General features: G+C 33.8%; 4 protein-coding genes and 1 long non-coding RNA gene across 9 annotated transcripts; 2 read left to right on the plus strand and 3 right to left on the minus strand.

Annotated features, from left to right (window-relative positions):
* The first annotated feature begins 558 nt into the window (after positions 1 to 558).
* On the plus strand, positions 559 to 5486 carry LOC136063570 (uncharacterized). Of its 3 annotated transcripts, none has more exons than XR_010625202.1 (3): positions 559 to 1253; positions 2591 to 3539; positions 5188 to 5486. It is a non-coding gene; the product is annotated as an uncharacterized LOC136063570 (long non-coding RNA). The 3 variants fall into 3 exon arrangements; XR_010625203.1 differs by having other exon boundaries at positions 2591 to 3535; XR_010625201.1 differs by lacking the exon at positions 5188 to 5486 and having other exon boundaries at positions 2591 to 3930.
* Positions 5487 to 10215: 4729 nt separating this feature from the next.
* Positions 10216 to 13445, plus strand: LOC112006772 (F-box protein At5g07610). Of its 2 annotated transcripts, none has more exons than XM_065764177.1 (2): positions 10216 to 11868; positions 12408 to 13445. In XM_065764177.1, the coding sequence occupies exon 1, from the start codon at positions 10351 to 10353 to the stop codon at positions 11848 to 11850; it is 1500 nt and encodes a 499-aa protein (XP_065620249.1). In that variant the 5' UTR covers positions 10216 to 10350; the 3' UTR covers positions 11851 to 11868; positions 12408 to 13445. The 2 variants fall into 2 exon arrangements, with proteins under 2 accessions (XP_065620249.1, XP_065620248.1); XM_065764176.1 differs by having other exon boundaries at positions 10216 to 11863; positions 12408 to 13444.
* Positions 13446 to 29810: 16365 nt separating this feature from the next.
* LOC112017904 (actin-related protein 2/3 complex subunit 1A) lies at positions 29811 to 43409 on the minus strand. Its single transcript, XM_065764159.1, has 15 exons — positions 43122 to 43409; positions 41829 to 41914; positions 40080 to 40156; positions 39812 to 39906; positions 38011 to 38080; positions 37351 to 37420; positions 35601 to 35674; positions 35452 to 35494; positions 34070 to 34151; positions 33514 to 33602; positions 33313 to 33398; positions 32916 to 32979; positions 30607 to 30713; positions 30297 to 30355; positions 29811 to 30183 (listed from the first exon to the last, which is right to left on the minus strand). The coding sequence occupies exons 1-15, from the start codon at positions 43189 to 43191 to the stop codon at positions 30119 to 30121; spliced, it is 1137 nt and encodes a 378-aa protein (XP_065620231.1). The 5' UTR covers positions 43192 to 43409; the 3' UTR covers positions 29811 to 30118.
* Positions 43410 to 45473: 2064 nt separating this feature from the next.
* On the minus strand, positions 45474 to 58448 carry LOC112017888 (probable LRR receptor-like serine/threonine-protein kinase At1g07650). The gene is given in 12 exon segments (XM_065764174.1): positions 45474 to 45629; positions 45718 to 45789; positions 45875 to 45923; positions 45926 to 45945; positions 46022 to 46093; positions 46466 to 46537; positions 46642 to 46713; positions 47149 to 47220; positions 47320 to 47388; positions 47578 to 47649; positions 57592 to 57769; positions 58190 to 58448. Coding segments are annotated over 12 exon segments (942 nt in total). The 5' UTR covers positions 58308 to 58448; the 3' UTR covers positions 45474 to 45553.
* Positions 51660 to 57195, minus strand: LOC136061397 (probable LRR receptor-like serine/threonine-protein kinase At1g07650). 2 transcript variants are annotated; one of them, XM_065764172.1, is made up of 8 exons: positions 56997 to 57195; positions 56706 to 56901; positions 56040 to 56186; positions 54513 to 54631; positions 53686 to 53896; positions 53144 to 53384; positions 52731 to 52881; positions 51660 to 52183 (listed from the first exon to the last, which is right to left on the minus strand). In XM_065764172.1, the coding sequence occupies exons 1-8, from the start codon at positions 57099 to 57101 to the stop codon at positions 51773 to 51775; spliced, it is 1581 nt and encodes a 526-aa protein (XP_065620244.1). In that variant the 5' UTR covers positions 57102 to 57195; the 3' UTR covers positions 51660 to 51772. The 2 variants fall into 2 exon arrangements, with proteins under 2 accessions (XP_065620244.1, XP_065620245.1); XM_065764173.1 differs by lacking the exons at positions 56706 to 56901; positions 56997 to 57195 and adding an exon at positions 56418 to 56650.
* Positions 58449 to 66211: the final 7763 nt, after the last annotated feature.

Raw genomic sequence — 66211 nt, forward strand, 5'->3', positions numbered from 1 at the left:
TTTTAAAATTTCATAACTTATTGTGGCAGTTCAAAGTAGTTGCAATAAGTGAAAAATTCGCCACAATAGGTTTAAAACTTATTACAGCGGTTTCTTTCGCTGCAATAAGTTCCATTTTTGTCACAATAAGTCACTCGTATGACTTAAAAATTTTCGGACTTCCTACTTATTTTTTTGAGCTTCCCCCCGCTTTGGCCTAGGGGTGTGCAAAAAACCGACGAATCGAATAAACCGGTCAAAACCGACCATACCGTTGTCAAATTTTCAGTTCGGTTTCGGTTTCATTTTTTAAAAACCGAAATTTTCGGTTTTGGTTTCGGTGTTGGATTTTTTCATCTGAAACCGAACCGAACCAGCCGAATATATATATATATATATATATTTATATATCATTAAAATATAACTTCTCAGTGGCTTAATGGTATGCTCCTTATGGTTTAGCTACCTGATCTCAGGTTCAAGCCTTCGCGTTGGACGTGAGGATTTTTTTCTACTTAATTTTTTAAAACCCTAGTAGTAGCATAAATACCAAAATACCCCTGTTTATTCTTCACTTTTCTTTCTTCAGCCGCCCCTTCCCCCATTTTTTTCTCTCAATTTTTTCTGTCTCTCTCTATCATTCTCATCTGATGCAAACTCTGCAATCACATCATCAACAATACTATCACAACCCGAAAACCCTTTCGCCTTCTCATCCTTGCCCTTTTTGAACACTGACGATGTGAACATCGACGAGAGCCTTTGTTTCCCCATCATAGCTGCGGCGGCCGATAAAGAAGCAGAAGAAGCGGAGGGTTTCTTCGGCTGTGGCTCCCAATTTTCTGCCTTCTTCCATTTCGGCCTTTTCGGTTCGCCGTCCGACTTACCAGACGATAACAGGAGGCTGGACTTTGACCAGTCCTCTTCCTCGCCCTCGTCGCCATAGCCGAGGCCATCGTCGTTGACAATAAAAAGCCCTAGCCTCCTCTCACCGCTTGGCCACGAGTGCATCGTACTCGTCCTCTTCGACGGTGTCGTAAATCCGTTTCTCCAGCTTGATCTGGAACCCTACGTCGGCATTGGACTCTAATCAGCTGGATCCGCCCTAATGAAGGGCTTTCAGACGCTCTAGAGCCTCGTGGTGCGCCGTCGCCTCTGGGCCTCGAGGTCGCTGCGAATTGAGATCGGAGATAGAGGGTGAGGGCTTGAGAGATGGAGGCTTGGACCATGGCCATGCCTTTCTCTTCTCTCTAAGTCACATGTCCTTAACAACGGTAAAGTTCTGTCTGGACCTTTTGCTAATTCAAAATATTTTCAATTTTTTGTTGGAATCTGTATGAAATATTGTAAATTGTTGAACAAATATTGTAGGAAATTTTTCTTTCTCTGCTCTCTCTCTGTTGCTCTATCACTTTGTTTTTTATATGTGATTAAATTTAGGGTTTTGAAAATCTCAATAACCCTCTCTTTGGAAAATCGAAAACTGACCGAAACCGACTGAAACCGATATACACCGAAACCGATGGTACTAAGATTCTTTTTTCTCTTTTTTAATGTTGTTTCTCAGATCTGCTTAAATATGTTTCCTTTTTAATTTTTTGATCTTGTAGATCTCGTGTGTTGATAGGTGCACAGTTTCGATTATTGGGTTTTTTCTCTTTTGGTTTCTTTTTGGGTAATTTATCTGGGTTGGTTTTGGTTTTTTAATTATATATGCCATGCCACTCAGTCAGACATGTTAAAGTAACTAATATGTGGTGCTTTAATAGCTTTCTTTTGTGAATCTGTCTTCCATGGTGTCCAATTGGCTTCAGATCTATGCTGAATTGGTTCAGATGAATTTGTATTTAAGTGCCTGATATGAGCATTGGACTGGTGTACAGGTAGAATAATTATGAATTGTGTTTTTTTACTCAAAACCCACCATTTCTTTTCCAAAATTTCAAACACAAAAATACTAAACTTTTTTGGTTGAAGAAGGAAGAATTTAAAGGCAAATACAGTTGTTAGGTTGTGAGCTACATGAAACGTATTTCCTGAACTTTCATTTGGTTGGGCAAGAAGAATTTAGGGGCGTGTACACTTGTTAGCTTGTCAAATACCTTGGAATTGGGACAGCCATCAGAGGGAGTTTAAATTATTAACTAATTAGTATTTTTAATGATGCATGCAAATATCTCTGTTTTAACTAATTAGTATTTTTAATGATGCATGCAAATAGTCATCCTTTCTCTTGCACACACTTTAAAATTGGTTCTATCTACATGTTCTTTCTTTCACCATCTTGAGTCTTGAACTTAATTCATTACTTCAGATTCTTAAACTCTGCATCTCTAATCTCTATCTCCTATAGTTCGAAATTTGACGTTAATCTATCATTACTCTATTCATATTAATCTATCTATAGCATTTAACATTATAAAATTATTGTTACCCATGAACCTTTTTTCTTTCTACTTTATGAATTGTTAAAGGTATATGTGTGACACAAATTTACTAATTAATATCTATTCATATTTTATTCAAATGCTATAGTTTGAAATGTGAAATTTCTTGCAATTTTGTTTGCTGAACTTGTCATTTTTTTTATTTTATTTTATTTTCATAGCAGGTTTCAGCCTTATCGAGATTTGAAAGAAAAGTTGAAGTCGTGCAGCATTGAGGATGGTCAAGATATTATTGGGGAGATGTTGGTTAATGCTGAGGCAAGAATTCTGAATTTGGACTTGTGCAATCCATGCAAGTTTTGGAGGCCTATGATTGCAAAGGGGAGCAGTGTGAGTTGCGTAAGTATTTTGATATTGAAGCTGGTTTGGCAGAACTTGAGTTGATTGTTAATTTGAAGACTAGGGAATTTTTTGTTAGTAATTTTAGACGAGGCGGGTAAAAAAAGGCAGCAAGGGCTGCTGCTTGGTATGAGGAAGCAGTGAGGGCGTCAACCGTTGAGGTTCCTGCCTATGAGGAAGACAAGGCTGCATTCAATAGAGTAAAGGAGGCCATGTGAGCGGATTGGGTGAAAAATGAAAGGAGGCTGCTTTCATTAGAGTAAAGGAGGTTGCTTTCATTTTTCACCCAATCTGCTCCCATGGCCTCCTTTACTCTATTGAAAGCAGCCTTGTCTTCCTCATAGGCAGGAATCTCAACAGTTGACGCCCTCACTGCTTCCTCATACCAAGCACCAACCCTTGCTGCCTTTTTTTCCCCGGCTCGTCTAAAATTACTAATAAAAAATTCCCTAGTCTTCAAATTAACAATCAACTCAAGCTTTGCCAAACCAGCTTCAGTATCAAAATACTTACGGAACTCACACTGTTCCCCTTTGCAATCATAGGCCTCCAAAAACTTGCATGGATTGCACAAGTCCATATTAAGAATTCTTGCCTCAGCATTAACCAACATCTCCCCAATAAATATCGTAAGAAAGGAAGCTGATTCTAAGGTGGCCGAGCCTGAAGCTGTCGTTGAGGAGGAGGTCGAGCCTGAAGTTGTCACTGAGGAGGTCGAGTCCAGTAATGAAGTTGTGGCTGCTAGTGCACTTCTCCTACTTCCAGCACCAGTAGGTTTTTTTTTTTCTTTTGGATAAGAAAAAAAGATGTCTCTTGGTGCTACAAGAGTTTTGCAATTAAATTAGGAGAAAGACATATGTTAATGATGACAATCTACTTGCCTGAACAATCTCATTTTGGGTAGCTGTTGATAAATACTCTAACACTGACCATTGACAACATAAACCTACTTTTAAACGAGAATATTTCTCATTGACATTGTAGTTTTGATAGCAATTCCATTGGTTTACTTCATTATCCTCATCCTGCTTGGTTTGGACATTGTCATCACCCATGTAATCCATTGCTGCTGTGAATTTTCTTTTTCACATTTGCTTTTGTCAGCTTGCCATGGATTACAAGTATAAATCTTCACTATATATGAATTGGTTATTTCTGTCGTGCATTTCTTCTTATGTTTTTTTTTTGGACTGATTTTTAATTAATCCTTGATAGTGCATGTTAATTTCCACTCTTTTGCATCATCTCAATTTTGATTATACTGCTCATAATGGCTTTTTTGTATGTTATTACCATCAAATGGCAATTGAAGTCATGTCATTGTCTAATCATATAATTTCTGTAAAAGTTAGAATTTATTTACCAAATAGTATTAAATGTTGTTCTTCTCAATCACTCTGTCTTCTTTTTATTTCCTTAGTTTTCCTTCTGCTATAAGTTCCCTCATGTTAATGCTCTAATAAATTCGTTTGGTTTGATATAGTTATCACAGCTATCGTCGTTATTGTTTTATCAGTATTGTGAACTTATTTCTTTTCCTTTTTTCCTTGGTTTTCTTTAAGTACAATTAAACAGCCTATGTCTTATTGCATGGCCCTTGGCAATTTATGGGCTAATTTTCTTTACTGATTGAATTTACTGAAATTTTGGTTCTGTCTTGGGGGTTTCTCAAACATGCATCCTGGTATGATGGAAGCCTGGATGTATTTTGCATTAACATGATCTTCTTTAGAAGTGTCTGCTGCGATTTATTGCAGTTATATGAACTGCAAATCTATTAAGGTGCTCTAAATTTACTAATAATATCATACATTTTGCTGAAGTATTGGTTTTTACCAAAATTATTTTTATTTGAAGGTCTGTTGATGGTGCATTTATGGTAGTGTTTCAGTGTAAGCTTACATGTCTAATGTTGTTGATTAGTCTTTTGGTGATAGTTCTTAAGGAATGCCAAGATATACAACCTCGTAGTTGGCTTGATAGTCTTGGTGATGGTACAACTGTGGTTGGGATCAATGCGGTCTTTGATATTGAAAAAGCCCATCTAAAAATGAACGCCTTCTGAGTTTGTTGTTCTTTCTTTAGCATGACTCCCGACACTTGTGTGCTTTTCTTTGTAAAAGTTGTAGTTTATGTTACTTTTTTTGGATGTTAATATAAACAATTGATGCTCAAAGACATAAATGGATTGGCCGAGCAAAATGTCCATATGAGGAGGCAGAGGAGCCTTGTGCAGAGTCTTTTTTTACCAGTTTTAAAGTAGAGAGATGGAGTTAAATGTTGCTCAGAAAATTTATTTACTGTCTACGTAGCGCTTGCTTGTTTGGAATTTTTTTTGGCTCTTGAACTCCTACTTGCCGTGCCCTAGTGCTAATTTACGAAAGTGTTATAAATGGAACTCAAAAAGCATACATGATTGCAGGAACCTATTGAGGGCTATCCCTAACAGGCAAATTGAGCAAGTGTATCACGAAGCCAACCAATGTACTGATGCACTGTCAAGTTTGTAGCTGGCTCTCAATGCCTTTTTGTCTCTTTTAATGTATCACCGCTTGTGGGGGAGAACATGCTTCCTTTTGACAAAGTTGAGCTAAGCTGTAACGAACTTACTAACTCTTAATGTAATATCCTCTTTTCACCAAATAAAGTATAAAACATGTGTGTAACTTACCTATTAAAAAATGAATTTCTTATGAAACTAATACTAATTCCATTCACTTGTATAGATGTCAACAATATTAACTTGTTTTATATGCAGAGAGTATATGACATTGAAATCCAATATCATTTGGGCCAATGGCGTCTCCTCTCCCTATAGACAAGGTGTCATGTTTTCAATTCTACACTGTGTAAGTTGTATAGAAAAGAAATGCTACACTAATCACATCTGTGTATGTAAATTAATTCACAAGGCATAGACTCCAATTATACTCAAATCATTCAAGGTATTATCTCTAACATCAAAACCTCAACACTTTATAAGTAGTTTCCACAAAATTTATATAACATCATCAAGAGACCCATGACACCAAAGTCATAATGTCCTCCAAGGCAAACAAATTGAATCTTTAACTAGCTCCAAATAATCAATAAAAATTATATTTACTATTTATGTCACATTAAAAAGCTAAAACCCTCAAATCTTCACACAACAAACCTTAGATAGCCACCATAGTAAAAACTATAAAATCACTCATCAAAGAAATCCACCAAGACAAAACCATATCCCATACATATAAACACATGAATATCACTTCCAAAGCTCATAAATCAAATGAGTATCATTATCAAATCTTAGATAAAGAAAGCCTCTAGCAAAAGCATATAAACCTACCAAAAAAATTAGAAATTTTTACCTCAAATAAAAGGGATGAAAATGCTTAGAGGTTTTTAAGGATTTTTCGGTGATTTTGCTTGAAAAATTATGGTGAAGGAGGTATACTGATGGGAGAGGATGAGAAAATGAGAGATGAGTGTTTGTATTTGTGAAAATGAAAAAGAAAACAAGTGGGTCCATGTTGACTGGCCAAGAGAGTGAGAGTATGAGATGATAATGTGTGGTGGGGAAATAAAAGGGATAGGTGGGTTACGTGTGTGTCACAAAAAAAAAAATCTAACCATATACTTTTTTGTTTTTTTTTTTTTAGTGCTGTAATGTTACACTATATGCTCTAAACTCAATGGTGGATCAACAACCTAAAAAAGAAAGAAAGACTATCAAAGGTCATCATGGTGGAACCGGCCAAGGTCCCTCTGACAGTTAAGTCAGTATTTCTGTCAATGGCTCAAGTATGAGAAGTGGATGAATAGTTATACATACCTTGACTTGATTAGGTTTGGTCTCTTTTATATAAAGTTTAGAGTGTGTCTACTTGTTAGGTTCTACTATTATCGTGGGAGATGTGTGGACTTAGTGGGGAGAGTGGAGCAAATTTCAGGAAACTCACCACATGTCTTAGAATAGTGGATTATGGTGCAACCATTCTTGGGTTGTAGAGAACACCTTAGAATTTACCAAGTGTTCATTGGTCGTCTACAGTCTCTTGTTGTTAGACGATCTTTCCCCTTAGACGACCTTTCTCCTTGGTGTCACTATTTTTCCTTCTTCCTTCGAAATCATTATTTTGGACGAACCTTGTTACTCATATGGGCAATAAACACTTCTTTAATTACTCATCAATATATAAGGTGCAGCATGGTGCAATTACTCCATTTTGTAGGTAGTCTTGGCCGATTTAGGAGGGATCATACAGTTTGCAGTTTAAGCGGTTTACTGCACACCCCTATTTGACTGTAATAGATTACCATAAATTGGTTTTATCTACCTAAATTACTTTGCTTTTGCTATGAAAGTGAATGCTTATTTTCAAGAACCTGTAGCATGCGTAACATGGACTCGTAAAAGAACTCTTCTCATGCCTTGATCATTCTTTGAAGATAAATTTTATTAGGGAAAATTCTATTAGTGTGTGAGCTTCTCATTGACTTGAAATTAGTCTTGATCATCAGTATGAAAGAGCAATTTATACAGAAAATTCATCAGGAGAGAGAGAACATTGATTATACATAAATTGCACCATATCGATCATAGTCACAGGGAAACCGAAATTAGCCAAAATTAAAATAAATGGGCCGGATAGCTAGTGAGCAAACAACAACATTAACAATTATCCAAAATTAAATTAAAATAAATATAAGGGATTGGATAGTGATACATGAACAAGGAAACCGAAACCGACATATGCATGTCGGCGGAACTGATGTATAAAAAAAACCTATCGCTCTTGAGTTCTTTTATCTTACTCCCAACAAATATTTGCGATTCTGCTTCTGTTGTTGCCACAGTCTTGGTGATGGTACAACTGTGGTTGGGATCAATGCGGTCTTTGATATTGAAAAAGCCCATCTAAAAATGAACGCCTGTCTGAGTTCTTTCTTGTTCTTTCTTTAGCATGACTCCCGACACTTGTGTGCTTTTCTTTGTAAAAGTTGTAGTTTATGTTACTTTTTTTGGATGTTAATATAAACAATTGATGCTCAAAGACATAAATGGATTGGCCGAGCAAAATGTCCATATGAGGAGGCAGAGGAGCCTTGTGCAGAGTCTTTTTTTACCAGTTTTAAAGTAGAGAGATGGAGTTCAATGTTGCTCAGAAAATTTATTTACTGTCTACGTAGCGCTTGCTTGTTTGGAAATTTTTTTGGCTCTTGAACTCCTACTTGCCGTGCCCTTGTGCTAATTTACGAAAGTGTTATAAATGGAACTCAAAAAGCATACATGATTGCAGGAACCTATTGAGGGCTATCCCTAACAGGCAAATTGAGCAAGTGTATCACGAAGCCAACCAATGTACTGATGCACTGTCAAGTTTGTAGCTGGCTCTCAATGCCTTTTTGTCTCTTTTAATGTATCACCGCTTGTGGGGGAGAACATGCTTGCTTTTGACAAAGTTGAGCTAAGCTGTAACGAACTTACTAACTCTTAATGTAATATCCTCTTTTCACCAAATAAAGTATAAAACATGTGTGTAACTTACCTATTAAAAAATGAATTTCTTATGAAACTAATACCAATTCCATTCACTTTAATAGATGTCAACAATATTAACTTGTTTTATATGCACAGAGTATATGACATTGAAATCCAATAGCATTTGGGCCAATGGCGTCTCCTCTCCCTATAGACAAGGTGTCATGTTTTCAATTCTACACTGTGTAAGTTGTATAGAAAAGAAATGCTACACTAATCACATCTTTGTATGTAAATTAATTCACAAGGCATAGGCTCCAATTATACTCAAATCATTCAAGGTATTATCTCTAACATCAAAACCTCAACACTTTATAAGTAGTTTCCACAAATTTTATATAACATCATCAAGAGACCCATGACACTAAAGTCATAATGTCCTCCAAGGAAAACAAATTGAATCTTTAACTAGCTCCAAATAATCAATAAAAATTATATTTACTATTTATGTCACATTAAAAAGCTAAAACCCTCAAATCTTCACACAACAAACCTTAGATAGCTACCATTGTAAAAACTATAAAATCACTCATCAAAGAAATCCACCAAGACAAAACCATATCCCATACATATAAACACATGAATAAATATCACTTCCAAAGCTCATAAATCAAATGAGTATCATTATCAAATCTTAGATAAAGAAAGCCTTTAGCAATAGCATATAAACCTACCAAAAAAATTAGAAATTTTTACCTCAAATAAAAGGGATGAAAATGCTTAGAGGTTTTTAAGGATTTTTCGGTGATTTTGCTTGAAAAATGATGGTGAATGAGGTATACTGATGGGAGAGGATGAGAAAATGAGAGATGAGTGTTTGTATTTGTGAAAATGAAAAAGAAAACAAGTGGGTCCATGTTGACTGGCCAAGAGAGTGAGAGTATGAGATGATAATGTGTGGTGGGGAAATAAAAGGGATAGGTGGGTTACGTGTGTGTCACAAAAAAAAAAATCTAACCATATACTTTTTTGTTTTTTTTTTTTTAGTGCTGTAATGTTACACTATATGCTCTAAACTCAATGGTGGATCAACAACCTAAAAAAGAAAGAAAGACTATCAAAGGTCATCATGGTGGAACCGGCCAAGGTCCCTCTGACAGTTAAGTCAGTATTTCTGTCAATGGCTCAAGTATGAGAAGTGAATGAATAGTTATACATACCTTGACTTGATTAGGTTTGGTCTCTTTTATATAAAGTTTAGAGTGGGTCTACTTGTTAGGTGCTACTATTATCGTGGGAGATGTGTGGACTTAGTGGGGAGAGTGGAGCAAATTTCAGGAAACTCACCACATGTCTTAGAATAGTAGATTATGGTGTAACCATTCTTGGGTTGTAGAGAACACCTTAGAATTTACTAAGTGTTCATTGGTCGTCTACAGTCTCTTGTTGTTAGACGATCTTTCTCCTTAGACGACCTTTCTCCTTGGTGTTACTATTTTTCCTTCTTCCTTCGAAATCATTATTTTGGACGAACCTTGTTACTCATATGGGCAATAAACACTTCTTTAATTACTTATCAATATATAAGGTGCAGCATGGTGCAATTACACCATTTTGTAGGTAGTCTTGGCCGATTTAGGAGGGATCATACAGTTTGCAGTTTAAGCGGTTTACTGCACACCCCTATTTGACTGTGATAGATTACCATAAATTGGTTTTATCTACCTAAATTACTTTGCTTTTGCTATGAAAGTGAATGCTTATTTTCAAGAACCTGTAGCATGCGTAACATGGACTCGTAAAAGAACTCTTCTCATGCCTTGATCATTCTTTGAAGATAAATTTTATTAGGGAAAATTCTATTAGTGCGTGAGCTTCTCATTGACTTGAAATTAGTCTTGATCATCAGTATGAAAGAGCAATTTATACAGAAAATTCATCAGGAGAGAGAGAACATTGATTATACATAAATTGCACCATATCGATCATAGTCACAGGGAAACCGAAATTAGCCAAAATTAAAATAAATGGGCCGGATAGCTAGTGAGCAAACAACAACATTAACAATTATCCAAAATTAAATTAAAATAAATATAAGGGATTGGATAGTGATACATGAACAAGGAAACCGAAACCGACATATGCATGTCGGCGGAACTGATGTATAAAAAAAACCTATCGCTCTTGAGTTCTTTTATCTTACTCCCAACAAATATTTGCGATTCTGCTTCTGTTGTTGCCACGGTGATGATGGTTCCGCGTCTCAAACGAAGAAAAGAAGAAGGTTCATCAGGTTCGGTGCTGTCTCTATTTCCATGTCGCAAAACATCAACATCGACATCAATACAACAGCTTTCTGATGATATGTTGTTCGAGATCTTTTGTCGACTGCCTTGCGAATCGGCTGCAAAATGCAAGTCCGTCTCAAAGCACTGGCTCTCTCTTATTTCTCATCTTTACTTTATTCCCGGCTATATTCGCCACCACCACCAAACCAATGGTAATGCAACACAACCCTTTACTCTTCTCTTAGAGCGTTTCGGTAATATCGTGGTTGTTCCATCTGAGATGGATAAGAAAATCGGTGTCAAAGCAGTGGATCTTCTCAAATTTCTTCCCCCTGCGTCTGAACTACATATTGAGGCAGCTTTCAACGACTTACTGCTGGTATGCAGCAATGATTCACGGTGTTGGTTAAAGAAAACAAGCGTCTTCGACTACTACATCTGCAATCCATATACCAGACATTGGCTTGCACTTCCTCGGCTTCCGCCCATGACCTTTGCCTCGACTCCATTGGTCGGCTTTATATGCGATGCCAATTTTAGATATAAGGTGGTACGCATTCATTGTCCATCTAAATCTTCATCAGCCAATAATAATACTACTATGTTACGGGTGGAGATATTTTCTTCCGAGACTGGTGAATGGTGCACCTCATTTGTTGCGTCACCACGGGAATTGAATCGCTTCTCACTGTCGACTATGCAGCATCCTGTTGTTGCTTGCAATGGGATGCTGCATTGGCTTGACATAGATGTATATAGTAAAACTCGAAGGAACAAAGGCATTGTCGTGCTAAATCCACAAGGATGCCACCTCTGCTATATCGATCTGCCCATCTTTCCTAGTGGTTGTTTCATCTCCTTGGGAGTGTTCCATGGGCGTATTCGAATATTCCAAAATTCTATATCCCGGTGCCCTCGCTATTGCAGACTTCCACCTCGTTATTGTCCTTATTGCTCCGGCGATGCTATGAATTTTTCTGTTTGGGAACTTGGGGATTACGCAAATGCAGGCACATGGTCACTGAAACACACAGTTTACCTCAGGGACATACTTTCAGAATATCCTATTTTCAAAATGAAAGGGGCGGAGCTCCCATGGCCTGTGAAATTCATAGCCTTCCACCCCAATGATGGCGATATTGTCTTCTTACAGTTACTCGAAAATTGCATTGTCTCGTGCAACATTAGGACGGGGGCAATCTGTTTCTTACCTGCTATGGTGTCTATGGATGTGAAATCTGTATTCCTACTTGTGCAACCATCATGGCCAACACCAATTCATCCACTCCCAACGAAGTTTGAAAGCCCTCCTCGTCTCAATTGCTAGTTTAGTTACTCAGGTTAGGTCAGTTTGGAACTACAAAAAGCTTTTTAATATTTCATCAAGGTTAACTTGCAGCATTCCAATGTCTGTAGATGCTTGAGATTGTATTCTTTAGTTCAGTTCGTTGACAGGATTATATGTTTATGGAATTTTTAATTGTGGGTTCTTTGTAATGAATTTGATAATGGATTTGGTTTATATTGGTATCTGTGTAGTTTGACTGAGCCAATAAAAATAAGCTTATCCAAACACACTAGAAGTTTTGTAACTTTATCATGAGTCATGTTACTGCTGCTTCATCTAATTATTCTATTGCTTATCTTGGGAAGCTGGTTTTACTCTTCTTACAAATTATCTGATATTGCATTCCTGCTTTGCAAATACATCTGTGGTTAAAATTGGGTTCTATAACATTTTCATTTTCCTCGCATATTTTTTTACAACTTTAATAAAGTATAGCTAGCAGTTGTGAAATTTAATTTTAATTATTGTTACATATCTTTCTATGCTTCATTGCACCAAGAAATTTTATTATCTTTTATTTTTAAATATTTGGAAAGGTGTCTGGCCAAATCCAGTGCCTGAATGTAGTTCCCACCGTAACAATGCTTGGGATCATGAAAGTTTGCCTTACCAGTGCTACAAGAGTTCATGCTCTTCTCAAGAAGAAGAAGGATGCTTTAACAGGCTAGTTCCGTCAGATTCTTAAAAAGATTGCCTCCAAGAAAGAATCAATGGGAGAGATCATGGAGACCTCCTCATTTGCCCAAACTGAAGCCAAGTATATTTCTAGGGAGAACAGTACATTGTCCTCGAGAATATCCAAGATGCATCTCTTAAAGTTTTATCAAAGCAGGAAAATGTTGCTGGTTTGAAGCTCCTGAAGTTTGAGTTTTTCACTGATGGTGAGACCAAGAATGACCTAACTGGATGGCTAGAGGTGGACTACAGGTTCAGCTCTGTTGTGCTGCTTATGTGAAAGCAATTGAGGAAATCATTCTTAACACTCAATGAGGCAATGAAGACCACTAATCATTGAGTTAATGCTCTAGAGAATTTTGTGAAGCCAAGGTTGGAGAACACCATAAGTTACATTAAGGGGGAGTTGGATGATCTGGAATCAAGATTCCTTCCGGTTAAAGATGATGCAGGGTTATAAGAAGAGGGAAATTGAGAAAAATATTGCAGCTGTCAAGCAATTTGCAGAGGTGTCTTTGCAGAAGGGGATTTCAAAACACAAAGTTTACTTCAGGGTCATGATTTTAGAATAGGGAAGTCACAATATTTAGTGCATTTCGTGTGTGTAAGTTTGTGTGAAAGAGCATGTGTGTAATAAACAGCACTCTTCATAATATTCTAGCTAGGCTTGTTAAGATAATGAAGGAGCACCAGCCCCCTGTGGATTTGCTACCCTTCCACAAAACTGTTGCCAATTTTTTTTTTTAACAATTTGACAATTCTGTTGCCTTCTACTACATGCGGACGAGGTTATACAAAATGGCTGGCAAATTACAAATCACAGTTAGAATCGAAGCCAGTAACCCCAGCTACATTGTGTTTGTGCCTGTAAAATCTGTATTTCTACTTTTTTCGGTTAACAACTTTTACCTTTTTTTTTTACAACTTTTATTTTCCAATGCATTTTGGTTCTGGATTATATAAAATTTTCTTTGCTTTTAATATGTGTGTGTGTGTGTGTGTATGTGTGTATGTATGTATTTTAATGGTTTCATGACAGTTTGTCTAGGTATGGGTAGTTAAAATTGACGGAGACCAAAAGCTAATGTGATGACTGATGATTGCCCCATGTAGCAAATGAAACCATGTGTTGTTATGAGTTTTACTAATTAAAGTGGTTTCTTTTACTGATGACGTTAAAGTTTCCTTTGCACTTTGCCCTTCACTTTGTGTTAAGCATTTGATAAAACCTAAGCCGTAGCCTATGTTGCCTTGCTTAACATTATCCTTCCATATGCCAAATTACATGTTGAAGAATCCTAGCAACCCTTATCTTGTGCTTGTGATGCTCCTCTTTGTTTGAATTTTCTGTCCATGTGTGCCTACACTCTACAGGTATGACCAATAATATGAGTTTTTCAATTAAATCAGGAAAAAAACATATGTTAATGATGGCAATCTACTTGTTTGATTATTCTCATATTGGGTACCTGCAGTATCTCCCCAGCACGCTGACCATTGATGACATAAACCTGGCCTGAAAGCCTCCAAGAGTTCAAATTGACATTTTGAAACAAGAATTGCTTCATTGACATTGTAGGTTTAGCATGAATTATGTTGGCTTTCTCCCTTATCCTCCTCTTGAGTGGGTTCAGCATTGTCATCATCAATGTAATTCGTAGCAATGAGTTTTCTTTTCCACATTTGCTTGTGTCAACCTGTCGCAGATTACTGGTATAAATCTTTACTATTGGTTGGTTATTTCTGTCATATATTTATTCCTATGTTTTCTTTGTACTGTTCTGTATTAAACCTTGCTAGTGCATTGTAATTTCCATTCTTTTGCATTATCTCCGTTGTTGATTATTATACTGCTCATACTGATTTGTTTGATGTTATTGCCATCAAATGACAATCGAAGTCATGTTGTCTGATCTTATACTTTCTATAAATGTTAGCTTTTAGCCATTTAGTTACCAAAAAGTATACAATACTGTTCTTCTCAATCACTTCACCCTCTTCTTTCTATTTCCCTAGTTTTCCTTCTGCTATTATAAAATAATAATAAATAAGTTTTCCTTCTGCGATTAATATCCTCCTTATGTTTATACTTATGTGGCACTGGCTTTAATATGTTTTCTCTCACACTCACACTCACAGCCATCATCATTATTGTTTAATCAGTATTGTTAACTTTCTTTTTCCTTGTTTGGCTAGCTATAATTACAACTGAATGGCCTATGTCTTATTGTGTTAGCCCTTGTCTATTTATGGGATAATTTTTCATACTGAATATGCTGAAAATTTGGCCATGTCTTGGGGTTTATCATACATGCATTCAGGCATGATGGAGTCTGGATGTGTCTTGCTTTCATAGGATCCTCTTTAGAAGTGCCTGTTACCGTGAATTGAAGTAAAATGAATTGTAGATCTTGTAATGTGCTCAATATTTACCAATGATATATTATACATTTTGCTGAAGTGTTGCTTTTTATCAAAATAATTTTCAAAGGTCTGCTGATAGTGCTTTTATTATGGTAGTGTTCAGTGCAAGCTTACAAGTCTAATGTTGTTGGATTATAGTTTTTTGGTGATAGTTCTTAAGGACTGCCGAGATATACAACCTCGTAGTTGATGTACTTGGCTTGATGGTCTTGATGATGGTACAACTGTTGTTGAAACAAATGCTGTCTCTGATATTGAAAAGGCCATCTCAAAATGAATGTTTTCTAAGTTTAGTTTTCTTTCCTTAGCATGACTCCCACACTTGCTTTCTTGTATTTGTAGAAGTAATTGACTTGTAGTTTATTGATAAGGTCTACCCTATCATGTGTTGGTGTCTTGCTGCATTATATCAGCTAGTATATTGCTGCATTGTATTAGCCACCTAGCCACTGGTATCAGCTACAGCTGCTGTTGGTTGTGTCACTTGCTATTGCTGTTGGTTACATGGCATAAGGACTATCATGGGACTGCACAGTTGCTGCACTAGCCGATCTATAGTTTATTATCTGAATTAGTGTGACTGTTCTTTTAATTGGACATATAGTTGCTATTGTATGGTAGTTAGTTAATACCATTATTTTTTTGAGAATCTAATACCATTACAGTTTAACAGGAAAACTTGCTTTGCATAAATGCATATATTAATAGTATAATTAGAAAAGATGTATATGAGTGTTTTGCAATGTAACTTTCATAAACAAGTCTTTGTTTCTTTTTTTTATTTTTTATTGCAGATTAGGATTCCAATCTAAAAAATTGAACGGCAAATAATGTTTTTCTAAAATTAGTGGGATTGTTTTGCAACTTTAAAGAATTTTTTTGTATCTTCTTCTTTTATTTATTCATAGTAGTCATTGAATAAATCATTTTGTTCCCCATGAATGCATATGATGGTGTGAGTTGTACATTACTTTTAACATTAATTCTTTGTAACTTAGTAGAATCATCATCTGGTTCCATCAGAGTAGCAATTCAGCCTACTTGGTCCATTTCGGTCCGTTCGGTACATTTCTGTCCACTTCAGTCTACTCAGTCCATTGTTAACACTTTGGTGTATTCAGGTCCATTTCAGTCTATTCGGTCCATTAGGCACAGTTCATTCCAATTCAATCCAATGGGTACATTTCGGTCCATTTTAGTCCATTCAATCCACTTAGGTCTAGTCGGTCCACTTTAGTCTAATTTGGTCTATATCAGTGCATTTAATTAAAAATGAGAAAAAAAAAAATTTGAGTTGTGCTTATTCTAAATGCGAATTTATTAAAAAATATAGATTCAAACTCACGGGATGGCAACGGTAAATAAATCAACAAATATTATTATATTATACTCACCAATTTAAAATATGATTGATTAGATTTCAAAAGATTTATGGACTGTTTGGTATTAGATTTTTAACAATAGTTTACAGTGTTTAAACAAAGAAACACGTATTTCCACAACACTTTTTAGCTAACACATATTTTCACAACACTTAAACAACAATACTATAAATCTCTAACCAAACGGACCCTTACTATTGGGTTTTGCCAACCAATGGTAGTTGTTGTGGCAACCAATAATAGTTGTTGTGGCGATGTTCTTCAGTGATGTGTAAATCTGAATTTGTGAACGCATATACATATATTTTTTGTTATTGAATATGCAAATGTGACAATTGATATATACTTGATCCGCTTAAGGCCCAATCATCAACTTTTTGAGATTAAACGGAAGAAGCCCAATCATTAACTTGAATGTCAGGTGCAAAAAGAGTTTTAACTTCAATTAATCAGGCAGTTTGCAACAGAAGGGAGAGTCCTCCACCCGAAGGGATTAGGTTCAGTGGTAATTCCATTCCAAACAGAACAAATGAAATGCGTTGTACCAGTTATATATAAACCTCAAAAGTCTAGAGACAAACTTTATCGCACACTTTACCATAACATACATGTGTTGTGTTATGTGGTGATTGGATTTTTCACCAAGTACGAGCTGGCTTAATGCATTGTAGAGCCTAAGACGATTACTACTTTAAGTGAGATCTATTTTTATATTTTAAATATTAACAAATGATTAGTTTAAATTTTGGGGGTCTCTTTTCATTGGAGGCCTTAGGCGGTTGTCTGCTTGCCTCATACTTTGAGACAGCCTTATCAAGTACTAATAGTGGCCCCATGTATAAGTGATATAATCCAATCACAAATTAACAAATGTATAAGTTATGGTAAAACATGTGTCTCTAGAAGAACAAACTATAGTGCAACTCGAATGTGAGCCTCAAAACCAGACTAAATATTATACACACACCCCTCATCTTCTTATGCATCTAGTCAAGACAACATAACAGGATAATCAGACAGAAATAAGGAATTAACGTTGACACACCTATAGCCTCCAACCTCTATATATACATCCCCCACCCCAAAATCTTATGTACTAGATTACAATCAATTTAAAGATGAAATGCTACCTGCATCACCCTATATTTGGGTGGCTGCAAGAGGGAGAGCAGTCTTAACCACAGAATACAGATTAAAGGTAAAACCCCCTAACCCCCCTTCTTCTCAGCCCCGAAAAATATACATTATCAGATCAATAATTACTCTTGCAAAACTAACAAGCAGCTCGTATTGTGCTTCAATAACTCTTCAAGCTTCTATTGTGCTTCAATCACTCTTTACACAAAACTGCACTTCTATTAGAGGTTGGTTCATTAAATGAACAGGAGGAGAATCATCCATTTTTTCTAAATCATTATTTATATTTTAAGAAAAATATATTAGAATTTATTCAAAGAATAGTAAAAATTATAGTACATGTTATTGAGGTTATTCCCTAAACACATGATGGCATATTATCAAGCCAAACAACCTCTTATAAAATTACATTGTGAAAGAAGCAGCACAGACTACGTATTAAAAGAAGAATACGAAAATAAAAAATAATTACTCACTAAAGTTGTTGGATTGTCACAACCTTTATATATTACTAGTCTAGACTCTAGCCACTAACTACCGTGATGCACCAGATTCTTCACTGTGGAAATGAATTAAATCTAATATTTATAATATAAAACAAATTAAGATATACATATTAATTTTGAAAATATAAATAATCATATTGTGTCTTTTTTATAAGATGAAATAAAGACACATTATTTATGTTTTTATTGTATTTAAACTTTTATGAAACATGGAACAACAAAATACAACAATTTAATGATAAAAGAAAATATTCTAACATTAGGAAAAAAAAAAAAAAAAAAACAAAAACAAAAACAGAGTGATAATAATAAAAACATTATATAACACAAAATATTCATCAAACAAAACTAAAATATCTAGAGAGTAGAAACTACAGAGAGGGTAAATAGCATGGAAGGTTTTGGTGTGGAGCTATATTAGGTTGGTTTGTTTAAAATACTCCACGTTGCTGTATAGTAGTCGGTTTAAAACTCTTCAATTTGCTGAGTAGTACAAGGTTTAAAACTCTTTTTTTGACACACATACACACATATATATATATAAATTAAATAAATCAAGAAAATATTTTGTAAAATTTTGAAACTAATAACACTTATGTGGCGAAATATTAGTAGTAAGTTTAAAACTCTTTTACAGATTATTAACAAACTAGGACACCAGCACGTACAAGGATTAAGCAGCGTAAGGTATAAATAAAACGAAAATGCTAGACTTCTTTTTCTTCCAAAACAAACATATATCTGCTTCTGCTTCTGCTGCTTCCATGGCGGTTGATTTTGTTCCGCGCGTTTCTCTATCTACATGTGCAAGCAGAATAGAAGAACTTCCTGATGATGTGTTGTTCGGGATCATTTATAGACTGCCTTGCCGATCGGCTATCCTATGCATGTCCCTCTCAAAGCACTGGTTTTCTCTTATTTCCCATCCTTACTTTGTTCTCGGTTTCATTAACCATCGCTACCAAATCGGTAAACATAACTATTCCTCAGAGCCCTTTACTTTTCTGTTACAGCACTACGATAAGTTCACGGTTCTTCCATCCGATAATTCTATCTCCGAGTCCTTCATCAAGGACTTTGGCCACAGTGGCAGTGTAGTCGATTTTCTCAAATTTCTTCCGCCTGGAAGATATAATAAGCTTTGCATTGAGGCATCGTTCAACGACTCATTGCTGGTATGCAACGAAGTTCTACAGTGTTGTAAGTCAGACGGCGACTACTACATCTGCAATCCACTTACCAAACAATGGCTCACGCTTCCTCGGTCTCCGCCCATGATTTCAAGCTTCAACAGACCCATGTTGGTCGGCTTTATATGCGAACCTTACAAAGAATGTATTACAAATGCCAATTATAGATATAAGGTGGTACGCATTCATTCTCACGCTGAATCAGATAAGAATACTCAGTTATGGGGAGATATTTTCTTCTGAGACTAATGAATGGTGTAACTCATTTGTAGAGTCACCACGGGAATTGTATCGCTTCTCATTTAAGTCTAAGCGACTCGGTGTTGTTGCCTGCAATGGGATGCTGCATTGGGCGGATGTAGATGGTGAAAACGGAATGACCAAAGGCTTTGTTGTGTTCGATCCACAACAGTGCCACCTTCGTTATATCGATCCACCCATCTTGCCTATCGAGTGTTTCATATCCTTTGGAGTGTTCCAAGGGCGCCTCAGGCTATACTATAGCCCTATAGATTACAATGCCAGCAATATTTCTGTTTGGGAACTTGTAGATTACGATAGTGCAGGTACATGGTCGCTGAAACACAAAGTTTGCTACAAGGGCATAATTTCAGAATGTTCTACCTTCTTCGATAAGAGAGTGGATGAGGAGGAGCTCCAGGGGCCTGTGAAATTCATAGCCTACCACCAAAACGATGGTGATATTGTCTTCTTACAATTTAGCAATTACATTGTCTCGTGCAACATGAGGACGAGGGTCTGTGCCTTAGCTGCCATTGTGTCTATGCGTGTGACATCTATATTCCTACTTGGGCAACCATCATGGCCAACTCCAATTCATCCACTCCTATCGAAGTTTGAATGTCCTCCTCCTTTTGATTGTTAGTTTAGTTTTGAACCACAAAAAGCTTTTTTCCAATTTGTCTAATGAGGAGTATTTCATCAAGTTTTGAATTGCAGCATTCCAATGTTTGTCGATGCTTGAGATTTTTATTCTTAAGTGCAATTTGTTGACTGGATTATACGTTTATGGAGTTTTTAATTGCCAGTTCCTTATAATGAGTTTGGTACTGGTATTTGATACTGTAAATTTGGTTTATATTGGAGTACGTAGTTTAATATGAACTTTTTTTTTATAAGGGACTGTTTTGGGTTAAAATGCTAGCTTGGACAGCATCTTCGAGCCTTTTACTATTTCCAAGTACAGCTCTTATCCAACACATTAGAAGTTTTGTAACCTTGTCATGACTAATATTACTGCTACTACATCTAATTATTCTATCGCTCATTCTTGAGAAGTTAATATTACTCACCTTGCAAATTATGTGGTATTGCATTCCTTCTTTGCATATAAATATGTTGTTGAAATAGGTTCTGTAACATTTTTTTTTCTTACACATGCTTACAACTCTAATTAATATATATTTAAAGGCTGAAATATAGCATTTAAATGCTACATTTCTATTGAGTCACATTAGTGGCCACATCATCCACCTATTTTTCTATTATTTTTTTACTCTTCTTCTTATTAATTTTGCATCTTACTGTTACACTTCCTCCAACCATTTCCCCATCTCTTTTACCTTTTCATTTCTTCACTGTTCTCAACATTAATGTCACTCTTACTATCCCTTCATCTTCATTTTATTTTGGCTCTTCTTATTATTATTCTATTACTATAAATTTGTTATTCTCTCTTCCATTCTATACATATTTTCTTACACAAAAAAATGTTATTTCTCTCTCTCTCTCTCTCTCTCACACATGTTTTTGTTTTGTGGATTTTTTATTTTTTGTATCCCTACTTTAGGTTGATGAATTTTTGTGTTCTTTAAAACTCTACTTTGATTTGATGCAATTTGGCTGTGTTTTTAAGTTATTGTCTTTCTTTTTCTTTTCTTTGATTGTTAAAAGTTATCATAATATAAAGATAGTGTATAAGAATATAATTTTATAAGTATGGCTTAGATAATTTGGTATTTGAGTCATGACTATATCTTTTATTTTGACTATTCTTCTTCTGATCTCTCTCTCTCTCTCTCTCTCTCTCTCTCTCTCTCTATATATATATATATATATATTGTTTATTCTTTTTTGCAACTATACTTAAGATTGATAAATCATTATATTTTTTATTACACCATTTTGGGTAATATGATTTGGCATTTTTTTTTTCTTCAGTTTTTCATCACAAGTCTTCTCTCTCCCTCTTATAAATTTTGTTTGATTTTTGTTTGACATAATACTTAGTTATTTTGGAAGTGAGAATGAATTTATATCAAAATACAATCTTGGTTATGTATATGAATGTGTCTATCAACTATTTGAGTAATATCAAGTGCACTTTTGTATAAGTTTTGATTATCACGATAATCTCTTTTAAGAGAATGAGAAATTTGAATGGACAAAACTTTTGTATAATACTTAGGTGCTATATATTAGGTTCTCCTCTTAAGTTTCAACTATGTGGCTTTTTCTCATGGGATGGAAGTGTATTTTAGTTAATTGCAACCACATGGCCGAATTTTAAGAGGGAAAACTTAAGGAACGACACCTTAATACTATACCTAATTATAAGTTTTACCTAATTTTAATAATATATTTGAAAATTAAACAGTTTAGTTGTATAGAAAAAAAAATTAGGAAAATATCATGCACTATAACATATTTTAGAAGAATAAGGACAGCCTAAAACAGAAATAATATCAATTAAACAAATCCAAATAACAAAATGATGATATATTTTTTGAGATAGATAAATAAAAAATAATTTTACAAATTGCATAATTTTTTGGGAGATCAAATTATTTTCCACAAAATTTAGAGAACAAATTATATTTTTTACAATAACTACTGATGAATTTTGTTATATCAGTGGGCTGAAAGTCTCGGATGTTGACGATTTGTAATGAATCCTGAGAAAATAAACATAGAATCAGAAGAGACCGGTGGAAGCCGGCCAAGAATCCTCCGATAGCAAAGTTAGTCTTTTTGTAATTCCAAAAATGTTGGAAGTATCTGAATGTCTTACCCTCTCGTTGGCGATTGTTTATATAGCATGTGGGCAACGGTTACTTATTTGATAACCATTTCTATTGCTGAGTAGTATGAAAGATTCGGAGGTAACTTTCATAATTGCCATGGAAGTTACATTATTTGGGTATGCCTTTCACAACGGTTGGATTTGGCTTACAATGGTTCGACTTTTCTCACGCCTGGTGAAAATACGCTCGTCTAAGGCTCAAGGTGCTCAGGACACAACAACCTCGTTCGTCCCTTAAGAACGGACGGATGAGTCGCTATGGACGAGCACAGGATAACTTCCTTCCTTCTCTTTGGACGACATGTATGGACGAGACATGACTTGTGGATTTTATTGGATTTTTATTACACCATCAACTACAAAATAATTATCTATTTTCACGCATCACGCGAGTCTGGGACTAGTAAACTATAACAATTGTGAAATTTTATTTTTCTTAAATATCTTTCAATGGTTCAATGCACTAAGCAATTTTATTATCTTTAATTTTTAAAAATTTGGATAGATTTCCAGCCAAAGCCAGCGCTTGAATGTAGTTCCCACCCTAACAGTGCTTGGCGTCATGAAAGCTCGCCTTATCAATGCTACAATAGTTCGTGCTCTTCTCAGGAAGAAGGGTGATGCTTTAACAGGGTAGTTCCGGCAGATTCTTAAAAAGATTGTCTCCACGAAGGAATCAATGGGAGAGATCATGAAGACCTCCTCATTTGCCCTAACTAAAGCCAAGTGTATTTCTGGGAGAATATCAGGCACGTTGTCCTCTAGAATGTCCAAAATGCATCTCCTAAAGTTTGCTGAAAGCAATAAAATGTTGCTGATGTGAGACTCCCAAAGTTCGAGTTTTTCGCTGATGGTGAGACCAAGAATAACCTAACTGGATTGGCTAGAGGTGGACAATAGGTTTAGTTCATTCTTTCTGCTTATGTGGGAAAAATTGAGGTTCTTGCTGATCTCATTTCACTGCAGAAAATCATTCTTAACACTCGATGAGGCATTCAAGACCAGTAATCGTCCGAGACAACTGAAGATCACTCATCAAATGAGAATCGCATGAGCAAAGGAGAGGTAACATGTATGGGAAGATAACTGTCATCTCTGCATGTATTACTCTTTCCTATTGATAGCCACAAAGCATTAAATGCTAAATGACCCATTTGAACAATAAGGAAGGCTAATGTAAGCATATAACCTCTTCCCTAACCTAGCAATGACCACAATACCTTTTTTTTCCCTCGGAACTGATCCACCTAGACTATAAATATCCCCATCACATCTCATCAAAAGGGGTCTAGCTTTTTGGGGAGAGAGAGAGAGAGAGGGTCCCGAGGAATACATTTATGTTCAAGATAAAACAAGGGAGTTGGGCGTGTGAGGAGTTGTAGCTTTCTAAGTTTTATTATAATTTTGTCAAGATAAATGAATGTACTGTATTGAGTTTTATTTCTTTTTTATTCGCCCATTCGACCTTCCCATTAAGCGTTATGTTGTTGGTGTCTCTTCTCTTAACTATTTTTTGGGCAGGTTCTAAACAAATAAACATTATTTCAAATTGCTACAATGTTGTGGTTTATATGGAATCACAGAAACACATGTTTCTTTCTTGACTACATCCAACCACCACATTTGGTTTCACGAATTGAAATTAGATGCAATACCTAGGGTATTGCACCTAATGCAATTACCCATATTTCTTTTACAAAATTTTTTACAATTCTTAACTTTTTACTTCTTTTTAATATTTTTTTATTTAATGGTTGAGATTGAAAGTTTCTTTTTCCGACTCTCAATCTCATCCATTCATTACAATTGCATCAAGTTGTAGCTTCACAAAAAGCACATCAGTATTTATAAGGTTTTAAATAAAGTTGTGGCTTTAGAGTACTACTTAGAGAACTCAAAGTCATTGGATGCTACCAGGTCCAGATATATTCGAGATCAACATATACAAGAATCTAAGTTCGAAACATCTTGGGGCTATCCTCATAGGATTCCTCTATGTAATAACCTAATGCGTGTGGGACGAGAAACTACATACACTTAAGAGAATAGTCAAATACTCGAAGAGATATGAACACCCTCATTTGTCCCCACCCCCCCAATATTTTCTTACACAAAAAAATGTTATTTCTCTCTCTCTCTCTCTCTCTCTCTCTCTCTCTCTCTCTCTCTCTCTCTCTCTCTCGTTTTTGTTTTGTGGATTTTTTATTTTTTGTATCCCTACTTTAGGTTGATGAATTTTTGTGTTCTTTAAAACTCTACTTTGATTTGATGCAATTTGGCTGTGTTTTTAAGTTATTGTCTTTCTTTTTCTTTTCTTTGATTGTTAAAAGTTATCCTAATATAAAGATAGTGTATAAGAATATAATTTTATAAGTATGGCTTAGATAATTTGGTATTTGAGTTATGACTATATCTTTTATTTTGACTATTCTTCTTCTTATCTCTCTCTCTCTCTCTCTCTATATATATATATATATATATTGTTTATTCTTTTTTGCAACTATACTTAAGATTGATAAATCATTATATTTTTTATTACACCATTTTGGGTAATATGATTTGGCATTTTTTTTCTTCAGTTTTTCATCACAAGTCTTCTCTCTCCCTCTTATAAATTTTGTTTGATTTTTGTTTGACATAATACTTAGTTATTTTGGAAGTGAGAATGAATTTATATCAAAATACAATCTTGGTTACGTATATGAATGTGTCTATCAACTATTTGAGTAATATCAAGTGCACTTTTGTATAAGTTTTGATTATCCGATAATCTCTTTTAAGAGAATGAGAAATTTGAATGGACAAAACTTTGGTATAATACTTAGGTGCTATTTATTAAGTTCTCCTCTTAAGATTCAACTATGTGGCTTTTTTTCATGGGATGGAAGTGTATTTTAGTTAATTGCAACCACATGGCTGAATTTTAAGAGGAAAAACTTAAGGAACAATACCTTAATACTATACCTAATTATAAGTTTTACCTAATTTTAATAATATATTTGAAAATTAAACAGTTTAGTTGTATAGAAAAAAAAAAAAAGGAAAATATCATGCACTATAACATATTTTAGAAAAATAAGGACAGCCTAAAACAGAAATAATATCAATTAAACAAATCCAAATAACAAAATGATGATATATTTTTTGAGATAGATAAATAAAAAATAATTTTACAAATTGCATAATTTTTTTGGGAGATCAAATTAGTTTCCACAAAATTTAGAGAACAAATTATATATTTTACAATAACTACTGATGAATTCTGTTATATCAGTGGGCTGAAAGTCTCAGATGTTGACGATTTGTAATGGATACTGAGAAAATAAACACAGAATCAGAGGAGACCGGTGGAAGCCGGCCAAGAATCCTCCGATGGCAAAGTTAGTCTTTTTGTAATTCCAAAAATGTTGGAAGTATCTGAATGTCTTACCCCCTCGTTGGCAATCGTTTATATAGCATGTGGGCAACGGTTACTTATTTGATAATTATTTCTATTGCTGAGTAGTACGAAAGATTCGGAGGTAACTTCCATAACTGCCATGGAAGTTACATTATTTGGGTATGCCCTTCACAACGGTTGGATTTGGCTTACAATGGTTCGACTTTTCTCACACCTAGTAAAAATACGCTCGTCTAAGGCTCAAGGTGCTCAGGACACAACAACCTCGTCCGTCCCTTGAGAACGGACGGATGAGTCGCTATGGACGAGCACGGGGTAACTTCCTTCCTTCTCTTTGGACGACATGTATGGACGAGACATGACTTGTGGATTTTATTGGATTTTTATTACACCATCAACTACAAAATAATTATCTATTTTTACGCATCACGCGAGTCTGGGACTAGTAAACTATAACAATTGTGAAATTTTATTTTTCTTAAATATCTTTCAATGCTTCAATGCACTAAGCAATTTTATTATATTTAATTTTTAAAAATTTGGATAGATTTCCAGCCAAAGCCAGCGCTTGAATGTAGTTCCCACCCTAACAGTGCTTGGCGTCATGAAAGCTCGCCTTATCAATGCTACAATAGTTCGTGCTCTTCTCAGGAAGAAGGGTGATGCTTTAACAGGGTAGTTCCGGCAGATTCTTAAAATGATTGTCTCCGCGAAGGAATCAATGGGAGAGATCATGAAGACCTCCTCATTTGCCCTAACTAAAGCCAAGTGTATTTCTGGGAGAATATCAGGCACGTTGTCCTCTAGAATGTCCAAAATGCATCTCTTAAAGTTTGCTGAAAGCAATAAAATGTTGCTGATGTGAGACTCCCAAAGTTCGAGTTTTTCGCTGATGGTGAGACCAAGAATAACCTAACTGGATTGGCTAGAGGTGGACAATAGGTTTAGCTCATTCTTTCTGCTTATGTGGGAAAAATTGAGGTTCTTGCTGATCTCATTTCACTGCAAAAAATCATTCTTAACACTCGATGAGGCATTCAAGACCAGTAATCGTCCGAGACAACTGAAGATCACTCATCAAATGAGAATCGCATGAGCAAAGGAGAGGTAACATGTATGGGAAGATAACTGTCATCTCTGCATGTATTCCTCTTTCCTATTGATAGCCACCAAGCATTAAATGCTAAATGACCCATTTGAACAATAAGGAAGGCTAATGTAAGCATATAACCTCTTCCCTAACCTAGCAATGACCACAATACCTTTTTTTTCCCTCGGAACTGATCCACCTAGACTATAAATATCCCCATCACATCTCAGCAAAAGGGGTCTAGCTTTTTGGAGAGAGAGAGGGTCCCGAGGAATACATTTATGTTCAAGATAAAACAACGGAGTTGGGCGTGTGAGGAGTTGTAGCTTTCTAAGTTTTATTATAATTTTGTCAAGATAAATGAATATACTGTATTGAGTTTTATTTCTTTTTTATTCGCCCTTTCGACCTTCCCATTAAGCGTTATGTTGTTGGTGTCTCTTCTCTTGACTATTTTTTGGGCAGGTTCTAAACAAATAAACATTATTTCAAATTGCTACAATGTTGTGGTTTATATGGAATCACAGAAACACATGTTTCTTTCTTGACTACATCCAACTGCCCCATTTGGTTTCACGAATTGAAATTAGATGCAATACCTAGGTATTGCACCTAATGCAATTACCCATATTTCTTTTACAAAATTTTTTACATTCTTAACTTTTTACTTCTTTTTAATATTTTTTTATTTAATGGTTGAGATTGAAAGTTTCTTTTTCCTTCTCTCAATCTCAACCATTTATTACAATTGCATCAAGTTGTAGCTTCACAAAAAGCACATCAATATTTATAAGGTTTTAAATAAAGTTGTGGCTTCAGAGTACTACTTAGAGAACTCAAAGTCATTAGATGCTACCAGGCCCAGATATATTCAAGATCAACATATACAAGAATCTGAGTTTGAAACATCTTGGGGCTGTCCTCATAGGATTCCTCTATGTAATAACCTAATATGTGTGGGACGAGAAACTACATACATTTAAGAGAATAATCAAATACTCGAAGAGATATGAACACCCTCATTTGTCCCCCCCCCAAAAAAAAAAAAAAAAACATATATGATGTAGTGTTTAAAGATATACAGAAGGTTGGAGTTGGAGTTGTGATTAAGAATGATCAAGGCTTATTCACTGCTGCATCAAAATCTCTTGAAGACATGGGTATCCGTACAAATGGCTGCTAGAGCTTTAGCAGCCATTTATGCTTTCAATTTTGTATTTTCAGTTTGCCCTTTTGGTGTGAATGTGGAAGGAGACTTACTAGGTAATTCAAGCTTTAAGATCTGATAAACCAGACTTGTCTTAGGCTAAACACAAATGTTAGTTTTTTAAAGAGATTTCTTTTGCCTATATTGGTATGGAATGAAATGGAGTTGCTCAAGTATTAGCTTGTCATGATAGAACTTTGAGTCATTGTACCATTTGATTGGAAGAGGCACCTGCATTTTTGCATCATAACCTCCAAGAAACTTTTTAAAAAAAATGTATATATATATATATATATAAGTTAAGATTGAATAAAATTTCATGCCACATGGAAAAAAATCAAACAACTGTAAGTTCTATACCCTAAAACCTTGGGATTTGTTGTGGTACTGCCCACAGCTGGGCTAAACATTAAAGAATTTGGTGGCCTAGAGCATTTCCCACGACTAGGCTAAGTTCCGTTTGTTTCAACGTTTTGAGGCCAAAAGCACTTTTGAAAAAAGCCACCAAAATGGGCTTTGGTTCAGCACAAAACGCAACTTTTTGAAAAAAGTTGCGTTTTATATTTGTGAAGAAACGCGCAAAACTCAAAAGGAGGTCTTCAGGTCCATTTTGCCAAAAGTCCATGCGATTTTGATATATCCGTTGGGTGAGTTGGGCAATTACCAAATTAACCCAAGAATAAAGGATCTCATGTTTTCTCTCACGCACAGTTCCTCATTCCTCTCAATAACAAATTTCCAAATCCAAACACAAAAAATCTTAACAAATTCCAAATCAGCTAAGGGAAAAAAAAAAAAAAATCAATCCTTTGCAAATTAGGATTCCTCAAAATGCAAAAAAAAAAATCAGAATATTGAAAATCTTTCAAATGGAGTTTGTACTCATTTGCGTTTGCTCTTCCGATCTGAATCATCCCGTTTGTTAGTAGTTGAATTTAGAGAAAACAAAAAGAATCAAGAAGATCAAGGTGAAGAACTGTATGGGTGTTGCAACGAAGTGCTTAGAAAAAAAAAAAAAAAAAAAAGGAGAGGAGAGCTAGAATGTTCTGGAGTTTGGAGGAAGTGGTAGGGATAAAAAGAGGAAAGAAGTAAAAAAAAAAAAGTGTAAGGGTACATGTGTAGAAGAGAAAAAAGAGGAGAAAAAAATAACGAAAAAAGAAGAAGAAAGAAATGCGGTAGTGTGTAGAGGATAAAAAAAGAGGGGAAAAAAAATAGTATCACAATATTTTTACAATACTTTCACAATAAATTTTAAGTGATAAATTATTATTAACTAATATTGATGAGAAAAAAATAATTTTTTTAGAAAGATAAAAAAATTATTTGAATAATACGTTCACGTTAAAATCAATATCAATTTTTATCACAATATTTTCACAATAAATTTTAAGTTGTAGGTTATTATTAGCTAATATTGGTGAGAAAAAATTAATTTTTTTAGAAAAAGAAAAAAATAATTTTAATAATAGGTTCAAATTAAAATCAGTATAAATTATCACAATACTTTCACAATAAATCTTAAGTAGTAGGTTATTATTAGCTAATATTAGTGAAAAAAAATAATTTCACAATATTGATTTAAGTATGAAATAAACTTCCTTATATATATATTATCATTTTTGGTAATTTTTCCTTTAAACTGCCACTTTTATAAGTACTAGCCAAACACTCCACTTTTTCAAAAAGCACTTTTTAATAATTTTTACCAAACGCTCAACTTTTTGAAAAAATACTTTTTCATTACGCACTTTTTAAAAACTCAACTTTAAAAAAGCTCAATTTCAAAAAGCTAAACCAAACTTAAGTAGTAGCATGAAAGAATTTAGTGGCCTAGAGTTTGGACTGTGTAGAGCAATGCTAAACTGAACTTGTTTAGCCACAAAACTAAATAAAAAAATCTTCTCTTTTCCAACCACTCAACCAAATACAATGAACAAAAGTTGTAGAGAGCTCATACATTACATTTTCTGTTCTTTTTCAAATTTAGAGCACATACATTACATGTACTGCACAAACATTAAGTACAAAACCAATATCACTTGGACTTGTAAAAGACTTATGCTAGATTATCTGTTGAATTATCACCAGTTGGTCACAACCAATTTAATATTACAAAGAACTTTAAGAAGTCCAATATTGTTAGGAGAGATTCTTTACAGTGTAAGAGGATGATAAACTTCCCTGGAACAATGTTTATAAATATTCGGATAGATCTGCTTGGTTCTCCAAATCCCATATAACCACTTTTCCATCCAATCCTGTGACAGTGAGGGATTATAATTAATGCAAGGAGGCCTTTCTAAAATTGGCAATGTGGTTCACAAATAATTAAATAAGAATTTGGTAAAGATTTTCTTTTCCTTTCACTAACCTGAAGTGCTGAAGCGCATTACCGTGGAGATCCCTGACTGTCTAAGTGGCAGAATACAACTACAGTTTCCAAAAAATGTTACCATGCATTCAACTTCATTATAATTAATAAGGGAAACAGTTGCCCCAATTCCACTTGCTTATTGTTTATCCACCCCACCTTATTAATTACTAGGGGACCTACCTCTAAATAAGATATGGGATGGATACACAATATTCAAAATGAAGTGTGACTATATATATAAAAAGAGAGAGCGAGGGAACCAGAAAAACTTTTGGAGCAACAAAATAGTTATGAAGTAACTTAGTACTTTATGCAGTTATCATGAATGCCTCCACGTGATCTTGAAGGTTCAACAGCATCATTGCTCAATCCATGCTTTGATTGCCCATATAGTTTCCCAAATGCTTCAGAAAACTGGTAAATAAAGATAGAAATCAGAAACTCTCCTAGGGAAGCCTAAAAGGAAATGAAAATTCAAAATAGAAAAATATACGACTTATATTAACCCAATATATTTTTAAATAGATATATAATAGTGCAACTCCGTCCGATAACTATCTTTTAACGCTCCACAATTAGCTCCACATTTCCTATTAGCTTTCATCATGCTATCAGAGATTGAAAGAACAAACTTTTAAAATAGGAGTTTGGGTGAGAATATGTAACACCTGGAATTGTTGGCTATCCATATACCCAACTGACCAAGTGCATTAGCCACTTGCCCTTTATCTCAATTTCTAAGGCTTGGGGGGAGGGGGGTTTGTGTGGGGTCTTAGGTTCAAATCCTTTTTCTTTTCTTCTTTATTTATTTATTTATTTTTTCTTTATACAATTCTTTTTAGGGTTTTTTTTTTTTTATTAAAAAAAAGTTTTATTGAAAATGAAAATTACTTCACATTCATGATGATGAACAGAGCATCTTAAAAAATTACAAGATTATATAGAAGATCTAAAAGAGTGTTTGAATTTTAAGTACAACGTGTTAAACCTAAAACCACGTCTGAGACCACTTGGAAAGTACTTATCAACAAGGATTTCAATTGATCAAGAGGTCTCTCAATGTCTTCAAACATATGACTATTCCATTCCTCCCTCCCATACTATCCACATCAAGCATGCTGACACTAGATTCCATACATCTGAGAATTTTTTCCCACTAAATCCCAAACAGTTTGCTCCACAAAGCATAGGCCACCTCGCAATGGAGCAAAAGATGGTCCAACGTCCACATCATACCAACACATACCACACCAATTCACTTGTGATAACCCCTCTTAATAAGGTTATCAATAATAAGAATCTTACCCCAAACTGCTGACCACAAAAAGAAAGACATCCTTTTGGCTCTTTGGGGCCATAATACACCAAATACTCTTCTAGGGCAAAGAATAAGCATTGATGCCACAAGTATAGGAAGATCAAACATCAAAACTCCCACCCCTATTCAATTGCCATGTTCTCCTATCACCCCCTCCCCTAAGCATCTGGGAATAGATATGATCAAGAATAGAAAAACTGCCTCCATCTCCCAATCATGAAAGTCTCTGTGGAAACACAGACTCCAACTCCTAACCATCCCGTACACTTGAGGATCCAACACATCTGAGACTAAAACTTCCCTATCCGCTGAGCACTCAAACAAGCCAGGATATAGATCCTTCAGAGGAAGGTGTCCACTCCAAAGATCATACCAAAGCCTTACTCGATTGCCCTCTCCAATCTCAAAAGCAACATGCTTCCTCTCTGATACTCCACCACAACCCACACCCATGCATCCCTCTACCAACTTTTGTACACCATCCACCCCTCTCTCCTCCATAGGACAGGAATATTCTTGAATGGGAAAGCATGCAGGGACAACTCAGCCCTAAGAAGCTTCCTAGAAATTTCCTAACCCTTTCTAGAAGAGTACCACCCATACAATACAAGGTACAATCATAATATATCTTCCTATTTCTCTAACACCACCTAACAGAGAAAAAAAACAAATAACTAAATTTGTAGCAGGACAAAGAAGCATATCCAAGCCTTCTCAAGTTTTAAACTCAGAATATATCATCTTTTAAAGTCTTTTAGATCAGCAGTACTGAATGCAAGAGCATTAATTGTTTTCCATTTTTCTATTACTCTTTTCAAGTGGTTGAAATGACTGAACTCTCAACATCCTTTGTTGCTTCTCTTGTAAAACCGCATATTATATATATAGAGTTCATAGTTTATAAATTATGGGTCATATTTAACAGTTATTTTGAAACCCAAAGTTAATATTATAAGTAGTTGTAATGGCACTAAAACCCAAATGACTTCAGCATATGATGAAAAAAAATTGTTCTCTGATGAGAGATGAAACTCTTTCTTATATACAGAAACATCATGGACCAATAAGCAGAAAAGGTTTGGACTAATATCCACAATGTAATGAAACCTAGCCCTTGCCTAAGCCTGGCGTGTCCTGAAAATTTTCAACATCATCACACAGCTGACATTTTTCAATGAGCTCATCAATTTTCATAATTTCCTGGTGTTATGAATTGGAAAAGGCTTATATGATTTTACCTACCCATATACTATTTCAAATTAACAACTAAAATGACATACAATTAATCATCTACGCACCTGTGAACCATATTTTGATCCTGAAGAAATTGTTTTCCTTTCACCAAGGAATCTTATAAAGCTCCTACAAATCCAAAAGGCACACATATCACTTAACTATTTTACTTGAAGAAAAGATAAGACATAATTCTGTGTTGGTGGAAGGTTTTTTTATAGTGTCTATGTAGTTGTACTAGAGAGAACAGAGACATACAATCAAATCATGCCGAGGGTTAGGTACTTTTTTTTGGGATTTTTATTACCTAAGTATGGCCCATTCTCAACTTTTGAAACAACCCTCCACCTTGGTGATTTATACATATGTGTGCACATGCGCGCACACACAAATATATATATATATATACACACACACATATATGATGCACATATGGATAGTTTTTAAAAAGATTTTACATACCATATTCCTCTTTCGTCTGCTGCAAAAACCATAGGGTTGCAATCAAATCCCACTCCAATGACCATTCTCTCAGAAACAAATAGAACCTGAAAAAACACCATATATTTGTCCACAATTTGCATATTGAAATTCAAGTTAGTGGAATTATGTGAAGAAAACTATTATAGTCTAAAAAGGTTAACAGAAAGGATGCTGACCCACATCACGGAGAGGCAAATCACGGAATGCAACATTTTGAGCCAAAGGAGAAGGACCAATTTCATCAACAAAGTAAATCATAGAATTATGGCCTGTAAAATATTAAAAATGGTAGTCATAAGAAAAAAAAATACAGATTCATTCAGTTCCAATGTTATACAGTAAGAAAAGGATGGATTCAATCAAACTCTTCAAAAGTCCAGATAACTTTTTCTGATGCTAATTGCAGACAGTGGATAACAAATAGAACAGTTAGAAACTCATAAATTAGGAAAAAATCCCGGCAGTAATGGCAATCTAGGAGCAAAAAAAAAAAAAAATCATTCTTTAAATTAAGTTAAAATTTGATAAAGCATGCTAAAGGTAAACAGCATTATAGAATTGTGACACAAATATCAACTTTGAAAGCAGTTCCTGTCAATTGATTACCAGATCAATGCAATGAATAAGACAGTTAAACATTCAGAGTGCCTATAGCCAAGTTTCAACTACTGCTAGTCAACGTAAGCCAGGCCAAAAACTTTTCATAAATAAAATGCAGAGGAAGGATATTTCTGACCTACATAAGCTAAGGTATCGCCACTTGGTGACCACTTCACACCAAATGCCCAAGAAAATGAGAGATCAAGCTGAACAATTTGCTGTTACACCAGAAAGAGTAAATAATAAGGCCACACCAGTTTGAGTGAAGAAAGAGAATGCAAATTATGTTAGGGCAAAGACAGATTAGTAGAAGAATAAAATCATACCATACACTAGTTAATTTAGAACCCGTTTTAGGAAAGTGATATTATAGATAACCATGTGTGCAATGCATATAAACCATGGAAGAAAAGAAAAATATGGCTTGCTAGTGACTGGTAGGGTTTCAGATTTAAGGGTTGGCTGGGCCTGAGTATTCACATATTGTGTACAAATATAATTTGCCAGAACATCTAATTTAGCTGGTTGAGACCCAGCTGAGTTTGGCATGGACAAAGCAATGAGTTTACATTAAAAAAAAAAAAAAGTGAGCAAAAATCAAGCAAAACTGATAATCAGAGTATGACTTCACCCAACTTTAATCATTAAATAAAGAAATAATACAAGAATTTTTTATCCTTAATATATTTCAACAGTGTCAACTTCTCATTGTTTTCAAACTCCCCTCAGCGAAACATTTAAATAGTTTCCTTTCAGCTGAGACATCATCTGATTGAAAAAATGGAGTCTCAAAATTACGTATAGGATTCATTTTATATTAATGAAAAATCTGTGCATGAACCTAAATTTTCCCATATTAAGAGGCTGTTGGCTTAATAAATGAAAAACCAGAATTTTTTATACTTGAATATTCCTGAGGTTCTCTAATTCATTAGAACCCAATTATTGATGGTGGTGATCAGTTTAGACTATCTTTTTTTTTTTTTTTGGACAAGTTCAGTTTAGACAATCACTAATACCAATTATTTAAATATGGATAAATTGTTTATCAAGCATAGACTAATTGGAACTCAAATGTATTTGTCATGATAAAAAAAATAACATATTCAGTCCCTTTATCTACCCCTTGGACTAATTTTCAATTTAGATAACATCATATTAAACACAGAGTAGAGGTTTTTCTCGAGTAAATTGTGTGGAAGGAACTTTAGATGTTTGTCCAAGTAACAAAGAAAAATAAATTGGGAGATCATTTTAAGTAATAAAATCTTATATTAACAAAGAAGATTTACATACAATTGAAGAATCTAAAGAGTAATACCTCTTTTTGGTTCCTAGAGTTTGTAATTATTTCATTTTTACAGGAAAATGTCCACAAACAGTTGCACAAAAAAATGCGCAATCAAACCCAAAAACAAATATAAAATTAACAATAAAAACTTCTGTAATGACTTTCTTCCAACATATTAAACACACAATACAATCTAATACTACAAGGGAAAAGAATAGATCCTGAACCTCTCCAAATTTCGAATCTGAAGAAGGGCCTGTTCTTGAATCCCTGAAACATTTTCATTTAGCAACAATAAATACCATATTGCAAATATCATAACAAAATTGACAAAATTCTAAAATCTGACAATGCTCTGCATATATATTTGACCTACTTTGTGTCAACGCCTTTAATGAAGGTGGAAAATATTCGGCATTTCCCATCTGCGGATGTTGTTGCAAGAAGAATCTGTAGTTATAAGCAAACAATACTCAGATACAGTAAATAGCTACCTTTCTCATTTATAATAAAAGAATGATTATTCAGCATCTAACAATTAACTTGCAATTTATATGTTCAACAACTAACAGAGAAAAAGGAAACAGTTGCATAAAATAACATAGGGGAAAAAAATATATACGATAGTGATAAACGATAGCAAACAACAATAACAAAGTTTTAGTCCCAAAACCATGGGGTCAACTATGGATCCTTAATAAACTAATCAGGGTTGGCCACATGTACTCTTCTCTGCCACTTTCCAAAATCATGTTGTCTGTTACTTTCTCAATTAACATGTCCTTTTTTCCTACCTTTATTAATGTTATTTTTAAGTTTTTCTCTTCCTCTTTTCAGTTCCTCAAGGCCTCAATTTGAATCAGATCACTTTTCCTCACCAATGCATTCATTGTTCTTATTTACACATAACCAAACCATCTCAAGTGATTCACTTACATCTTTTAATCAATCGGAACCACCCCATCTTTAAGCAACTTCTTCATCTGGCATCTATCATCAATTGAATTATTCAGTTTGCTCCAATTTCTTGTATGGCTTTCATTAAAAATTTTGTCGAAATACCTCTTCTATCTCTTTTTAATCTCCTTTTCCTTTACTAACAACATTCTTTGATCTTCATCTTTAATGCACTTGACAGTCTTGGCACTCTTCAAATCTCCCGTTTTCATTTCACCTATCTTGGTAAAAATGTAAACATTCTTTCTTCCATCCCCCATCCCCAAAAGTTGCTATATAACACATCATAAGCCTTAATAGAATCTAGCCTCTGGACCAACTTGATTGCTTCCCTTTTATTACTTTCCATAATTAGTATTAACTCTACATCTAAGTAGGCTTCTATATATCTCTCTTTAATCTAAGTGCTACTTAGACCTCCTAATTCATCACCAACTTTCCTTTATCAGTAACCCGCATCATTTAGGTTATCCACATATTTTTAGCCATTCTTTTAAAACAACTAATTATTTCATCCCACATCTTTTCAACATCTTCCTCTACGTCCCACTTACCTTCTTTGATCATTCTATTCCTTCAAACCCCCACCATCTAATTCTTGGGTTTCTTTGCTTAATATCTCTTCCTTTCCACTTCTAATAACAAACAAAAAAGAGCGAGGTTAAGAGAGCCCATATAATTGCTTCGCAAGAAACAGTAAATACTTTAAGCAAAGAGAGATTTGCTTTATCTTCTCTCCACACTCCAAACAAGTATCCAACAAGGTGCATAAAATCAGAAGGTAACATCCTTGAAGCATTTAAGAGTTTTCTCCTACAACAATTATTTGTCACAAGCAAAGAGAGATTTGCTTTATCTTCTCTCCGCACTCCAAACAAGTATCCGACAAGGTGCATAAAATCATAAGGTAACATCCTTGAAGCATTTAAGAGTTTCCTCCTACAACAATTATTTGTCACAAGCAAAGATTTCTAGTTTGTAAGACAGGACTCTAATCTGGATAAAATCAAAAAATATAAATCTTACTTATAATAAAAAAGATCCAAAAATATACATGTAGACACTGATTTGCAAGCCACGTGTGTCCATGATTTTTAAGAAGATAAATGTACACAACCACTTTAAAAGCATAAAAAAGGAAACATACAAAATATGATAGAATTACGCACATTATTGGGATGCCAAGCAACACTTGTCACAGAAGAATCATGTCTTTTCCTGATAAGTTTACTGACCCACCTGCATAACAGTATAACACAAACATATTAGCCATGAGCAACTTAAGAGACATAAAATGATCAATCATTTAAACTGCTTTAACCCAAGTTAACATTATCCATCAACCATTACATGCAAAATACTTCACAAAGTAAGCACTTCTACACAAAACCAATATCCAGAATTGACGTTAAATGCTCTATGAATAATTTTTCCAAAATGAGGTCTGTCAAACGAAATCATGCTCATGCAAAGAAATAATTACAAAGGAAAACATGGGAAATCTGGCATTTGCTAGCAATTGACCATCAACTTCACTACATGATCATAATTGAAAATAATTACAGGCTTTACCATTTCATAGATTATGTAGGGGCACCGTTTCTCTTGTTGTAAGCACTTTAAGAAATAAATAATGTATAAGCATAGGAATGGTGTTGAAAACAAGTTTTATGTAAATATATTTAAAGACATAAGTATGTAGTCATGCAAGGAGTTCATGTAAAAGCAAATCAATGCAATTCACATTTCCAAACAATTTTTTTGTTTAATAGACATACTCAACTAAAAGTGAAAGCAAGTATATGAAAAGGACACAGAAAGACAATTACCAGTTATTCTCTTGCTCATAGTAGCATATACAAACAGTTTTAGCCCCACTGCCAACAGCAAACTTGTTTTCTGCGGGTAAAGAAAAAGATCAACTCAGGAAGCTTATATGACATGTCAAGTGCAGAAAGTTCTAGATTTATAGACCCAGTTTCTAGGACAAAGTTATAATTAACAAAAAACAGAATCATCTTTTTAATATCAGGACAGACTACAAAGGTACGACACACAGTTTCTTATTGCTTCTTTCAATCAAGATAAACCAACAGCAGGTCCATGTCTGTTTATATATATTTCATGAAACATGTAAGCCTAGGCATCTAAGTGCAAGTTCATTGCAAAACCATGAGACTTTTTTAATTAAGAATAACCATAACAACCAATATTGGCAATAAACCAAAACAATATGTTATTACACATCCTTTGGCATCAAGCAATAACACATGAACCTTGATACATATGTCTGAGTGCAGGGAACATCCAGATGTTAACATATGCTAACCTCTTGCTATATATTCTATTATTTTTCTTGTTAAACTGAGACTTCCATGAGGGAATATGTTCGCACCTATACATGACCTCCCCCCCTCCCTTCTCTTTAATAAACCATTACCTCCATTGGGAAATAGGTTCGGTCTTGTACATTACCCTTTTTTATGTGGTAAAAATATTCTGTCATTAGTCAACCATGACTTCTTCAATAGTATGTCAATTGTGTTTACAAATCATATGTATCCTCAGCCTTCCATCCTTGAGTTTATTAAGTTAAAAATGATAAGTTTCCAACTTAAGCCTTAATACTCATGTACGTCAATGATTTTAGAATAAACTTCTCAAAAGATATTAATATTACACTTATACCCCATAAAAAAATTATATTAACCCTCTAAAAGTTAGACTAAGAAAATTATAAATCCAATATCTGGCAAACAAAAAATCAACTTCATAACTTCAAAGCTCATGAGACCCATCAATTTTATTATCCTGGGTCTTGGCATCTCCCTCTATGGTTTCATGCATTTGATATTTATGCACATGACCTGATGGTATGAGAAAGTTAATAGACAAAAAATGTATAACTACTGGCTGCACTTAACATGATAGTCTTTTCAGTAATATAAAAGGATTACATTGGATAAAGTATTTGGAAGGTGAAGGCTCCTTCTAAGGTAGGTTTTTTCACTTGGACAGCCGCTAAGGGAAAGATCCTTACATTGGACAATCTGAGGAAGAGGAATATACGTGTCGTTATACCTTCATTTTTTTCTTATAAAAAAAACACATCTTACAGAGTTTAAGTCGATCTTCCATTGCACTGATTTCTTGAGAAATTTCATGTAAGAATAGTTGGGAATCAGTGGATCACCTACTCCTTCACTGTTCTTATGCATATAGTCTATGGAAACTTGTGTTTAGCATGTTTAGTGTTTCTTGGGTTATGCCTAAACAAGTGGTGGAGTTGCTAGCTTGTTGGAATGGGGGTGTCAGTTGGCATCAAACAGCATTTATTTGAAGGGCTATCCATTGTGTATCATGTGGACTATTTGGAGAACAAACCACTGAACTTTTGAGGGGGAGGAACGTTCCATCCTTGAGTTGAAACAGTTCTTCTTGTTTTATTTGTTTGATTGGATGACTGCTAGGGCCATCTTTCTATTCCTTCCCTTTTGGATTTCTTAGATTTATGTAGTTTTGCTTAGTTATTTTGTTCCCTTAGTACACTGCCTGTGTACCAGGGGAGAGGTTTTAATAAAGTTTTAGTTGCCTATCAAAAAAAATATAAAAGGATTAAAAGACCAGTACCTTTTGGACTCCATTGAACACAAAGTGCAGCACGGTTTAGCCTGAGTATAACAAGGGTTGGTACCCATTCTGATCCTTCTAGGTTCCACACATATCTAGAAACACCAAAGATTAGGAAACAGAATCAAAGAAATAATTAATTGAGAGGTAACGTGAAAAATGTGTGTGTGCAAGAGAGACAGAGAGATGCAAAAACTTCTTCACTCTAGATATCTTGCACAGAAAAAGCAAATGAAAAACAAAAATCTAAAACCACATAGGTACTCACGAATTCCGATCATGAGATGCAGTTACAATTCTGTTGGACCTTGGGCTCCAGTCTATCCCAGAAACAATTTGGTCATGCTGTTTCAGGACAAAATGGAAAATTGTTGAGACGTTATTGACACAATGTCTTCATCAAAATTAAGTATAAATGATGAAAACCTGACAACAAAAAGATTTATTAATACTGATATAACTTGTATGTCATAAGTTTTTTTTTTTTTAATATATATTTTTAAAATTACTTGTATGTCATAAATTCTGCATCTCATTACACAAGCATGTACACATGTTCCAATAAATAGCAAAGATTTTATCAATCAAAGAGAAGAGCGGGGCAAGGGGTCAATGAGAACAATTTCAATACAAGTAAAGGAAAAAAAAAAACAATCAATTGGGTATTATAGCTCTAGTTAAGATCTCTCCAAAATAATCCCAGGCAAGGTGAAGACCTTGTTTCTTCATCAGCAGAGTGGTGCATCCAAGAAAAATGAACACCAACCTTGGCCATGAGTGAATGCACTTAATTTCAACAAACCAATATCAGAGCTTTTTTCATCACATCAAATTGGTATCAAAGCCCAAAGTTAATCTTGAGATGAAGGAGATGCTTGCTTCAGGTAGCAACTCGACCACTTGTTTAGGCAAAACCCAAGTGGGGTGAGAACAATGATCATCTTGTTTGGGATGTATTGGGGTTTTAGGCTAGGAAGCACAAACACTTCATTTGGGGTGCCGTGCCCATGTTGTACTGGGGTCATGCCTGCCGTGTTATGCTATAATTTTTCAAAAACTGCTCATGTCGCTGTGTTGAACCCATACCTGTACCTCGGTCGATGATTCCTAGGTTTTAGGCTTGTGAGAGTGTTAAGCGCGTGAGTTAGTATTGAGTGCATGTTTCGGGTAAACTAAGAGTTTGGTTAGTTTGTGCTTGTGAGATGTCTTGAGTGTGCTTGTATTTGTGAGTTGTTTTTGTAAGAGTATGCTAGTTTGTTTGTGAGGATTGGATGAAAATGGTCGTAATCCATCAAATTGATTATAGATTTTGGTTGGCATTGCCTGTATATGTAGGGATGGAATTGGCCAAATCATGTTAAAAATTTATCATCTATGCATATTTTAATTTCCTATTTGTTTGAATGCACTTTTTCTAGTCCAAATTTCAAAAAACTGGTATCAAATTTGTTGTTATAACAACATTTTTTTATAGGCATTATCATAACATATACAAAGCAACGATCATGTAATTTACATCTATGCTTCTAGAGTTGGACTTCTTGATGTGATATCAATTAGCCAAGTGTCAGTGGGTAGCTCATCAAACAGCTTGATAAATCCTCCCTAGTGCCAAAATACTCAAATTTTCCTTTCCAAAGAAAAATAATTCTACATTTCTTAATTTAAGTGTGAGTTTGGATGTTACTGAAAACTGAAAGTTTAGTGCATTTGGCCTTTTTTTGTTGGTCTCGTGCACTGTTCACGGGACCCACAAGTACGAAATTCAGCAAATTTTAAGTTAAAACTGGATCCCACGGAATTATTCACACATTTAAAAATTATTTTGCTATAGTGTTTTCAGTTTTCAGTAATAAGCAGTATCCAAACAGGCCCTAAATGTACATGTTCCAAAATGACATTTAAACCCACCCCAATTGACAAATCAAAATATCTTCTACTCATTCATAAGAGAAACAATGGTAGAACATAAGACTTGAACCGTCTTCTCCATTGAGTGAAAGATTCTGAAGAGTACCTTTTCAAGAACATGCACCTTTTCCCACTTGTCTTGTGATAATCTATAGATATGAACCTCATTATTGTTGGGACAGAATGCAACCACTACAAAGGAAATTAAAATATATTACAACACTTCATGGGGGAAAAAAAAGAGTGATTCAAACTAATGGATAATACTCTTAAGAAAGTCATTTGATGGAGGCCCTGGTACTAAGTATTGACAAAGAAGCACTAAACAGAATATATTTAAAAAAAAAAAAAATACAGAGTATTCATCAAACATAAGCAATGAAAATAAAATGGAACAAAAAATAAAATTCATGCAAAGTATCTAAATTCCTCCGCACTATCCAAGGCCCTTCCACTAAAGTAATAGTAAAGCCAACCTGATAATGTAGTACTCAAAATTAAGAGAAAAAATAAGTAATTTTTTATTATACAAAGAATTAGAAACTTTACATCTAAAGAAACACCTCTTTTTCTTTGTTGGTATATACAAAAATTACAATCCTATGTGGGCAGAATTGTTCATCAAACTAGATGGTAGAAAATCTAACATTTCTTCTAGAACCACCATCTCATTGCAGTCAATATGGTAAATAAACTACACAAAGGGACTGCATAATAAATTTTTGGGGTCAAAAGATGCCACCGCAAGTAGCAAATACCTTCTTTTAGCTTGCTCACATGAAGTACGCAAAACGAAAAGAGATTGATCACTTTAAACAATCCTAACACATTGAGCAAGGGTTTGTTTCAACACCATTCCATTTGTTTACAATTCAGAATTAACCAACCACAATATCCATCATTTACTGTCCCACTTTATGCAAAAGAAAATTACTACAACAACAATACAATCAAAAACCCCCTATTCACAAAATTTATACATGCAATGCCAAGATACCCCAAATCATCCCCTTTTAGATCTAAAAGCTCAGATTATAATGTTGTTCAACACCAATAACTAGATCAATCAAATAAACAATACAGTTCTCTGCAAACTTCACAAAACCCTTCCAACAGATCACTGCCTAAATTCAAAATCACATAATATTCCATCAAATTTTCAAGCCAAAAACGACTCAATCATCAACCACTATCAGCTAATCAGGGCCCAAAAACAAAATGCTCAAATAAAAACAAAATCATTGACTCTAAAACACTAACACTTTTCCCCCAACTACAAAATTAACCTGATCCATGAGCCGAGTAACGATTTTCCTACTTTAAAAAAAAAAAAAAAAAAAATTCTCAGGAAACAAACAGAGTAAGAAAGAAAAAAATAGGAAAAGTAATAGAAGAGTACTAGAGTCGTCGGGGCCCCAAGCATGGCAAGTGATGGACTGAGCGAACTGGTTCACTGCGATCGCAGTCATTTCTTTGCTTTGCTTTTTTTTGGTTTCAAGGCGATTTTCTTTTGAAGTTTGAATTTTTATTTTTATTTCTATTTTGGTAAGTTTCTTGTGTTTGTGAGTTTGAAATATAGGGGAAATGAAATGAATGTGTGAAGGAAAATGAAAAACAGAAAGGGAATTGTGAAAGTGAGTAAACTGGGAACAGATCTCACCAAATACCTCAAATCAGATCCAAATAGCAAATGCAACAGAGATGTACCTTTTTTTTTTTTGGTTGAAGATTGGGCACGTGTTTGACACGTGCTATCATTTTGATGTTCTTTTTGAGATAATTGTCTAGACTCTATAGCATCACCTTTTCTTAAGTTTTTTTTTTTATTTTTTTTTTGGGTTTTGAAATTTGTCTTCAGATTAATCCCATTATATTTATATAAAAAATAAAAAAGTGCGAATTTAGTTTATTAAACAAATGAGTCAAAGGTCTTATAACTAATTAGCACCTCCTTGCATATAAAATGTTTAGGGCTTTATGAGGGAAAGAATTTAAGTTGCGAAATTAGTAGTATGTTGTAATTATTTTTTTTTAAATAATTTATTAAACAAATGAAAACATATATATTTAATTTTAGTACATTTTACATTATAAGAACATGTAATACCTTTATGATGTATGGTTTTATTTTTGGTCATGTCTATTTTATACAATTTTATTATATGTCTTATTAGATTATTTTTCTTTTTAAATTTGAAATTTGTATCTATATTTTGTGAATCTAATTATGCATTATTAGATCATTTTTATAAAAAAAAACTTGAACAACACAATCTTGGCCCTTGGGAACTAGAATTAGGTGAGTTTTGGTGAAAAAGAGGACATCATGTGTTGAAAGATGAAAAGGAATTGTCAATTTAAAGTTGCTGCTTGTTATGCCATCCTTTCATAAGCACTATTTGGAGTTTTAAAGTCTCCAAAAAGTAATATCCTTTGCTTGTATTGCAGTTTGTGAATAATTACCAACGTCGGATGATTTAAGAAAGAGAGGGAAGAGCATTGTAAACTGGTACTGTAAAGGTTATACCAGTTACCTATGTACTTTTCCCTGATAAATGCAAGCTTTAAGAAAGATAGAAATCACTTAAACTCCACTACTCCATTGAATTTGTTGTTTTGCATTAGATGGGTTTTGCGGGAAACAGTGAAATTCAACTTTTCCATTGTTTAGAGATGGAGATATGGGGATATGGGAGGTGAAAGAGTTTATAAATCAGTACCCTTGTTTACCTATTTGAAATTCTGAACCAAGTAGCACAATTCCACTTGAGATTTCCTAGGCAAACAAAATTGCATGAACCCATAACACCAATCATCTTAGGAGAATAAAATTATTTCACTATCCTAAATATTTTTGTTTTGTGTTGGTTTAAGTATACTACATCAAGAACTTTGTAGTTTAACTCGTTGGCAACTACTTATGTTGTAATAGGAGATATCTAGGTTCATATTCCCGCCTCCAACTAAGTGTTCTCTTCAAATTGGATATGGAAATTAAAATGTTGTCCAAAAATTAAATCCTTTTTATTGTTAGTAGCCTATATTCCGATGAAGATGGTCATTAGAAAATCACTTTGTTTCTTTACAACTATATATCTATATAATATATGACATTATGGTACAGACTGTACATTAATTACTGATGATTCATGAGAATCAATTGAATTAACACCAAAAAGATGGCCAGCCTCTTCTGATTCAATATATGAAGCGGTGGAATCAGTATATGGACCTTCAATACTCATGCTTTGGGTTCTGCTTGGATTCTGCCAGAAGTGATTTCTTATGGTCTTCAATTTGGAATTAATTGCTGAAAATCCTGGATCAGAAAGTAGTTCTTTCACGGCAGTTCGGCCTTCAAGCATGCTCACTACTTGGGACATTGTAGGCCTAAGAGTGGGGGATGCATTGGTGCACAAGAGAGCCACATTTAGCATCACCATTGCCTCCTCTGTTGTATATTCTGAACCCAAGCCTGGATCAACCAACTCCAATAGACTGCCTCTTTCTTGGAGAACATAGGCCTGAAAAAAAATCCCAAAATCAACATTAGGACGAAAAATATAAAGGTAACTAATTAAAGCTAAGGAGATTATATATATATATATATATATATATTTTTTTTTTTTTTGCATTTTCAGAATAAAACTCATTGTCTATTTATTTTGATTTGCAAGGATCATGATAATGCAGATTATCCACAACCATTTCCACAATCAACTTTCTCCAAACATCATATAAAGTTAAATTCCATGGAATCTTAACAGACTAGGGTTTTCAAAGAGGAACGCGGGGTTCTTCAAAGCTCATCAGAGTCATTTGCTGATCTACTTACAGGTTTTTAAGTTTTGTCATATCTCCAATATACTCTGGGATCTCTCCATAAATTAGGCACTTCCTCAGTATCCTGCATTACGACATTGTCGTCACTAAAAAGCACCATAATTTGAGAGTATCAGAAGAAGAAAACAAGGTTAAGTAGAAATTCAACTCACAGCGTCTTCATGGATTTCAAATTAGTCAATGGTGGGAATGTAGACCCTCTATCTTTTAGGTCAGTTATCCTCCTAAATATCACAGTACACAAACTATCACTATATAACATTTTTTTTTTTGGAAGGAATTAAAAGATAAAGTAGTATAATTGCATACAGATCACTTAATCTTGTTAAAGCAGAAATGCTCGTAGGTATTGCCCCTTAAGCAAGCAACCCTCCATACGCCTGTAACATAGAGTGAAATTCTGTGATCAATAGAGCATAGATTATGAATGCAGTAACAAAGATGCAAGAAGCTTACAGTTTTTGAATCTTTGTCCAATTACTGATGAAATCAGGTATCTTTCCAGAGAAATTATTGTCACTTATCCTCCTGAAATGTAGTATAGAAACAAAGTTTATGAATCACTCTGGGAAACATCAATGTATCAAACACATTTAATACTAAGAAATTAAAACTTCAAATAACATTGTATATTATGAAATAATCATACAGTATCAGAAGGAGGATATATCAAGTAAAATATTATAATTATAATGTGTTATTTGTATTTCTGGGAATCCTGAAATGCTTCCATTGCAGCACTAAAGAGAGCTGTTATAATATAAATGGCTCAGCTGTCAAGTCCAGTCTGAATTTCATGACACTGGGCTTGAAAAGATATCATAATTTTAATAACATAAAGTTTTATATATTTTGGTCAGTTAACTGATCATTTCAATAAGAATATAGGTGTTAACTCACATATCAATCAATTTGGTCAACTTGGCAAGTGCAACTGGCAGCTCTCCTGTGAAAGCATTTGAGCATAGCAAACTAAAAAAAAGAGGATAACAATAACATTAAAAATATTACAACAAAATTCTCAGTAATGGTCTGTTTTGATGATTAATGTAAGTGAGAATGTGAGAAAGATTTACAGTTTTTGTAAATGGATCAACTTTCCTATCTCTGGTGGAATGGATCCTGAAAATCTGTTTCCTTCGATACTCCTGTAAAACACATAAATTACTATTTACTTTAGATAAAGCATCTAAAGCTGGCTTATGGCCATTTATAAATCTGGCAATGTTTAACCTAGACATGCCAAGCTCCCATGGATTAGAAATTTAGAATCACCATATATAATTCAATTTTACACATGTCGTGTTTTAATTTGGATTCAGCACCAAAAATCCAGATAAGATACTCTAAAATTTTAGAAATATTTCATTAATTCTCTTTTGATAGAAATAAGTTGATGGATTCTTTCACATTTAGCCTCAATAAATGGATTGGACAGGCTACTATTCAAAATTGATTTAATTATGAACTAGTTTGCCTTTTTTTTGTGATATGATGCAAATATGGCCTGAAAACCAGCATCAACTTATCCAATTGTAACATATATAGATTATGAATATGAAAATTGAATGATTCCAACATACAGGTTTCTGAGAGTGGTGATGTTGGTGAGAACTTTTGGGAAGGGACCCGACAAGCTGTTCCCCATAAAAGAGCTGTATATTCAATAAACAAAAGCATATAACTTCAAGTTGTACAAATTGAAAAAATTTAGTCATGGTCCAATGGAGTGACGAGTATAAGAGGGTGCTTACATCTCTACCAAGCGCATGGTAGCCCATTGGGAAGGTATAGAACCAGTAAAGTAGTTTCGAGAGAGATCCCTGAATAAAAGAAAGTGGAACATTAGCCAAACAGCTCTAGCTGAAATAACACCTCTTCCTCTTATAAAACCAAGGTAGAGGATGAGGTCACGAGTTCAAGACTCATCGAGTGCATAACTTGCCAATAACAAAAATGGTTGAAATGACTATTTAGTTTACATTATAGAATAATTCTGGTTTTTTCCTTACAAAAATTTGAGGTGGGGGAGCTTGGAAAACTCTGGTGGAACAGTGCCTGATAGATTTTGTGTCTTCAAAGCTCTGCATATCTCTCAAGTAAATTAGTTGAACATGGCACTCATATCAAATGAACAATTTTAAATTTAGAATCCAGATAGTACAGCTGATTCATAGTTAAAAATCTCTTTGAATTATAGGTACTGGAATTTTGTTATAGAGGAGCAAAAATAGTAGATCTATATGGCATATGGTTCAGTAAATACTCTTGCAGCATATATTGAGTATTGCAAAAAGTTGTCAGAAGAAAGAAAAAGAAAAGACATAAGCCAGCCCACAGTTCCAGTGTCAACAACATCAAAATATCTTCCATATCAGAACAAGAGCTACTACTAGGCCTGTTGATCCGAACAGGGGAAAAAATTGTGGCAGATCATAATAATCAAAGTGTGGCTAAATCTATCATAATAACTGCAGAAAAACAGATCTACTTCCTACATAATTAGCACATAAAACAGAGAAAACTTTCAGAATGGAAAAGTTTACCCAAACTCTCATATCATACAAACCAAAACACATAAAGCAAACGAAAAAGAAAATGCAACTTGAATATTTTATAGGACTAAGGATTTTTATTACATTAATTGATGACTGTTAACTTTATTTGATAGATCCTTTTAGTAAATTTAGATGAGCTTTAACCAGTAACTGCATTTTTCTCACCAAATTCTCTCTGTGTAATCAGGGAACTAGGGTTGTTTAAGAGTGTCCCATCATGTATCACACCATTTTTGCAAATTTAGAGAATTACATAGGTCTCTAATATAAAAAGTTTCCATGTATGAGTCATACTCAAGATTGTTGGAGTTCATGTGTCAATAGAATTTTTAATTCCCATCTACAACCTTGCATGAAAATTTTTCAAGCTTATGGTAGCCAGAAAATACCCTATATGGTCATGATAAAAATGTTCAGATCAATATATTGTACTATATGCCATACTGCAGAACAAAACCAAACTTTAACATGTAAATTTTATGTTTTTGAACACACTTAATGACAAATAGTAGTTTCTCAAAAAAAAAAAAAAAAAAAAAAGACAAATAGTAATCTTATATCTCAGTGGTAACAAAAAGAGGTCTGCATTCGTCCATGAATACCACGATGTGGTGTGAGATTTGATGTAGGACTGGGCTATATACTTTTGTACAAAATTAAATATAAATCCCAGAGTTTCATGGGAAATGCTTCTCTCTCACTATCACTTGTGAGAACACCCATGTGAGTGGGTGGGCAAAATTGATCCAATAGTGCTTCATCACTATGAAGACACTAATTCTAGGAATCTAGCCGAACCCATAAACCCACTTAATGGAAATTTAACTTAAAAAATAAAATAATAAGATCAGATCCCACGTAACTAGTGCGCACAACTGACACAAGCTAGACAAAATCTATCTAAGACCATCTTTACGAACAATCTTTTTTTTTTTTTTTTAAATCATTTATGAACAGTCTTAACATTATAACAAAGTTCACAATTTTTGCCACAATTTGTCACATAGACCTACTACTTTTATTCACCACACACAACTCGCATTTTTTTCCTTTTTATTCTACTCTGAGAAAGTCTAGACACAAAATAATAATAATAATAATAGCAAATTCAACTTTTGCTAAGATGGTAAATTGCTAATGATAAATAAAAATATAATGACAATAATAGGCTCAAATGAGGTCCATTACTAGCTTGCCGTATCAACAGATGTCAAACATCTTCCTTAAAAAAAAAAAACAGATGTCAAACATTACTCACGTACACTTGTAGAGTACTAGTAGAGGTGAGAGGGAGCGAGAATGATACCTTTAGCATTCACAATTACAAACACAACCAAACCTGACAACCCTATCCCTATCCCTATCCAAAATCACCTGGATTCAAGCTGGCATGGGGTGTAGGCCCAAACCCGATTTCTTGAACTTTGGAGTTTGGAGATTAGTTTGTAACTTTGTCACGTAAATAAAACCCATTACCTAATGGGCTGTGTTTGTTAGTTAATCACATGTGTGTTTTATAACTGAAAACATGATTTTACATAGTATATGTCTAAGTCACGTTTTCAAGTTACAGCAGCACAATGTATTTTTAAGTCATATTTTTGAAAAATTATATCATGTTTCGGTATATATGTCATCTCTCTTACAACAACTGGATTCCACATAATCGTGAGACCTAACTGCTGTAAGAAAGATGTTTTGTGGGACTCAGCTACTGTGAAAAAGATGATATATGCACCCGAAATATGATATTATATCTTCATATTTTCAAGTTATAACAACATAGTATAGTGTGTATCAGTGTAAAACACTGTATATAATTAAGAGGATTTTCCCTTACCCATTCCCATTGGCCATTACTTTATACAATGAGGTTTTGTTTTTTAAATTTATATATACATATATTTAAAAAAAAAAAAAAAAAAAAAAAAAAAAAAAAAAAAAACCCACCATAGAAAGGTTGACCCACGCGCTTTACACGCTGCCTTCTGCAGTCAACGTCTCAACGCAACACTTGCCTTCTTTTTTATTTTATTTTTTTGGCTGTAAGTGGGCCCACTCGCACACTACCCTCTGTCTCTCTTCTAAAAGAGAATATGTATAAACCACTATAATTTACGTTAAATTATAAATTCTCTAATGTTCATCTATTTTTAATTCAGGCCCTTGAGTGTTTTTTTTTTTTTTTTTTTTTTTAANATACCTCAAATCAGATCCAAATAGCAAATGCAACAGAGATGTACCTTTTTTTTTTTTGGTTGAAGATTGGGCACGTGTTTGACACGTGCTATCATTTTGATGTTCTTTTTGAGATAATTGTCTAGACTCTATAGCATCACCTTTTCTTAAGTTTTTTTTTTTATTTTTTTTTTGGGTTTTGAAATTTGTCTTCAGATTAATCCCATTATATTTATATAAAAAATAAAAAAGTGCGAATTTAGTTTATTAAACAAATGAGTCAAAGGTCTTATAACTAATTAGCACCTCCTTGCATATAAAATGTTTAGGGCTTTATGAGGGAAAGAATTTAAGTTGCGAAATTAGTAGTATGTTGTAATTATTTTTTTTTAAATAATTTATTAAACAAATGAAAACATATATATTTAATTTTAGTACATTTTACATTATAAGAACATGTAATACCTTTATGATGTATGGTTTTATTTTTGGTCATGTCTATTTTATACAATTTTATTATATGTCTTATTAGATTATTTTTCTTTTTAAATTTGAAATTTGTATCTATATTTTGTGAATCTAATTATGCATTATTAGATCATTTTTATAAAAAAAAACTTGAACAACACAATCTTGGCCCTTGGGAACTAGAATTAGGTGAGTTTTGGTGAAAAAGAGGACATCATGTGTTGAAAGATGAAAAGGAATTGTCAATTTAAAGTTGCTGCTTGTTATGCCATCCTTTCATAAGCACTATTTGGAGTTTTAAAGTCTCCAAAAAGTAATATCCTTTGCTTGTATTGCAGTTTGTGAATAATTACCAACGTCGGATGATTTAAGAAAGAGAGGGAAGAGCATTGTAAACTGGTACTGTAAAGGTTATACCAGTTACCTATGTACTTTTCCCTGATAAATGCAAGCTTTAAGAAAGATAGAAATCACTTAAACTCCACTACTCCATTGAATTTGTTGTTTTGCATTAGATGGGTTTTGCGGGAAACAGTGAAATTCAACTTTTCCATTGTTTAGAGATGGAGATATGGGGATATGGGAGGTGAAAGAGTTTATAAATCAGTACCCTTGTTTACCTATTTGAAATTCTGAACCAAGTAGCACAATTCCACTTGAGATTTCCTAGGCAAACAAAATTGCATGAACCCATAACACCAATCATCTTAGGAGAATAAAATTATTTCACTATCCTAAATATTTTTGTTTTGTGTTGGTTTAAGTATACTACATCAAGAACTTTGTAGTTTAACTCGTTGGCAACTACTTATGTTGTAATAGGAGATATCTAGGTTCATATTCCCGCCTCCAACTAAGTGTTCTCTTCAAATTGGATATGGAAATTAAAATGTTGTCCAAAAATTAAATCCTTTTTATTGTTAGTAGCCTATATTCCGATGAAGATGGTCATTAGAAAATCACTTTGTTTCTTTACAACTATATATCTATATAATATATGACATTATGGTACAGACTGTACATTAATTACTGATGATTCATGAGAATCAATTGAATTAACACCAAAAAGATGGCCAGCCTCTTCTGATTCAATATATGAAGCGGTGGAATCAGTATATGGACCTTCAATACTCATGCTTTGGGTTCTGCTTGGATTCTGCCAGAAGTGATTTCTTATGGTCTTCAATTTGGAATTAATTGCTGAAAATCCTGGATCAGAAAGTAGTTCTTTCACGGCAGTTCGGCCTTCAAGCATGCTCACTACTTGGGACATTGTAGGCCTAAGAGTGGGGGATGCATTGGTGCACAAGAGAGCCACATTTAGCATCACCATTGCCTCCTCTGTTGTATATTCTGAACCCAAGCCTGGATCAACCAACTCCAATAGACTGCCTCTTTCTTGGAGAACATAGGCCTGAAAAAAAATCCCAAAATCAACATTAGGACGAAAAATATAAAGGTAACTAATTAAAGCTAAGGAGATTATATATATATATATATATATATATTTTTTTTTTTTTTGCATTTTCAGAATAAAAAATATCCAAGACAAGAATTAAGGAAACAGATAATATCAATGAAATGAAAATAAAATTCAAAATTGATCGTGTGTGGAAGAGAGAGAGAGAGAATGAACTATATCAAGTTGTTCATTTATTAAAAAAATGTGATTAATTAAATTTTGTGAATCATTATAAGTCTTCTAGAGAAACATGAAAATAATCTGTTATATAAATTATCTTAAGGATAATCAGACATTTATTTTGTAATGAGCTATAAAATCAAACAGGGAACGCTTAAACAGAAATATTGTTTTGATTTGTATTTGCATTATATTTGGACATATTTGCAACCATAGATTGTGGCCTCAATGTTTAGACAGGTGAAAACCTAGAAGGAAATAGCGCACCTCAAAAGAATATAAAGAAAGAAATTCTGAAGCAATTTTAATTTTTAATTACCCAATCTAGAAGGTAAACAAATTCTTCCTTTGGCCGATAGTTTGTATTGCTCTTTCCACTGACAATTTCTAATGCAACAACTCCAAAGCTATAAACATCTGCTTTGTTAGTCAAGTAACCACGCATTGCATACTCAGGAGCCATATAACCGCTGCATAATCAAACAGCACAAAGAATCTTCATATAAAACCAGTATTTCAATCTTAAACTGATATTTATGGTATTAATTATGAGGGCAAAGACGTTGAAGGGACAATTTCTTTTAGGTCTAGCAATTGGAAAAAACCTGAAGGGGCAATGTTTGCTCACATGATAAGGATAAATTCTTCCTCTTTTATGATTTCCATAACAAATATTCATGATTAGCTAACTTTAGATAAGTTCATGCTGATTTTTTATGAAAAAAAACTTACATTGTTCCAGCAACCCGGGTACTGATGTGACTATTATCATCTTCATTTAGCTTTGCCAAACCAAAATCAGAAATCTTAGCATTGAAATCCTTATCAAGCAATACATTGCTTGTCTTTATATCCCTATGCACAATTTTTAGCCTTGACTCCTCATGGAGGTAGGCCAAACCTCTAGCTATGCCTAGGCAAATTTTCTGCCTGGTAGGCCAGTCCAGTTTCAATCTGCATGTTGTGTCCTTCCCTGTATACAGTAAATAAAAAGAAAAATCAAATTTTCAGTGGCCTTTACTTTTGATAGGTAAGAATAAGTTTACTAAAAGAAGACTACTTCTTGCACAATGGACACATAGTAGACTACAGAATTACAAAAAAATTATGTACAAAAGGACAAAGACTTTAAAGGGAATAAAATTTGTAAAACCCCATGCACGAGACCAATCAAATTGAGAGCTTTTGAAGGTGGCTAAATTTTCAGTGCCCTTTATGAATAACAAGATGTAGTGTATGTGATTTACACGTCTGAGATGGTTAGTAGAACTCACCAAAAAGTGCACGAGATAGACAATTATTCTCCATGTACTCATAAATCAGCAATAACTGGTTCCCTTCAACGCAACATCCATACAACTTTACTAGATTTGGATGTTGTACTCCAGATATCATGCCAATTTCATTCACAAATTCTCGATTTCCTTGCTTAGATTTTGAGGAGAGTTGTTTTACTGCAATTACTGTGCCATCTGATAATTGACCCTAATCCAAAAAGAAGAGTACTATTATACTTGGCATCAACAAATGAAAACCACACAAATGCGGATGCGAATTACATATTAACTGCAGCAAAATGTCAAGACAATATCATTTGAGTATCCTAAATTCAAGTCATTCTTCTCATTTAGGATTTTTCTCACTTTTTGACCCTTCTACCGGTTATCAACTTTTAATGTTCATAAATTATGAGTATTTAATCATAGTCAATATATTATCTTAAACAGCTCCTCTGAATTCCTTGAAAGATATGTATAGCTCTTATGAATGAAAATCCTTGAAACCTTTCAAAAATTGAAGTTGCAACACAATCATTAATATGCTGGAATAAGTAAACTATATTCCCCCATAACTTCTTGTGTACAGTTGAACATAGGTTCTAAATATAAAAAGATGGAATAAAACAAGAATAAAGGCTTTCCCAAATTTCCATTTAAATAATGTCAAAGACACACAAACACACGCATATATATATCCAATCGATTACAGGAAGTACTATCTGCTCTCTTGCAGTGGACTTGGTCTAATAAGTAGACCATATGATCCATCAAGAACGTGTAGGAAAACAAATAAAAAAGATGCAACAGAAACACAAAATTACCTTGTAAACTACACCGAAACCACCTTCTCCAAGTTTGTTTACAGGATCAAAGTTCTTGGTGGCAGCTTTGATCTGCTGTAATGTAAATAATCCTGTTTGCAGATCTATACCTCTAAGCTCTGCCAATAATGTGCTATTGAATGTCAATAGAGAGAGATACTGAAAACTATGTCTTTTATATTCTTTTGTTAATTATGTATCCTAATTGTGTTGATTGCTGCAGTAAAAGAACATATATGGAATATGGAAACTTTCTAGCAGATACAGTTAAAACTATGCTGACAAAATGTTTTTGGAGTTCAACTGAAACTGTTTCCGAGGAAGTCATCTCACTTTTATTAAAAAATCATGGTAATGAAAATTGTTGCAAACTTTTAAGAGCACCTTCAAATGCAGGAAAGATATAAATAGGATTTTAATTGTTCAATGCAGCTAATTCCAGCCAAAATGATACATTAAAATATGAATTTTTAAAGACTGGACATGGTTATGCTATTGTGGATTGTCTTTCGCTGGACCAGGCTGTGCTGTTCTGTAAGATTTTAGGAGATATCCAAGTAGTTGAAGATTTTTTTTAATAAAAAAAAAAGAAAAAAAGAAGATGAATTTTAACTTTGAAGACCATCATTAAGATATGGATACTTTCTAGAAGATTAACAAGTTAGAAATATGCAGGCAATTTCTTTTACCTTGAATTTAAAATAAACTATGTCCAAGGAAGTATTTTGATTTTTCTCAAAACATGGTGGTAATGAAAACTATTACTTTTTAAGAATATCTTCAAATATAGGAAAGAGATACAAATAGGATTTTAATTTTTCAATGCAGCTAATTCCAGTCAAAATGATACACTAAAGTATGTATTTTCAAAGACTCTAAGGTTCTGTGCGGCTATTCTGGACTGTATTATGTTTAAACAGTTCGTGCTGGTCTGCATGATTTAAGGGGATATCCAAATAGTTGCAGCTTTTTCTTTTTTAAAAAGAATAAATAGTAATATAAGGGGAATTTCTAGCAGATAAACTAGTTGAAACTATGCTGATCTCTCTCTCTCTCTCTCTCTCTCTCTCTCTATATATATATATATATATAACATAAACTGTGTCCAAGGAAGTCATCTCAGCTTTCTCAAAAAATCATGGTATTGAAATTATTATTGACTTTTTAAGGCAACCTATATATACAGGAAAGAGAGGCAGAAAGTATTTAATCTTTTGACGCAACAAATTCCAGTATAATGAGACATTAAAACACAACTTTTTAAATACTTGAATGGTTATGATAATGAGGACTGTCTTATGCTTGACCTGGTTGTGCTGGTCTGTAAGATTTAAGGAGATTGTGTGTGGAACACAAGGAATATTGGAAGTTGATATGGATTTTTTTGTTCAATAGATCTATAGTAATTTCCATGTGGAACTGTGATGTGTGATGTATTAGAAGGGGACTTAATTATATTGCAGTTGAAAGGTGTATAATGTTGTTTTAAGAGATGCCAATAAACAAGAATCCTTTCATAGTTCATACCTTTGTCTACAGTGACTTTGCCTCCCAGCCGGCCTTTCATCCTCATGACCCACAGGGCAAGAAAAATGACAAAAGCTGCTGCAGCCACTGTCCCAACTTCTATCATGAGCTGTCTTTTTTTGTTATCATCTGAAGGAGTTTTGAAATCTGTAAAACAAGGAATTATCTCCAGTCAACAAAACTAAAAAGGAACAAGTTGGTGTAAATAAAGGTAAACAGAAATGACTAGCCCAACAGGCACATCCCAACTCATTAGGACATTCATTTTTTACAAAGTAATTTGATACCAGTTTAATATTAAACTGATTAAAAAAATAGCGGAATTATTGTGTCATTAAAGAAAACTAGCGGGTCATTATCATATTCAACATAATTTACCGTGTGGTAGGCAAGCCCTTTCCCTTCTTCTTTGCATGAACATATAGGGAAATGGAACAAAATGCATTGATTTGCAACTTAGTAATGAGCTGTTACAAGATTAGTGATTACCTTACTGTAATAATAAAAAAAATCCAAATAAAAGCCAACCAGTTGCATTTTTAAGTGCTTCACAACAAGCTCTCTCTCTCTAAAAAATTTAATATTATAGAATAAGACTCATGTTAAGTGACAGGATATACAAGATAAAGAAGAATCTTGAAGAATTTATAGCTTAGATTAACTTACTAGGATCTACTGATATAGCTGATATGAGAGGACCATACACTCCTCTACGTGGGATGCCTGTTGTCCCTTTCCCAGCCCAGTAAAAGTGAATCTTCAATGTATGACTTGTAACAGCTGCAGTAAATGTCTTCACAAGAGGCTTACCAGCTCCACCTGCCTCATCTTCTATATTGAAATTTTGCAGGACCAACTTGTCCTATATTCACAAATAAAACAAAGATTGTACTCATTTGTATACAACACAGACAAAGTGCAATTTCTTTGTCATTGTGTGTGGTAAAGTTTTTCTACCTGGATGTAAACATCAAATATACGTTTCCCAAGGCTGTTAAATGATCTGTCACTGGTGAAAATAATCTCTGCAAAGTGGAGCTTAACAGTGTAGTTCCCATTCATGAGACAGAGTCCATAATATGTCAAAGAGAGGGGAGAAGCGCGTGCTGTTGTGTACAGTTCTGAATCAAGCCTAGAGACATTTGAGAGTGCTGAACTATTAGCTACAATGTAGATATCTGAATTAATATCATTGTCCAGGAAGTTCCCAGTTCTCTAATGTTCATCTATTTTTAATTCAGGCCCTTGAGTGTTTTTTTTTTTTTTTTTTTTTTTAACTTTTATTTGTTTTCAGCCTTTTGAGTTGCTTTACTATAGTGTGTAGACATGAGGACTAAATTGAAAAATATATTAAAAACATGTCAAAATTAAAAGATATAATAATTTCTAGCTAATTAGCCTTATTTTTATCTTCCATTAATAAATTCTACTATATATTATCAAAATAATGATAAATATAATTCCTCCACAACTTGTGTGCCAAAATCCTGTTAGAGAAAAACATTAGCAGACAGAACAAATTGAATGAGGAAAAAGGAAGAGAGAGGAGTACATGCTCACAACATGGCAAGAGGAATTGTGGTTGAAGGTGCAGTCACATGTCACATTGCTTTCAAAGCCTTTCCTTCCATCCCATACTCTCCAGTTCCCTCCTTCTCCACTGCAAGGATCTACCCCAAAATCCCAATCTTTCTTCCCTAGTTTCTTCCCTATCTCTTTCAATACCTCCACTGCACCATTTAACATATACCAACAAAACCCAATACAAATATCAGTATCACCTGTTTGCTTTCTGAGAAAATATACAGACCCAAAGAAAAAAAAAAAGAGCATTCACATTTGAATCTTGGATCTTTATTGAAATAACTATATGGGCAATTAAGATAAGCAACAATCTCTTTGAAACAAAAAAAAAAAAAATTGCTTAATGGTTTACAAATAAATTAAAAAAAAAAAAAAAAATTGATGTATAGACTAAAGAACTCTGAACTTTCAATCATGGACTTTTAATTTAATTTATATAATTATATTCATTATTTGGGACCCAGAGTTGATTGAAGCCAATGCATCTGTTTACCATAGTTGAGCTGAGCTGATTCAGGAATAACAAAAAGAATCACAAACTTTATAAATAGTTGGAGAGTACGTACCTTCATTACTGTGAAGCTTAGCAGTGGCTGCTAATCCAGGGGTTGCAAAGTAAAACAACGTAGTGGTGAAGATAAAATGTGTAAGAAGCAACTTTATAAATGTAAATTCTGCTCCCATTTGATTTTAGAATTGTGCCGAATTAAGCTCCAGGTTAACAGTCTCAACTCAGTTTTTTTAGAAGCTCGGAGAGGGAGAGAGAGAGAGAGAGAGAGAGAATGGTGAAGGAGATTGGAGTTGGGACAGATTCATACCGTGGGACTATATTATATGTATCTTATTTGTCTATTTCTTGGTGCATCATTATTTGTCTATTGCAAAAAGATGCGTGTGGAAATTTTGGACCAACTATTTTGAGATTTTTTTTTAGCACAACTATTTGAGATTTTATTTTTGGCGATTTTAGTCAGAATACGACATTTAGAATGTGAAAAGCTTCGTATAATCTAGAATTTCCGATCCCCTTTGTGGGACAGCATATATATATATATATATATATATTTTTTTTTTCTTTTTAAGTCAAGTACCCTCAATGAATCTTATAAAAAAAACTATAAGATTCATTGAGGGTACTTGACTTAAAAATTTGATGGAAAGGTAAATCATAAATGCACATAAACGAGGGTTGTTTGGTAAGAGAATTTAAAAAAAAAAAATTCTAGTTTTAACTTTTAAATGCTAGAAATGATAAGTCCCACTAATCATGTGTTTGGTAAGAGTATTGTAAATATATTTTACAAGATATATTAGTGTGGAAAACATTCTCAATAACTTTTAAAATAGTTTTCAATGACATTGTGATAAATATTTTGGAAATTATAGACCTCACCCAAATCTGACATGACAACACTTAACAAGTATAAATTTTATTAATGAGCTCTCTCTCTCTCTCTCTCTCTCTCCCTCTCGTTTGAAACCCTAAGAGCATTCACATTGGGAATGCTAAATGGCCTATGTTGGAAGATTTTAGCATCAAAACCATAAAAAGTCCATAAAAGTGTGCATTATCCGGTAGTGTAATTGTAAAAAAATTTACAATTGTGCTACAGTAGCATCTTATTACTACTATAGCAAAATGCTATTCTTAAAAATCATTTTTTTTAATTGTCTCTCTCCTACTTTTTAATTGGATAGAGGAAAGATATTTTTTTGGGTTATATATTTTATTGTTTAGATATATTATTTTAATGTGTTGTATAGGAAAATAAAAGTTGGGATGTTAAGTGTATTGTAAAATGGTATGGTATAATACTATAATCAATAAAGTAGCTTTTGAGATGGTAAAATAGAATTTTTTGAAGAAACCGAATGTGAATGTTCTAAAGGTATGTTTGGTTGGGTAGATTTTAGGGAGGATGAAAAATGAGAAGTGCTATGTCCACTACATTTTCATAACAAATCATAGGTGGTTAGTTGTTATTGGTTCAAATTTGAATCTACCACTGAGATTACTTTTTTGCCTCAGCAATAACAACTAGTAACAACTTGTCACTTAAGATTTGTTATAAAAATGTTGTGGACACATCATTTATTTAGAAAAAAAAAATTAAGAGAAAAGTGGAGAGAAAATAATAGTTTTGTGTGTTTAGTTAAGAGAGAAAGAGGGAGAGAAAACTGGTAAAGTTCATGAGTTTTCTCTTCTATCCCACCAAAAAAATAATCTCTCTAAAATGGAGATAAAATGGGAGAGAAAAGAGAGTTGAAGATCAAAAGACTATTTTGCCCCTTTAACATTACTACCGTACAGTGCTCATTGCTCAGCCACTTTCGTTCTGTATTGTTCAAACCTTTTTTATTTTTCTTTGTCCAATAATAACGTAAATACAACCAGCAGGAAGCAAGCAACAACAACAACGTTTTTTTTTTTTTTTTTTAAGCTTGTCTATTGTCCAACATTAGCGTAACTGCAGCCTGGGATTCTTCTTCTTTTTTAATATGTTATTTTAACCAATTTAATAAATCACAGCTTTTATACATAAAAATATATAGATAGAGAAAATATTAAAATAAAGTAAAAATTGTGTTTTGACACTTTTATAATGTGTCAAATTATTTCATGTATATTTTCTCAAAAAAACTATTTCTTATATACTTCTATAAAAAAAATTATTTCTTATATATTATGTAATAAAGGTATAATAGTAAATTTATACAAATTACACTTTCTATCCTCTCATTTTTTCTTCTTAACCAAATAAATAAGTTTTTTATTCCTCCACTTTTTTACCCCTCCAACCAAACAACATAAGAGAAAATAAAAATATTTTCTATCCTCTCACTTTTTCATCATCTTCCGCATTTTCTACTCTCTCAACCAAACGGACCCTAAGACCCAAAATCCCCACCATCGGTCCTTCATGCTTATGCTAGCATCCATTGAGGGTGGCTCTCTCTCTCTCTCTCTCTCATGGTTGAGCTTTGTGAGGCTCGCCACCACCATTGCTAGAAGTGGTGCCTAACACCACCACCACCACCACTGGAGTAGATATGTACACTATGTGGGTATGCTTTCTATGTTAGATGGTTGCTTGTGGATTGGGGATTGTTAGATTGGTAGATGAGTAGATGAGTGGGGTTAGCAATAGGAAGAATTAAGAGGAGATAACAATGTTGTCGTTGGTTATTTCGAGAAGAAGAGAGAGATTTAACTTTTTCTTTATTAACTTTTACTTTTGTTAGAAAAAATCACTTCATCCTCACTACTAAGACATGGTCCCAAACAAAAATTTTGTATTTTCAGTTCTTAAAAAACCGTTCAAAAAAATTGTGCCAAACACACATTTTTCTATTATGAGTTCCCTAAAAACAGTTTTCCCACCTAATTTAATGAAAATTATTTTCAGATTTTTTTTTTGAAATAAAAACACAAATGCTCTTCACAAAACAAGCCCTTAGAATTCTTTATTTTTAAAATGTTTATTTTTCAAAAATTTTTAAAATATACACTCATTTTTATTTTACAATTTTTTTAGTCTTTATAGTTTCCTTATAGGGTGTTGAAAATATTATTAAAAAAAGTGTCATCTCAAATATAAAAATAAAATAGAGGACATTTTAAAATAATTATTATCTTTAAAATATTTCTATGACAATAACGTTTGTATCACAATTTTGATGTGGTTTAGAGTGAGTAGTTGTCTACCACTTCAACATGGACCTACTACATTTTTTTCAACACTGACAATCGACTATATCGGAGTTGTAGTAAAAGTTTAGATATAAAGGTCCTGTCCATGAAATTTTTTCTTATATTTACTGTAATTGTATTATTTTTAAATTTAAACATTATCTTGGGACAAAAGGTTATTGTATAAAATTTATCTATTTTTTTCCCACTTTAGGTAATTTTTGCAACGAGCTGTACTGGTTTGCTTTGATGAATGAAAGATTAAAATGTTTTGAATTAAAAAAGAAAAATAAAAAGTATACTTTGGAGAAAAAAATAAAATAACTGCTCAAATAATTGTAGAAATGATTTGAATCCTATTTCTGTATTCAAGAATAAAAGATTTTAGATGCATCTTATAAGTTCAAAAATAGTGCAAATTATTATAAGTTCGTATGTAAATCATAAAAGTTTTAGGTCATAGCGACGCACCTAAATTGCAAATTTAGTAATGTTATATACACAAAAAATTTTGTAATAGTTAAGTTGACAAGCTCTAAATAAAATTTAAGCGTGATGGTCAATGTAGGGACCGGGTTTGGGCTCTTCTTCAAGTTGAGAGAGAGTGGACCCAAGCCCAGCTTGCCCTTCAATGAATTTATAGAGAGTGGGCTCAAGAACTAAACCCTAATAAGGGATGCAACTGCCTTGCATGGTTGCATGTGAGTTTATCAACCTAAACGTAAATTGAGGTGCACAATGATGCTTCTCGGGCATGTCTCCCGAGGCTTGGCCTTCTTATTATTTCTCTAAAGATTGATTACAAAGGTCCAGAGAACACAAGTCGCTACAGTCTTTCTTAATGCAGATCCCTCCTCCCCATTTCAGGAGAGACTCCTTACGTTATATACCTCTCTAAACTGATCCTAACCCTACATTTGTTGATCAGTCAGGCCACCACTTGAGAGCCTGTCCTATTAGCCGCATCCCCATTCCTCCAGTGGGTTGCAGCACCCAAGGCAGCACTGTTTAGGAGTCCTGTCCTCATTAATGCGGCCAGGACGTTAGTTGAGGGCATTCAATGCAGAGGTGACAGCTCGCCTAAGACTTGCTCCTTCGCCGTGCTCCCGTCGCCGACGCGTGGCACTAGAACCTCTCCTCCTTGGATATTCAAGAAGACCCCTCTTTGGTGGGGTGGTGCTCGTGTTCTTCCGAGGTCTCGGATGCCCGAGGACGGGGCCATCCTCGGATATGTTCCTCGGGGGCTGGATCTCGCGCCTTCATCCTCAGACCCCTCATGCATCCTCGGCGCGGGCCTCTGGGCCCGGTTTAAGGTGGGCCGAAACTGCCTGATTTTCTGGCCCCACAGTTAACTTACAAGTATAAATTCTTGTGGAGTAAGTGCAAAGACAAGGGTTTAAGTTTCTAAGAGAAAATTTCATACACATATATACTTAAATTATTGTATTATACTATAATAGAATTCTATCTCAAATAAAAAAAAAAAAACAAACAAACAAGATGCCACATCAGTATATGGGAAACTTTTTTGTCAAATTTTTGTATTCATAAACTTTCTCTTCCAAATTTCATTGGCCCAAGTAGGCATAAATCTTCCAGGTAAGCATTACATGATTGGTCGATTCTTGTTAGTTGTTACGTACGTACGCTAGTTTTCTTGGTGTTTGAGATGATTTGTCTGATAATAGGTTCAGTCAACTATTATACATCACGAGGGAAAGATGATATCACTTGTCACTAAGAATTAAAATTTCAGTTCTTTTTTTTTTTTTTTTTTTTTTTAAATCCCCTTTAAGCCACGTTTATTAAAATTCGTAATCGATTATTTGATTCTTTTTATTATAAAAAAAAAAAAAAAAAAGACATTTTAATTGATGAAAGAGAAAAAAGGAAATTAATTTTTTAAAAGTATTAAACCTGGGGATATATTTTATTATTCCCCACCAATTGTAAAATGAGCTTTGATCTCAATAATATTATTAATTTTCTGGGTAGACAATAGGCAAAGTTGAAAATTTTGGTTGGATGCATTATTTGAGCTCTCCTAAGTCAAAATTTTCAGTTTCTTCACTTAGAAAAATTTATAAAATAAGATTTTTTTTTTTTTTTTGAGAAGATATAAAATAAGAAGTTGGATGATATTCTTAAATCAATTTTCTCAACAAAATATATATATATATATATATATATATATATATTTCTTAAATCAAAATCACAGGGACAGAGCTGCAATGGGAAACCGAACATTGGCAAAGATAATTCAAGATGTGATGGCCATTTATCTTGACCGGTACTTGAGCCATCACTCGAACTGTCATATTTATTGATCTCATGCACTGTTGTTTCTTTCCTAATCAGTCACGTTCAGATTAGTTACTCTACAGATTTATAATCAAAGATCTCCTCTTTTTTTTTTTTTTTGTGACTTGTTTTCGTTACTAAAAATGCCAGTGTCATAGCAATTAGCCCAATTTATTTAGGTAGCAAGTTGTGATAAAAATCATGTCATTTGTTATATTGTGATCTTTGTATTTTTCGTTTCATTATTCAACGATCTTTATCTTTGAGAAAAATCAATTCATTTTAGTGATTTTATTTTTCTGAAAAAAAAAAGTACCATGTTTTTATTTATTCCAAGCCTCAAACGATTCTCAAATTAATTTGGACCTAGCTGGCTGGCAAGCATGGATAGATAGTGATGGTAACAGTGTAAATGGGTCCTACTATGAATGAGATTAGTAAGATATATCCAAATCAATGTAATGGCAAGTCTATTATTTTTACAGAAAATTGTCAGCAACTTTCACTTGCAATCCAAGGAATTGGGTCAAAATGCAGAATAAGAAGACTGTCCAATTTCTCAAATTCATGGTTTCATTTTCTTTAGAACAAAATTGGCTTAAAACTAAAATTAATCGTTTTAAATGTTTTGGTCTAAATTACAAATTAAATCATTTATATTTTTTTTAGAGAGAACTTCAACCAATGGCATCCGCTCTTAATGATATATTTTTATTATCAGACCAATACATCAATCAGTTTTTGATGTAAGTAAGGATTGAACTTCAGATCTCTTATACAACCATAAAAAAATTTACCAATTAAGCTAATTGGGACCTACCCATTTATAATTAATTTGTTTTTATATTCATATATATATATGTGTGTGTGTGTGTGTGTCATTTAATTTAATTTTATTTCACTTCAATCATATTTAACTAACTTTTGTTTTTAAGTTAGTCCTTTCGTCTACATGATAGTCCCACTGACTCCATAAAACGATTGAGTGGTTTTGCTATTGGAAACTGATGGCATTTAACGGCATAGTTTGGATGAAGATGGATAGAAGGATTATAATGAAAGCATATATAATTGAAGTGATTGAAAGGAAAATATATATGACAAAGTTTAGGTACAAATTTTATTGTAATTATTGATTATAACTTCACTTAATATCTTTTTATTATATGTGAATTTTGAAAAATTCACTATTGGATTATATATTTTCCTTATATTTTTCATACTTGCAAATTTCCAAAAGATCAAATATTAATAAACATGCTATTTATCAAATGTTTAAGTTTCTAGTCTAAAATTATGCATAAAGAAATAAGTTTATATATTAAATAGTAAATAATATCCAATTGACATGAAATTTTAAATGCGTATTAAGAATATAAAAAATATACAATCTAACAGTTAGATTTTCAAAATATGTAATTGTAGTGTTAATGGGCCCAATAGGGCCAATAGCATATATTGGGCGGGGGGCCCAATTTGAGGACATTAGGTAGTCTAAGGACAGGGAAACACTGTCAAAGGAGTCCACGTTAGTGAATGAAGAGGTGAGGTATGGTCATGAGAGTCCAGGAAAGTGATCCGAGGAGGGATGCCACCTCGACTGATGAAAGTCGAGGTCCAAAGCTATGGTCCACCATCCAAGGCAACATTCTAGGAAGTTTTATTGGTAAAGATACACATCCAAAAGGTACGGGACAGATGAGGATTATAAAATATCTAAGAGAAAGTTGCTACCACCGCATTAAATGTTCTGTAGCTAATTCTTTAGTCGCATTAATGAGAAAGTGATACTTAAATAATAATTTTTAACCTTATAGCTACTACCAGAGACTTCAGGAAAGTGCTAATGGGACAACGATCAACACCAGCAATCTACTCTACACGTGGAGGGTAGAGATGAAAGGAGGAAGATAGTATAAAACAGAGAGAAGACCCTAAAGAAAAGGGATCCAGGATTTGAGAGAAAAACACTTTAGCAACAAGAACTAAACTTGTAATGAAATTCAAAGAAAGATATACTAGAATTAATCTCCTCGAACTGTGCCGATGATAATTTTCTTTGTGTAAAACCATTTTTAACTTTGTTTCCTTGTAATGTTAATTTTTTCAACAAAAGCAGTAGCCAAACTCTCTCTCTCTCTCACTCTCTCTCTCAAAACACACACACACACACACACACACACACACACACACACACACTTCTTTTGAAATTATACCAAAAAAAAAAAAAAACCTATATCAAAACAAAAAGGCAATACAACGATGAGGGAAAAATCTGAGAGCATGAGCATCCCCTATCTTAAATCTATTATATTTTACCATCTTAAAAGTTACTTTATCTATTATACTATACAATTTTATAATGCACCTAACATCTCAAATTTTATTTTATCATACAACACATTAAAATAATATATCTACACAATAAAATAATATAACCCAAATACATATCTATTCTCTCTCATCTCTCTCCTCTCTCTAATTTTTGTTTCTCTTCCTCTGTCTCTCTTCCACTGCATCCACTTGCTATCACCACCTCCACCATGAACAAACCCAAAAAGGCTACCGAAACTCAAACAAACCACCCCTGTCTCAC

This window comes from Quercus suber, unplaced genomic scaffold (genome assembly GCF_002906115.3).
Source record: "Quercus suber isolate HL8 unplaced genomic scaffold, Cork oak 2.0 scaffold_543, whole genome shotgun sequence".
Classification (NCBI taxonomy): Eukaryota; Viridiplantae; Streptophyta; class Magnoliopsida; order Fagales; family Fagaceae; genus Quercus; species Quercus suber.

Bases quoted from the DNA above. Each gene is read 5' to 3' on its own strand.
- LOC112006772 (XM_065764177.1), top strand. From the start codon at position 10,351: ATGAACAAGGAAACCGAAACCGACATATGCATGTCGGCGGAACTGATG.
- LOC112017904 (XM_065764159.1), bottom strand. From the start codon at position 43,191: ATGACTGCGATCGCAGTGAACCAGTTCGCTCAGTCCATCACTTGCCAT. The intron at 39,907-40,079 runs GTGAGTACCTAT...TGGTGTTTCTAG, and splicing joins GCATCTCATGATCGGAATTC to ATATGTGTGGAACCTAGAAG. The intron at 33,603-34,069 runs GTCAGAAATATC...AATATTTTACAG, and splicing joins CGATACCTTAGCTTATGTAG to GCCATAATTCTATGATTTAC.
- LOC136061397 (XM_065764172.1), bottom strand. From the start codon at position 57,101: ATGAATGGGAACTACACTGTTAAGCTCCACTTTGCAGAGATTATTTTC. The intron at 52,882-53,143 runs GTAAGTTTTTTT...TTGATTATGCAG, and splicing joins ACCCGGGTTGCTGGAACAAT to CGGTTATATGGCTCCTGAGT. The intron at 52,184-52,730 runs GTAATTAAAAAT...ATTTTTTTTCAG, and splicing joins TTGTTTACCTTCTAGATTGG to GCCTATGTTCTCCAAGAAAG.